The sequence below is a fragment of the Nicotiana sylvestris genome, chromosome 3 (assembly GCF_000393655.2).
Source record: "Nicotiana sylvestris chromosome 3, ASM39365v2, whole genome shotgun sequence".
NCBI classification, from domain to species: domain Eukaryota; kingdom Viridiplantae; phylum Streptophyta; class Magnoliopsida; order Solanales; family Solanaceae; genus Nicotiana; species Nicotiana sylvestris.
The window spans coordinates 101,025,986-101,098,074 of NC_091059.1; the positions used below are offsets into that span (position 1 = coordinate 101,025,986).

General features: G+C 39.0%; 4 protein-coding genes across 6 annotated transcripts; 1 reads left to right on the top strand and 3 right to left on the bottom strand.

Moving 5' to 3' along the window:
- Positions 1–6,442: 6,442 nt before the first annotated feature.
- LOC138887756 (uncharacterized) lies at positions 6,443–6,937 on the bottom strand. Its single transcript, XM_070169536.1, has one exon. It carries the CDS (start codon positions 6,935–6,937, stop codon positions 6,443–6,445), a length of 495 nt encoding a protein of 164 aa, XP_070025637.1.
- Positions 6,938–29,529: 22,592 nt separating this feature from the next.
- LOC104216518 (LOB domain-containing protein 12-like) lies at positions 29,530–30,564 on the top strand. Its single transcript, XM_009766579.2, has 2 exons — positions 29,530–29,702; positions 30,016–30,564. Exons 1-2 carry the CDS (start codon positions 29,541–29,543, stop codon positions 30,379–30,381), a joined length of 528 nt encoding a protein of 175 aa, XP_009764881.1. The 5' UTR covers positions 29,530–29,540; the 3' UTR covers positions 30,382–30,564.
- A 4,965-nt stretch (positions 30,565–35,529) lies between these two features.
- On the bottom strand, positions 35,530–44,956 carry LOC104216517 (cytosolic endo-beta-N-acetylglucosaminidase 1). 3 transcript variants are annotated; one of them, XM_009766577.2, is made up of 11 exons: positions 44,355–44,956; positions 43,967–44,104; positions 43,444–43,553; positions 43,171–43,282; positions 42,986–43,093; positions 41,750–41,862; positions 40,873–40,954; positions 40,033–40,113; positions 38,944–38,999; positions 36,980–37,115; positions 35,530–36,474 (listed from the first exon to the last, which is right to left on the bottom strand). In XM_009766577.2, exons 1-11 carry the CDS (start codon positions 44,853–44,855, stop codon positions 35,734–35,736), a joined length of 2,178 nt encoding a protein of 725 aa, XP_009764879.1. In that variant the 5' UTR covers positions 44,856–44,956; the 3' UTR covers positions 35,530–35,733. The 3 variants fall into 3 exon arrangements, with proteins under 3 accessions (XP_009764879.1, XP_009764880.2, XP_070027007.1); XM_009766578.2 differs by having other exon boundaries at positions 43,967–44,153; positions 44,355–44,436; XM_070170906.1 differs by lacking the exons at positions 43,444–43,553; positions 44,355–44,956 and having other exon boundaries at positions 43,967–44,060.
- Positions 44,957–47,612: 2,656 nt separating this feature from the next.
- LOC104216516 (DEAD-box ATP-dependent RNA helicase 18) lies at positions 47,613–53,727 on the bottom strand. The gene is made up of 11 exons (XM_009766575.2): positions 53,410–53,727; positions 52,018–52,254; positions 51,060–51,320; positions 50,881–50,960; positions 50,663–50,768; positions 50,458–50,571; positions 49,677–49,775; positions 49,470–49,559; positions 48,734–48,840; positions 48,516–48,659; positions 47,613–48,324 (listed from the first exon to the last, which is right to left on the bottom strand). The coding sequence occupies exons 1-11, from the start codon at positions 53,668–53,670 to the stop codon at positions 48,039–48,041; spliced, it is 1,785 nt and encodes a 594-aa protein (XP_009764877.1). The 5' UTR covers positions 53,671–53,727; the 3' UTR covers positions 47,613–48,038.
- Between the last annotated feature and the right edge of the window lie 18,362 nt (positions 53,728–72,089).

Below are 72,089 nucleotides of genomic sequence, written 5' to 3' on the forward strand. Positions count from 1 at the left end.
CACATATTCCCTCAAGCTAAGGTTAGGCCAAACACTTACCTCGGATTCCACGGCCAAACTCAAGCCTCAAATACCGCTTTCCCTTTTGATTCCACTTTCAGTTCAATTGTATCTAGCCAATATTAACTTATTAACATTAATTGAAGCTCAAGAAACCAATTCAAATGATAAATTACAGATTATCCAACATTCTTCCAAAAAAGTCAAAACTCGACCCCGGGCACGCTTGGTCAAAACTTGAGGTTCTAACCAAAACCCGTTTACCCATTCACCCACGAGCCCAAATATGCAATTAGTTTCGGAATCCGACCCCAAATCGAGGTCTAAATCCCCAAATTTGTAAAATTCCCAATTCTCCAAAAATCCCTAATTTCTACCCTTAAAGAACAAGATTTAGCCCTAGAAATCTAATGGGTGTTGATGAAAAATGAAAGAAATGGGTTTAAGAACACATACATATGATTTTGTGTTGAAACTTCTCTTCAAAAATTGCCTAAGGTCTAATTCTAGGGAAGGAGATATGAAATTTTGGGTCTAATCCCGTTCTGCCTCTGTTTTTAAATCGCTTGATAGACCTTCTTCGCGTTCGCGAAGGGTAACGCCCCCAACGCTCCGCGTTCGCGACTTGTGCCTCGTATTCGCGTAGAAGGAATTTCCTTCAGACAAACTTTACTCTTCACGTTCGCGAGAGTTCCTTCACGAACGCTACGAAGAAAACACTTGTGCACCTGCAATAGCTAAGACAGCAGAATCTCTAAGTCTCAAAACATCCCGAAACCTATCCGAAACTCACCCGAGCCCTCGGGGCTCCAAACCAAACATGCACACGGCCCTAAAAACATCATACGGACTTACTCGTGTGATCAAATCGCCAAAATAACACCAAGAACTAAGAGTTTAGCAGCAAAATCAAAGAAAAATCTCAAGAACTCTTAAAGTTTCCAATTTCACAACCGAGGGTTCGATTCACGTCATATGAATTCTGTTTCTTACCAAATTTTACAGGCACAACTTAAATACCATATTAAACGTATATCGGGTTCCAAAACCAAAATACAGGCCTGATACTAGGGGTGTACAAAGGAAACCGACAAACCACACCAACACGATAATCCGAGAAAAAAAACCCGACTATGGTTCGGTTTGATTTGGTTTGGTGTTGGAAGAAAACTCCGACCATAATTGGTTTGGTCTGGTTTTAACTAAAGAAAGTCAAACCAAAACCAAACCAACCTGACATTACATATATAGAAATTTTAGATATATTTAATATATTAATATAATTATTGTGATGTAATTTATAAATATTTCTTAAAAGATTTCATAATTTTATCTTTTGAGGTATTATTTTAAGGTTGGACTTACAACTTTTGAATGTTCCAATAAGTTTTATAGCCATTAATATTAGTAAATTAAATAGTGCTAACAAAAGTCCAAACCAAAATCAAATCAATACTAATGCTAATAAAAGACATTCAATTCAATACTACGAACGAGAATATATTGAATATCTATTTTTTGTTTTGCAATAATTCAGATAAAAATGCATAACCTATTTTTATTTTTTCTTTAGCGTTTAATCATGTAATTAATATTCCCTTATTAGTCTACTTATTTTAGCATGACTTAGTACTTTTAGATTATGTTTATTTTTATTATGGCTTTTTAATTAGCAATATTTATATTACATAATTTTATTGTCTTTAATGTTGAATATTTTAGGATAATGCCATGACATATCTCATATTTTTTATTATTTTCTTGAAAAATACTTTATATAGCTGCATCTTACTAGGACTAAAGAAACATTTTGAGCACAATTTATATGTTTTGTTCTACAAAGATTTTACTAGAAAAAAAAACCTGAATAACCTGAAAACCCGAGAAAAACCGAGAGTGAAAAACCCGAGTTTTATTGGTTTGGTTTGGTTTTTATATTTAATAACCCGACACAATTGGTTTGGTTTGGTAATTGTAAAATCCGAACCAACCCGACCTATGTACACCCCTACCCGATACCATAAAAGAAAAACAATTTTCTTCAAAAATTCATTTCTTGGGCAAGGGACCTCGGAATTCAATTCCGGGCATATGCCCAAGTCCCATATTTTTTTACGGACCCTCTGGGACCGTCAAATTACGGGTCCGAGTCCGTTTACCCAAAATATTTATCGAAGTCAACTTCAATTCAATTTTAAAGGCAAAATTAGCATTTTCCTCAAATTTTCACATAAAAGCTTTCTGGTATACGCCTGGACTGCGCACACAAATTGAGGTGAGACAAAAGGAGGTTTTTAAGGCCTCGGAACACAGAATCGACTTTTAAAACAAGAGATGACCTTTTATGACCTTTTATGACCTTTTAGGTCATCACATTCTCCACCTCTAAAACAACCATTCGTCCTCGAACGTACATAGAAAAGTACCTGGGTCGAGGAAAATATGGGGATATCGGCTTCGCATATCGAACTCGGACTCCTAGGTAGCTGCCTCGGCAGGATGACCTCTTGGCACACGAACTGAAGGGAAATTCTTCGATCTCAACTGACAAACCTGCCAGTCCAGAATGGCTACCTGCTCCTCCTCATAGGTTAAGTCCGTGTCCAACTGGACAATGCTTAAGTCTAACACGTGGGATGGATCGTCGTGATACTTCTGAAGCATGGACACATGAAACACTGGATGCACAACTGATAAACTTGGCGGCAGCGCAAGTCTGTAAGCCACCTATCCCACTATATCAAGGATATCAAAAGGCCCGATGAACCTAGGGCTTAGCTTGCCCTTCTTCCCAAATCTCATCACGCCCTTCATGGGCGACACTCGAAGCAACACACGCTCTCCGACCATGAATGCCACATCACGAACCTTACGGTCGGCATAACTCTTCTGCTTGGACTGAGTTGTACGAAGCCTATCCTGAATATTCTTAACCTTATCCAAGGCATCCAGTACTAAGTCTATACCCAACAACCAAGCCTCTACCGGCTCAAACCACCTAACCGGCGACCGACACCGCCTACCATATAATGCCTCATAGGGAGCCATCTAAATGCTCGACTGATAACTATTGTTGTAGGCAAACTCTGCTAATGGCAAGAACTGATCCTAAGAACCTCCAAAGTCAATAAACCATGCTCGGAGCATATCCTCCAAAATCTAAATAGTACGCTCGGATTGTCCATCCATCTGAGTATGAAATGCTATGCTCAACTCGACCTGTGTACCCAACTCATGTTGTACTGCCCTTCAGACATGTGAGGTAAACTGCGTACCTCGGTCAGAAATGATAGACACGGTCACACCATGAAGGAGAATGATCTCCCGGATATAAATCTCTACCAACCGCTCAGAAGAATAAGAAACTGTCACAGGAATGAAATGCGCTGACTTAGTCAACCTATCTACAATAACCCATACTGCATCAAACTTCCTATGAGTCTGTGGGAGTCCAACAATGAAATCCATAATGATACGCTCCCACTTTCACTCAGGAATCTTAATCTTCTGAAACAAACCGACAGGTCTCTGATGCTCGTACTTTACCTGCTGACAATTCAAACACTGAGCTACATATGCCACAATATCCTTCTTCATCCTCCTCCACCAATAATGCTACCGCAAGTCCCGATACATCTTAGCAACGCTTGGATGAATAGAGTACCGGGAACTATGGGCCTCCTCTAGAATCAACTCACAAAGTCCATCCACATTATGCACACAAATACGACCCTGCATCCTCAAAACTCCATCATCTCCAACTGTAACCTGCTTGGCACCCCCGTGCAGCACCGTGTCCCTAAGGACAAGCAAATGAGGATCATCATACTGGCAATCTCTGATACGCTCAAATAATGAAGAACGAGTGACTGTGCAAGCTAGCACACGGCTGGTCTCAGAAACATCCAACCTCACGAACTGATTGGCTAAAGTCTGAACATCCAAAGCAAGCGGTCTCTCACCGATTGGAATATACGCAAGGCTGCCCATACTGGCTGACTTCCTACTCAAAGCATCGACCACTACATTGACCTTCCCCTGATGATAGAAGATGGTGATATCATAGTCTTTCAATAGCTCCAACCACCTCCTCTACCTCAAATTTAGCTCCTTCTGTTTGAACAAGTATTGCAAACTCTTGTTATCCGTGAACACCTCACATGACACGCCATATAAATAATGCCTCTAAATCTTCAGTGCGTGGACAATGGCTGCAAGCTACAAATAATGAACTGGATAATTCTTCTCGTGAATCTTCAACTGTCGCGAATCATAAGCAATAACCTTGCCATTCTGTATCAACACCGCACCAATTCCAATACGAGATGCATCACAATATACCTGAACCTGTGGGTAATACAAATATCAGCACCGTAGTTAAAGCTGTCTTGAGCTTCTGCAAGCTCGCCTCACACTCGTCCGATCTCCTGAATTGGGAACCCTTCTGAGTCAACCTGGTTATCGGGGCTGCAATAGTTGAAAACCCCTCCACAAACCGATGGTAACAGCCCACCAAACCCAAGAAACTCCAGATCTCTGTAGTTGATGTGGTCTAGGCCAGTTCTTGATTGCGACAATCTTCTTAGGATCCACCTGAATACCCTCTGCTGATACAACATGACCCAAGAATGCAACTGAACTCAACCAAAACTCACATTTCAAAAACTTAGCATATAACTAACTATCCCTTAGAGTTTGGAGAACGACTCGAAGATGCTGCTCATGCTCCCCTCGGCTGCGGGAGTAGATCAAGATATCATCAATGAAAACAATCACAAAGGAATCCAAATAAGGCCTGAACACTCGGTTCATCAAATCCATGAAAGTTGCTGGGGCATTTGTCAACCCAAATGATATCACTAAGAACTCATAATGTCCGTACTGAGTGCGAAAAGCTATCTTAGGGACATCGGATGCCCTAATCCTCAATTGATGGTAGCCAGATCTCAAACCAATCTTCGAAAACACTTTGGTACCCTAAAGTTGGTCAAATAAATCATCAATCCTCGGTAATGGATACTTGTTCTTGATGGTGACATTGTTCAACTGCCGATAATATATACACATCCTTCTTCTTAACAAACAACATCCGGCGTACCATAAGGCAAGACACTAGGTCTAATAAAGCCTTTATCAAGCAAGTCCTGCAACTGTTCTTTCAATTCTTTCAACTCTGGCGGGGCCATGCGATATGGTGGAATAGAAATGGGTTGAGTGCCGGAGCCAAATCAATGCAAAAGTCAATATCCCTGTTGGGTGGCTTACCCGACAGGTCTGCAGGAAATGCCTCTGGAAACTCACGAACAACGGGTACCAAATCCATAGAAGGAACTTCAGCACTAGAATCACGAACATAAGCTAAATAGGCCAAACATCCCTTATCAACCATACACCGAGCCTTCATATATGAGACAACCTTGCTGGTAGAATGACCAGGAGTCCCTCTCCACTCTAAACGAGGCAACCCCAGCAATGCTAAGGTCACGGTCTTGGCATGATAGTCCAATATAGCATGATAAGGCGATAACCAATCCATCCCCAAAATGACATCGAAATCCACCATATCGAGAAGTAGGAGATCTACGCTAGTCTCAAAACCCCCAATAACAACCACACACGAACGATAGACATGATCTACCATAATAGAATCACCCACCAGTGTAGACACATATATAGGAGCACTCAAAGAATCATGAGGCACAACCAAATAAGGGGCAAAATAAGATGATACATAGGAATATGTGGACCCTGGATCAAATAGAATTGAAGCATCTCTACTGCAAACTGAAATCGTACCTGTGATAACTACATCAGAGGCCTCAGTCTCAGGTCTGGCTAGAATAGCATAACTCGGGGTTGGGCCCCACCACTCTGAACTACATCCCGAGGACAGCCTCCTGCTGGCTGACCTCCACCTCTAACGGCCTAACCTCCACCTCTAACACCTCGAACCCTACCTTTAGTTGGCTGAGTGGGCGGTGGAACACCTGGTGCCGGAACCATGGCACAAGAACCCTGATGCTGAGAACTGCTCGATACTCGAGGGCAATATCTAGCAATGTTCCTCAGATCACCACATGTATAACAAGACTTTGGCTGCTGAGACTGCTGACCCTGACGGCCTGAGTAACCACTATGATAACATTGGAGCGGAGGTGCATTGATAGGAGCTAGTGGCGCACTATAGGGCTGCTGATCAGAATAATGCATATAAGAACCACGACCATCTAGAGCACAGTGAGAAGCCTGAAGTGCTAAATGAAATGGTGTGGGAGGATGGCCTCTTGTTAGACCCCTAACCAATCCCTTGTAATAGAACCATCTCAACTTGCCTAGGCACATTGGCTGCATCCTGGAAAAAAATCTCACTCCTTGTCTCCTTAGCCATCTGCAATCTGATAGGCTGAGCTAGTCCCTCAATATACCTCCTCACCCTCTCTATCTAGGTGGGAAGTATAATAAGATCATGATGGGCCAAGGCAATTAATCTTGTCTTGTATTGAGTCACGGTCATTGAACCCTGCTGGAGACGCTCAAACTGCCTCCGATAGTCCTCCCTCTGCGTGATAGGAAGAAACTTCTCTAGAAATAGCTGAGAGAACTGGACCCAAGTCAAAGTCGGTGACCCAGATGGTCTAGACAAACAATATTCTCTCCACCAAGTCTTAGCAGAACCTGACAGACGAAAAGCAACAAAGTCGACCCCATTGGTCTCCACTATCCCCATGTTCTGTAGAACCTTATGACAGTTGTCCAAATAGTCTTGGGGATCCTTTGAAGATGAGCCGTCATATGTAGTAGTGAAAATCTTGGTGAATCTGTCCAAACTCCACAAAGCATCGGCAGACATAGCAGCTCTATCACCAGTCTGAGCTACCACACCCGGCTGAACTACTCCAACTAGCTGAGCTATTGGAGTCTGAAACTGAGGAGCCATCTGCTTTGGAGTGTGGGTAGCGGGAGTTTGTGCTCCTCCCCCAACCTGAGAGACGGTTGGTGCTATAGGAAGTAAGTCTGCCTAGGCGACACTCTCCATAAGACCCACCAAATGGACCAGAGCATCCTGGAGTACCGGGGTAGCGATGAACCCCTCTGGGACCTGAGCTGGCCCTGCTGGAATGGTCTGGGCTGGAGCCTCATCATCGAACTCTACCTGAGGCTCCGCCGTTGGTGCTGCTTCTCTTGGCTGAGCCCCCACCCCGCCCCTACCTCAGCCTCTAGCACAGCCTCGACCTCGTCCTCTGCCCCTAGTAGGAGCTGCCACTGGGGGCTCGGGCTGCTGATCAGTGGATGAAGAAGCACGTGTTCTAGCCATCTGCGAAAGAACAGATTAGAAGTTCAATTAGCATTGAGAAGTCAAATCGCACGACAAAGAAGAATAGATATGAAGTCATTCCTAAACTCTGTAGCCTTAGGGGGATTAGCACAAACGTCTCCGTACCAATCCCTCAGACTCTACTAAGCTTGTCCGTGAATTGTGAGACCTAAGCAACCTAGAGCTCTGATACCAACTTGTCACTACTCGAATTACCCACCGTCGGGGCCGTGATGGTGCCTAACATTGAACCCGCTAGGCAAGCCAATGTTACTGATTTGTTTACCTTTTTACTTTATCTTTTAGCAATTTACAATTTAACATAACATATACATTGGAATAATAATGCGGAAGAACGAAATTTAACAATTTAACTTAATACAAATACGAATCTATAGTAAAACTCTACACAGAACTGGTGTCACAATGTCATGGACTGTCTACGAATACTACAAACAGTGGTCTGAATAATGAAAGTACAAATATGTCTCAGAAATAGCTAAAACAGAAGGAAACATGATAGAAGGGGATGACAAGGCCTGCGGACGCCTGCAAGACTACCTCGGGTCTCCACTAGACCGAAGGTAGCAACCTTGAACTACGGTCCGTAAGGTCCAGTACCGGGATCTGCACAAAAGAGTGCAGAGTGTAGTATCAATACAACCGACCCCATGTACTGGTAAGTGTCGAGCCTAACCTTGGCGAAGTAGTAATGAGGCTAGGATGTGATAACCATATAAACCTGTGCAACAATAACACAAGAAGAAACAATAACAAGAATCGAACAGAATAAAATGGGAAAAAGGGGGAAACATGCTGAGGGGTATATCAGGTTATGACAACAATAAAGTAAAGCAACAAAAAAACTATCAAATTTGAAGCAACGAAAATAATAACACAGTAACAAGTGCACGGCATCACCCTTCGTGCTTTTACTCACTTATAATCATGGCACGACATCACCCTTCGTTCTTTTACTCTCAATAATATGGCACGGCATCACCCTTCATGCATTAACACTCACAATATCGGCACGGCATCAACTTTTGTGCATTAACACTCACAATATCGGCACGACACCGCCCTTCGTGCATTAACACTCTCTCACAATATCATGCACGACATCACCCTTCATGCATTACCCTCTTCCTCACCCAAACAAATGAAATAATAACATTCCGTCAAGGAATCAACAATAGAAACAATAACGTCCCAGCAAGGAAGCAACAATATAAACAATATCATCTCGGCAAGGGAATCAGCTATAACCAATCCAGTTTCAACAGTTACTTCACAAAATAAACCTCAACTTGAGCAAATACTTGACAATGATCAATTACCAAGAATTTATTAAAAGTCTTGTTCCACAGTGTTAATAATCAATTTAAACATGACAACACATAATAAAATCACAACAATCTTAATATAAAACTCACGGGTATGCTTGACACCAACGTATAGATATTCGTCACCTCACCTATACGTCATACTCGACACTAACACATAGCAGATAAGACACAACACTTATTCCCTCCAGCTAAGGTTAGGTCAAACACTTACCTCGGATTCCACGGCCAAACTCAAGCCTCAAATACCGCTTTCCCTTTTGATTCCACTTCCAATTCAATTGTATCTAGCCAGTATTGACTTATTAACATTAATTGAAGCTCAATAAACCAATTCAAATGATAAATTACAAATTTCCCAACATTCTTCCAAAAAAGTCAAAACCCGACCCGGGCCTGCTTGGTCAAAACTCAAGGTTCGAACCAAAATCCGTTCACCCATTCACCCACGAGCCCAAATATGCAATTAGTTTAGGAATCTGACCCCAAATTGAGGTATAAATCCCCAAATTTGTAAAATCCCCAATTCTCCAAAAATCCCTAATTTCTACCCTTAAAGAACAAGATTTAGCCCTAGAAATCTAATGGGTGTTGATGGAAAATGAAAGAAATAGGTTTAAGAACACATACCTATGATTTGGTGTTGAAACTTCTCTTCAAAAATTGCCTAAGGTCTGATTCTAGGGAAGAAGATATGAAATTTTGGGTCTAATCCCGTTCTGCCTCTGTTTTTAAATCGCTGGACAGACCTTCTTCATGTTCGTGAAGGGTCTGTCGCGTTCACGATCCGCAGCGGCCAAAAGCCTTCGCATTCGCGAAGGCATTCTCCCCCCAGCCTTCGCGTTCGCGATCCAAGTGACGTGATCACAATGAGTATTTCACCCCTCCCCCAGGTCCTTGCCATAATGGCCTTCGCGTTCGTGATAGCTAGGTCGTGTTCGTGAAGGGTAACGCCCCCAACGCTCCGCGTTCGCGACCTGTGCCTCGCATTCGCGTAGAAGGAATTTCCTTCAAACAAACAAACTCTTCGCGTTCGCGAGAATTCCTTCGCGAACGCGAAGAAGAAAACACATGTGCACCTGCAACAGCTAAGACAACAGAATCTCTAAGTCTCAAAACATCCCGCAACCTATCCGAAACTCACCCGAGCCGTCAGGGATCCAAACTAAACATGCACACAACCCTAAAACAACATATGGATTTACTTGTGCAATCAAATCGCCAAAATAACACCGAGAACTACGAGTTTAGCATCAAAATCAAAGAAAAATCTCAAGAACTCTTAAAGTTTCTAATTTCACAACCAAGGGTCCGATTCACATCATATGAATTTCATTTCTTACCAAATTTTATAGGCACAATACAATATTAAACCTGTACCGGGATTTGGAACCAAAATATGGGGCCGATACCATCAAATTCAAAAATCTTTAAATTTTCAAAAACTCTTGTAATTTCAGTTAAACAATTTTCTTCAAAAATTCATTTCTCGGGCTAGGGACTTTGGAATTCAAATCCGTGCATACGCCCAAGTCCTATATTTTTTTATGGACCCTCTAGAACCGTCAAATCATGGGTCTGGGTTCGTTTACCCAAAATGTTGACCAAAGTCAACTTAAATTTAATTTTAAAGGCAAAATTAGCATTTTCCTCAAACTTTCACATAAAAGCTTTCCGGATATATGCCCAAACTACGCACGCAAATCGAGATAAGACAAAAGGAGGTTTTTAAGGCCTCGGAATACAGAATTGACTTTTAAAACAAGAGATGACCGTGTGGGTCATCACACGCACACGCGTCATAACACATAATATGGAGCTGCTCAAGACTTTAAGACACTGAATGGAGCGCTAATACTCAAAATGATCGGTAGGGTCGTTACACCTTGCGAACTCAAACATATAATTTTCATCCCATTCCATAATCATTTTCGTGGTTAAATTCCATTTTTATCAAAACCTAGATTTTTCATCTAAACCCAAAATTTTTACAATTTTACATGTTAAAATCAACCCATAATCTATGTATTTAACTTACATTTGATAGAAATTACTTACCTCCAATAGCTAGGTGAAACCCTTTCTCTAAGAGCTCAAAAATCACCCAAGGAAGGCAATAAATGAACCTAAAATGGCTTAAGTCCCATATTAAAAGGACCTCACTGCCTCTAGCATTTCTGGTTCTGCGTACCTGGGGCCGCATCTGCAGGCCGCACCTGCGGTAAAGTCATCGCAGGTGCGATCCTAGCCCAGGCTGGCTGACTCTACTTCTGCGGATGGGCTTCCACTTCTAAGGTCCCGCTCTTGCGGAGGGTCGAGCGCATCTGCGGCCTTCTCGCTCCTGCGGACGTCTTAGTGCAGCTGCGCATGCTTCTCCGCTTCTACGGACCACTGGCCAAATGCCCAAAGCCGTTTCTGAATCCAAAAGCTCGCACAGGTGTCACAAGTGCATGAGCATCAACTAGGAAATAGGATAAAATACAACATCTGTTTGGAATATAAATTAGACAGGATAATGCAAATAACTCTGATGGAGACTCTATGTGTTGCGGACTTGTAAGATGGGATGCAGCTCACCTAAGTCCCCACAATAGATGCGCTTTTATGCCCACAAGACCACTAGACATATATGTACCTGCACAAAATGTGCAACAAGTGTAGTATGAGTACGTAAAACAACGTGTACCCAGTAAGTATCTAGTCTAACCTCGAAGAAGTAGTAACGAGGAGTCGCTTCGACACTTACTATGCGCTAACAATAAAATACCGAAATTATAATTAAGAATGGATTATGTAAATGCCGCTAAAAACTCAATAACAAGAAGTAAATAACAAATTTTTTCACTGATGGTAAATCCCAAATTAATTTCCATCATTTAACAAATTAATCTCTTAAGCCAATGAAATAATATCAATTATAATTGGACTCCAAGAATTATTACGCACGAATTATGCCGAGATCGTACGACCCGATCCAACATACAAATATATAAATTGTGCACTGCCAATGGTCGAATGACTCGAACCATATATGTATCTATCTGCTACCGAGGTGCTCAGCCTGCTCCACAAGAAGAGAAAATACATTAAAAATAACTAATTCAATATTTTTAAAAGACTAATATTCAAAGAAACATCAATTCTCATTAACGGTCAAGTAACCCGTCCAAAACTCAAGTAAATGAAATTTAACCTTTTACAATTCCTTTATCAAGTTCCAATATGATTTAAGCAATTAAATTAACAAGTAGGGTGCAAACATCGCAAGTATAACATGATTTAGGTCCTAGACTATCCGGACAAAAGATTAATTAGTATTATGCACGGACTCTCGTCACCTCGTGCGCACGTAGCCCTCCCCCCCCCACACACACACACAAATAGAATCACATATTAAATCAATTCACCTATGGGATTAATTCCCTCTTACAAGGTTAGAAAAGAGACTTACCTTGCTCCAAAGTTTCATAACCGACTCCAAAGCTTTTCTAACAACTCAAACCGGCGCTCGTCGCTCCAAAACTAGTAAATAAATGTGAAATTCCATGAACATATACTCTAATACTCATAATAAATTAATCCATAACAATATCCAACTCCGCTCGGAAAATTGATAAAGTCACCATCGAGCCCACGTGCCCGGATTCAAAAGTTTTTTGAAGATAATTATTACCCATATCACTATGAACTCAAATATATGATCTATTCCCAATTCCATGTCTAATTTTGTGGTCAAAATTCAAAAATACCAATTTCTAAGGTTTCTTTCAAAATCCCAAATTTTCATGTCTAAGTCCATATATAAATCTTGTATTTAACTCACAATACACGAGAATCGCTTACCTAGACATAGATGATGAAAATCTCCCCTTGAAGCTCTCCAAAATCGCCCAAACAAATAGAGAAATGAGTGAAATGGGCAAAATCCCCGAATTAAAACAATATGCCCAGGCCCCGTTCTTCATCGCATTCACGTGACCAAGGTCGCGTTTGCGAAGACCTGTCCATGCACAACATCGCGTTCTCGACCACCCTGTCGTGTTCGCATAGGGTAAGGTCCCCCCTGACCCCCAGCACTCTTTCGCGTCGCAAGCCCTCCTTCGCGTTCGCGAAGCACAAGAAGGCAGCCACCATTTCCCTTCTTCGCGAACGCGGGGCTCCCTTCGCGTTCGGCAAAGAACAAAACTAAAACCAACAACTAGCAGCAGCAAAACAGGGAGAAATGACCCAAAATCATCCCGAAATACACCCGAGCCCCCCTGGTCCTTCACACCAACCAGTCCCTGAACATGACACAAACTTGCTCGAGACCTCAAATCACATCAAATAACTTCAAAACTATGAATTGTGCATCGATTCAAACCCAATGAACCATTGAACTTCTAACTTCCATATTTGATGCCAAAACCTATCAAGTCACATTTCACATGACAGACCTACTCCAACTTCCGAAATCGGAATCCTAACCCAATATCAAAAAATTAACTCCCGGTCAAAAATCTTCAAATTTCTAACTTTCGCCAAATGATCACGAAATGACCTACGGACATCCAAATCCACATCTGGATGCGCTCTTCCGACCAAAATCACCATACAGAGCTATTCCAAGCTCGAAATTCCAAAAGGACATTGATAATATTGAAATACACTTCAACCCAAATTCATAAAATTCTTCCAGAATACCAACTTTCTACAATAAGTGTCGTAACGCTCCCTGGTCATCCAAAACCCGATTCGGACATACGCCCAAGTCCAAAATCATCATAAGAACCTAGTGGAACTTTCAAATCCCGATTCCGAGGTCATTTAATCAAAAGTCAAACCTTAGTCAACTCTTCCAACTTAAAGCTTCTGAAATGAGAATTTTTCTTTCTAAATCAACTCCGAACTTCCAAAATTCAATTCCGTCCACCCGTACAAGTCATAATACTTGAAGTGAAGCTACCCAAGGACTCAAACCTCCAAACAACACGCTAGAGATCAAAACGACCGGTCAGATCATTACATTATCCCCTACGTAAACATACATTCATCCTCGAACGTGCTAAGAACAGCTCCAGAGTTTTCCGAAATCACTGTTCAACACCTCGTGCACCTACCCATGCTACCACAACCCAGTTGAGCACATTAGCTCAAGCCAGTCTGAAGATCCTCCCTTTTATTTAGTCAAATAAGCCTTAGAGCCAAATTTCAACATCCGAAATTCTCTACCAGGCCTGCTTTCAACATACGAACACTATATCAGTCACTACACATTGTACCACAACATGATTGTATACCCCTTCTGAATTCACACCATGCACCACATAATTCACATGACCATAATAACATCATTTGACAACAATAACCGCAATTCCACGAATTCGATGCCCACAATACACCTCATGATGCATGTAAGTCCTGCTCCAACTCTCGCAATCCATAACGCTCCCAGGTCATCCAAAACCCGATCCGAACATACGCAATCCACGAATTCGATACCCGATCTGAAACTTTCAAATCCCGATTCCGAGGTCGTTTACTGAAAAGTCAAACCTTAGTCAACTTTTTCAACTCAAAGCTTTCGAAATGAGAATTTTTCTTTCCAAATCAACTCCGAACTTCCGAAATTCAATTTCGACCACACGTACAAGTCATGATACCTGAAGTGAAGCTACCCAAGACCTCAAACTGCCGAACGACGCGCTAGAGCTCAAAACGACTGGTCGGGTCGTTACATATTTATTTCTAAATCAGTTTTAGTTATAACTTTAATTAATTAAGTCAGCAGAACGAGTTCAAATAATTCAATTATCACAGGATAAAGTCCTAAGTCTACCCAGACATAAACATGCTTGAGATACGTACGGACTCTCGTCACCTTGTGCGTACGTAACACCCAAAACTAGTTGCACATAACAATATATATCACCTAGGAGTAGTTTTCCCCCACAAGTTCAGACAGGAGACTTACCTTGCTCCAAAGTTCCTTAACCGGCTCCAACGCCACTCTAACACCTCAAATCGATACTCGTCGCTCCAAAACTAGTCAATCAATGTGCAAATCCATAAATATATACTCTAACACTCATAGTAAATAAATTTATAATAATTCTCAACTCCGCTCGAAAATTTGATAAAGTCACCATCGAGCCCACGTGCCTGAATTTTTAATTTTTTTTAAGTTAACCTTACCCATAACACCACGAACTCAAATATATAATTTATTCTAAATTCCATGTCTAATTTCGTGGTCAAAATCCAAAAATACCAAATTTTAGATTTTCTACCAAAAATTCCAAATTTGTACTAATTTCCATGTTTAAATCCATATACAAATCATGTATTTAACTTGTAATAGGTGGGAATCACTTACCTTATGTTGCTTGATGAAAATCTTCCCTTGAAGCTCTCCAAAATGGCCCCAACCAAGTGAAAATGAAAGAAAATGGGCCGTATCCCATTCTTAAAACAACAATGCCCAGCGTCCTTTTGTACCTGCGGTCCCCAGGTCGCTTCTACGACTGTCGCTTTTGCGGCTTCAATCTCGCACCTGCGAGAAATCAGGCCAGGTCGCCTGCCGCATCTGGGCTCCTCCAATGCTTCTGCGCCCTCACTTCTGCGGCTCCTTATGTGTAGGTACAGTTCCGCTTCTGCGGAACACGACTGCATCTGCAGTCCCAGCCTTCCCCAGCAATTCTGCTTCTCCGCTCAAGGACGCCGCATCTGTGCCATCGCAGATGCGGAAATGGTCTCGCACCTGGCCACTACCAACTCACCCAAAACCACTTCTGCGATCCTCTTGACCATTTCTGCAGCTCCGCACCTGCGGCCAAAACCTCGTAGGTGCGGTTACACCAGATATCAGCTGCCTGAGCATTTCCCCCAAGACCGAACTCGATCCGTTAACCATCCGGAATCCACCTGAGACCCGTGGGACCTTGACCAAATATATCAACGCATCCCAAAACTTATTACGAACTTAGTCGAGGCCTCAAATCACGCCAAACAACATCAAAACTACGAATCAATGATCAAAATCCTTCTTTAACTTTCAAACTTCGCCGAACGCGTCTGAAACATATCAAAACATTCTGAAATGAACGCACAAGTCATAAATCACAATGTGAACCTATTCCAAGGCTCGGAATCCCAAACGGACATCGGTAACACCAAAGTCCACCTCAAACCAAACTTAAGAAATTCTTAAACCTTCAAAATGCTAATTTTCCATAAAAACATCGAAATGCTCACGAGTGATCCGATACTCAACCCGAATATACGCCCAAGTCCAAAATCATCATATAAACTTGTTGGAACCTTCAAATCCCGATTCCGGGGCTGTTTGCTCAAAAGTCAAACCTTAGTAAATTCTTTCAACTTAAAGCTTCCGAAATTCGAATTTTCTTCCCAGATTTACTCCGAACTTTCCAAAATTCAATTTCGACCACACGTAAAAGTTATAATATCCTAAGTGAAGCTACTTATGGCCACAAACTGCTGAACGACGTGCTAGAAATCAAAACAACCGATCGGGTCGTTACAGAATGCCTTGGTAATTGATTTGGCTTCATTCTTGATCTTGATCTTGAACTTGAACTTGAACTTGAACTAGTAGCATGAGTGCTTGAGTGCTTGTAGCTTGTAGAGAAATCTGCAGTGTTTGATCCACGAGCTCTCTGCTTTCTTCTTGTTATCATTTCTAATATCTTCTAGCTTTATGAAGACCTCTATTTATAGATGTAGGGAGTGTTGTGGCTCTGCGATTTGATTGATCCATTTTGACTGACCAATACTATCCAGACACTTGGCACAACTCTATTAGTTATTGACTTGACTTGTTATGCCTCCCTTTCTTGACACATGACATGATTTCATTGGCTTATTTATTTATCTTGGATCGCCAGATCACTTGACATGTGTCTTGATTTTATTAGCTCATTTTTTCGACTTGGATTGCCACATCACTTTAAACGTGGCATGAGCCTGAGCTTTAAAAAGGGCTAATAGCCATTTGGACCTTGGCTAATGAAGTGGGCTTATCATTTAATTCATAGTCCAATTAAATGGATTAGCCCACCACATATATTAGATTTAAATAATTAGTCCAATTTACTAGTCACAATATTTCTTTGGACTAATGTCTTGAATTTAATATGGTCCAAACTATTTTATGGATTTAAATCCAACAAAATTTAAATGCTTACAATATCATAGTCACTTAAGTTTATAAGGTTATTTTGGTCTTTCACATTCAGCTTTTGATCTTCATGCTTATAATATAGTATGATATGATGATACGTGCGTTGCACACGTTATTCCCTACAAGCAGTAAAAAATAATTTAAATATTATTAAAATATGTGAAATATTACACAAAAATTTCAAAATCTAGGCCAAGTCTTCACTGTCTCAATCTTCTATTTATCAACCCGGAACTCACCTAAAATAATATGCCCAAGGAAAGCTATAGAATTCAACCAGAATTCACATTTAGAGAATTTTGCCTACAACTTCCTTTCTTGTAGAACTCTGAGCACAGTACGCAAATGATCTGCATGCTCAGCCTTTGAATGACAGTAAACCAAAATATCATCTATAAATACAATCTACAGATCAAGAAAGGGTCTGAACACATGGTTCATCAAGTCCATGAATACTGCTGGGGCATTGGTCAAACCGAACGACATAATATGAAACTCAAAGTGCCTGTATCTGGTCCTAAAATGGTGTCTTCAAAATATCTTTCTCTTTAACCCTTACCTGATGGTACCCAGACCTCAATTTTATCTTTGAGAAATACCTGACACACTGCAACTGATCAAATAAATCATCAATCCTCAGGAGCGGGTACTTATTCTTGATCGTCGCCTTATTCAACTGCCTGTAATCAATACACATCCGCAAGTAACCATCTTTCTTTCTCACAAATAATATAGGTTCTCCCCACGGTGATGTACTGGTTTGATAAAGACTTTTTCAAGAAAATCCCTCAGTTGTACTTTCAACTCTCTCAACTCTGCATGTGCCATTCTATAAGGAGGACTAGATATCGACTGAGTATCTAGTAATATGTCAATAGCAAACTCAATCTCCCGCTCTGACAGAAGGCTTGGAAGCTCATCGGAAAAAATATCGGGAAACTCATTAACCATCGGGATAGATTGAAGGGACGATGACTCCATTTTCACATCCTTTACCCGAACTAAGTGATAAATATAGCCATTTCTGATCATCTTCCTTGCCTTGAGATTGGAAATAAACCAACCACTCGGCAATGCAGTTGTTACACCCTATGTTTTTGTACGTGAAAGTACGCCATAAGTCAATTGATGTAAGCTCGAAAATGCGATCCTCTTTGAAAGTATATAAAGTTATTTAATGTTGTTACACCCCGTATTTCAGACGTCACTGCCATTATAGGATTATCTAATATAAACTCAAAAAGGACGAAATCCTTCTACAAGGATAAGAAAGGTTTACCGAAGTCTTAAGTAAGTTTAGATGAATATGAGACTTGTTAATCATGATTTAAATAAGTTTAAAGTCATGATATCACTATATATGATGTTTGGATATGAAATATAAAGTTTGGGAAAAATTGAATTTAAGTTGCAGAAAAATCGACTAAGGATTTGCCTTGTAATGAAGTGTTTTAAGCAATGAATTTCATGTGTTATATGAGGTCTTTTTGGGACATATTATATACCAAATGAAGGTCTTGGAACCTAGTTTCCAATATCCAAACCATTTATTCATAAGACATCGGGGTAAAGAAATATGGATTTTTAAAGTAGGGTCGCCAAGTCACATCGCTGCACTTCGGAGAAAGTGGCAGGTTTATAGGCCAGGTTGCGACACAGTTGTCTCCCAATCTATTGAGGTTATAGGAGATCTTTATATGTAATTAAATCCCCATGTGTCTAGTTTCTCATGCTGAAAGCTGTTTGTCAATAAGATATCGGAGTAGAGAGATACAAGTGTCCGAAGTTGCACTGCTCAAGCTGCCAAGTAGCCAGCTTACCCACCTGCTTGGAGAATTGAGGAAGTGGGCTTATAAGTGGTCTTATCCCCTTATATCTCGTCAAAAATACAGAGATTACTTACACTAAAACACTCTCAAGCTCTCCAAAACCCTCCCTAACATATCCCAAGAACCAAACTCAAGGGAAATCAACTCAAATCATCATCAAAGGCAATAAAGACTACAAGAGAATGCTTCTATGATGTTGTGGTGTGATTGAGGGCTATTGTGAGCTAAGTTGAGATAGGGTTTCGAGTTATAGTTGCTTCCAAGGTATGTATAACATCTTCTTTATTGTACATAAGGTTAATCTTGTGTTGGTTGTGTTGTTTGAGTGAAAAACCATAAGATAGCACTTGAAGGAACATGAGATATGGTTGTCTTTTTGGTTGGACTGTTTTGTGGCTAAATATATGGTTTGTGGTGGCTGGAAATTTGTGAGAAATAATTTGATAATGTTTTGGCTGCTATTCTTAAGCTTTTCTAGGTGTTAATTAAGTTGATTGATGAAAAAAGGAGAAAAACAAGTGATTGATGATAAAAATTAAGGTGCTAGACGTATGAGGCTGCTTTAGAAGGCATTTTATAAATGTTTTGAACTAGAATCAATATAGTACATATAAGTATGATGTTTTGAAGGTTGTAAACTAATTTATGGAATAAGATTTAGATTAAATTGATATCTTGTTATGAGTAAAAATGAGCTTGCCGCTGAATATGATTGTTAAGAAAATTGGAGGAAATCATATTGGATTATATTGTTGTTGTTGCTATTGTTGGTTATAGTTGTTGTTGTTGGACTGTTGATGACCCTTAGTGGTCTTTGGGATGTACTAAAATAGGGTAAATGCTGCCCGTTTTATTTTAGACTCGAGTTATCGTTTGAGATACGTGATATACTAACACCATCTAAGTTATACATGTATTTCTTTGTTATAGGGTTAGCGCGCTAGTTGTCGTAAGCTTGTTGTTGAGTTGCATTGACGACTTGAGGTATGTTAAGGCTAACCTTTTTTTACCTTTGGCATGATATATATGATACAATGAAATGAGCAAGCACGCAAGTTTCACCAATGATTCTATTCTTAAAAGTACTAGGGTTGCCTATGCTCTTGATTCCCCATATGTCCTACTATCATATCGTCTGCTCATGGGTCTCATGACACTCCGAGAGATCTTATTGACTTACTTTATTATGCATTGCATTAATTTATACATGTATATTGACTCGTGACCAGATGGCGTTATATACGTGTATAATATATGTATATGGAGTATGGGGAAAGGTTATGGCAGTATATACGCACCACCACCTGATCAGTTGGTATACATTGATGATTTTGCCCACATAGGCCGAGATGATATGATGGGATGCCCTTAGAATCTTGATGATGTTATGATGGGATGCCTTTATGCATGATATGACATTTACATGCATATGCATGACATTATAAATGTTTCAGAATTTACAAAGTTATTCAGATTTAAAGATGTGTTTCTTTATTCCATGTTTCATCTATATCTTTTACGTATAAATTTTCATGCCTTACATACTTAGTACATTTTTCGTACTGACGCCCTATTTCACGGGGCCTGCGTTTCATGCCCGCAGGTACAGGTAGACAAGCTGACAGTTCCCCTTCTTAGGATCCTTGATCAGCAAAAGTTGGCGTGCTCTCAGTACGAAAAATGTACTGAGTATGTAAGGCATAAAAATTTGTACGTAACAGACATAGATGAAACATGGAATAAAGAAACACATCTTTAAATCTGAATAGCTTTGTAAATTCTGAAACATTTATAAAGTCATGCACATATGTTTCAGGAGTATTTATGAAAGACTATGGAAGTATATATAGATGAAATGCTTGTTAAAACTCAGTACTCAAAAAATCACATATCACACTTATCTGACATATTTTCAATTTTGCGCAAATTTAATATGAAGTTAAATCCCGTAAATGCGCATTTGGTGTTGCATCAGGCAAGTTTTTGGGTTTTCTTATTTCTAACTGTGGAATTGAAGTAAATCCTGCACAAATTAAAGCCATTAAGGAAATCCATGACATACTTTCAAATAAGAAAGAAGTTCAAGGATTAACAAGGAGAATTCCGGCCTTGGGAAGATTCATCTCTAAATCATCAAAGAAGTGTTTTAAATTCTTCTCAGCCCTTAAGAAGCAGGATCATTTTGAATGGAATGAGGAATGTCAACAAGCACTTAGGAATTTGAAAACTTACTTATCAAATCCACCTTTGTTGACAAAATCAAAGGCTGGGGAAAAGCTACTCCTCTACCTTGCTATTTCGAAAGTGGCGGTAAGTGCTGTTTTGGTCCGAGAAGAGCAAGGTAAACAATCACCTATCTATTACGTAAGTACATCTTTGTTAGATGCAGAGACGAGGTATCCTCAGTTAGAAAAACTTGCACTTGCGTTAATCATGGCATCTAGAAAGTTAAGACCTTACTTTCAGTGTCATCCTATCGTTGTGGTAAATACCTACCCTTTACGTAACATATTACATAAGCATGAGTTATCAGGTAGGTTAGCTAAGTGGACAATAGAGTTAAGTGAATACGAAATTGCATACCAACCTAGAACTGCTATAAAATCACAAGTATTATCTAATTTCGTGGTTGATTTTAGTCAGGGAATACAGTTAGAAGCAGAAAAAGAATTACAGGTGTTCAATGGAGCTAACCCAGGAACTTGGACTTTATTCACTGATGGCTTATCTAATGTGAGAGGAGCAGGTTTGGGGGTCGTATTGGTACCACCTACGGTTCAAACCATGCGGCAAGCTATTAAATGTCACTCCATAACTAACAATGAGGCAGAATATGAGGCTATGATTGCAGGTTTAGAACTGGTACGGGAACTTGGCATAAATCAGATTATAATTAAGAGTGATTCACAACTCGTAGTTAATCAAATGCTGGGGACTTATACAGCCAGGGAAGCAAGGATGCAGTCGTACTTGGAAAAGGTACGGGAATCGATAAAACAATTTCAAGATTGGAAAGTTAGACAAATACCCAGGGACAAAAATCTTGAAGCAGTCGCCCTAGCTAATCTCGCATCTACGGCCGACGTGGCAAACGATGCAAATGCCTCAGTGATACATTTATTTCATTTAGTTCTTGATCCTGATGCGAATGAGGTAAATTTTAATAACTTAACCTAGGATTGGAGGAGCGAAATTGTTGCTTTTTTGCAGTATGGAACCGTCCCTGATGACAAGAAAAATGCTTATGCGCTTCGAAGACAGGCCGCTCGATACTTCTTAAAACAAGGCAATCTATATCGTAAAATGTTCGGTGGTCCCTTAGCAAGATGCCTTGGACCTTCACAAACAGAGTATGTAATAAGAGAAATACATGAGGGTCATTGCGGGAATCACGCAGGTGGAAGATCACTAGTATGAACCTTAATTAGGGCAGGTTATTACTGGCCTAAAATGGAAGAGGAGGCAGAAAGTTTCGTGGCCATATGTGATAAATGCCGGAGGTATGGTAACAATATGCATAGACTTGCGGAATTATTACATCCGGTCATTGCACCATGGCCATTTATGAAATGAGGAATGGATATTGTAGGTCCATTACCGCAAGCAAAAGGACAGGTAAAGTTTTTGCTTGTTCTCACTGATTATTTTACTAAATGGGTAGAGGCGGGTGCATTCAAACAGGTGCGAGAAAAGGAAGTCAGAGACTTTATTTGGCGGAATATCATATGTCGATTCGGCGTACCAAAGGAGATCGTATGTGATAATAGTCCTCAGTTTATTGGAGCTTAGATCACGGAATTTTTTCAAAGCTAGCAAATTAAAAGGATTACGTCAACACCCTATCATCCGGTGGGTAATGGATAGGCAGAATCAACGAACAAGGTCATTATCAACAATTTAAAGAAACGACTAGAGGAATCAAAAGGAAACTGGCCTGAAGTGTTACATGGAGTTTTATGGGCATATCGCACAACTGCAAAAACAAGTACAGGAGAAACACCATTCTCATTGATTTATGGAGCTGAGGCTTTAATTCCAGTTGAGATAGGGGAACCAAGTACACGGTTCACACAGGCGGCACAAGAATCTAATGATGAGGAGATTCAGGTCAACCTAAATTTACTCGAGGGGCGGAGAGAAGCTGCTTTAATAAGAATGGCAGCACAAAAGCAAGTCATAGAACGATACTACAATAGAAAAGCACGCCTCAGGTTCTTCAAAATTTGGGACTTCGTGCTTAAAAAGGTTTTTCAGTCTACAAAGGTAGCTAACAGAGGGAAATTAAGTCCAATATGGGAAGGACCCTATAGAGTGTGTGATGTTGCAGGAAAGGGGGCATATGAACTGGAAACAATGGATGGAAAGATACTACCTTCACATTGGAATGCTGTTCATTTAAAGAGATACTATTTCTAAGGAAAACCCACGGTCAGGTATACCCATTTTAAATTTCATTTTTGAATTGTTAAAATTTTACTAACGATTTTAGATGATAGGCAAAAGTCTAACCCGTACTAAATGATGAGTCACGACCTGTAAGGCACATGGAGTAACCTAAAATTCATGGCCTAAGGTTACAATTATTCTGATAGAAATGCAAACGGGTTATGCAGTCTTCATCTATAATCGTCCCTCCGAGTTTTTCCTTTTCAGGAAAAGGACCAAATGAGAGAAACTATCAAGTGCTCGAGGCTTCATACTTCAATACCCAAACACTTGGGGGACTACATAATATACATGGACATGTGTATAAAGAAGGCAAAGAAGATTAAGAAAAAATCAAGCCTGAAAGAGTCATGTGCAGAGTAAAAGTCATAAAGCCACGAGCTAAGGCCAAAGAAAAACCTCACTATAGTAAGGGTAAAGGCTATGTACTAAAATGGGTTATAAGGAAAAACCTCGTGTCTATTATTCTTCTTTTAAATCTGTTACAAGAAAAATAGTTACGAGAAAGTTATAGATGTAATTCAAATACATGTAAAGTTTTATTCGGAACTAGACAAGGTTCAAAAATAAAAACTTGTCAAAGTTATTTCAGAGAAACATGTGTATTCCTATTTCTTTTATCGTATGATAACACCATTATGAAGTTGAGACGTCTTCTTCATTAATTGTCGGAATATAAAAGGGCCCTCTTTTATAAAACTCATGTTTAAATTAATCATGAGGTTAACAGAAGCATTTTCGGAAAACAAAAATGCAAATTATTCTGTAAGTCCTTAAAAATAAAGGCAAGAATAAAGCAAACAAAGTTTAAGATAATAACATGAAAAACTTCTTAATATGTAAAAAAAATCTAAGACTAAGTTCGAACTTAGTCATAAAACTACGAAATTGTTTATATAGATTGCCCCATAAAAAGACTTGGGGACTGTCGTTTCCAAAATCAACCCTCAAATGAAGCTAAGGTTTTGATTACAATTTTCCAAAATCAAAACAAAAACAAAATCATTTGAATGATTAAAACTGGTCACTGAGAAATTTGTGGTACTGAGGCAGGAACATCAATAGCAGCGGGCTCAATTTGGGCAGGTGCATCAGCAGGCGCGGTTTCAACTTGGCTTGTAGCAACATGCTGGATTAGGCTTGAAATAGTCGGGATACCCGTATCAGCTTCAACATTCATGAGAGCTTCAGCCACGGGAACTTCATCCACGGGAGAAGGGAAGTCCTGAGTTTGTTGAGCCTTTTCAATGGTTTCGTTGATTTTAGCTAACTCCAACTCCAAGTTGAAGTTTTCTTGGCCAGCTTCAACTAGGGTATCACGACGGGAATTCAAAAATGCCCAACTTGCCTCAACAGCAGATTTTTTTTCAAGGATCTCATAATCCTTTTCCCAAGCAGCGATCTCATTTTTTAGCTCTTCATTTTCAGCCAAGGCGGAGTTGTGGGGAGCTTGAAGAGAGGCGTGGGAGCATTCTAAAGCACGCACCTTATCAGTAGAGATTCTGAGGTCCTCTTGTGCTTGAGTCAAATTTCGCACAAGTTCCCCAGCGTAAACTTCCTTTTGGTTTAAAAGAGCCTTTAATTCTCTGATCTTTTCACTAGCTTTAGATAGCTGCTCTAAGAAGGAGGACTCGAGATGCTCTTTTTCTTTTTCTACTTGGTTTGAAGAGGCTTTTGTAACCGCCAATTCTGAAGTTAAAACCCGTACTCGCTGCTCTAAGGTATTCTTGCTCTCTTGTAAGTCCTCTATATCAAGTTGTGCACTTTCAAATTGCCCCTTCCAATTTGTTGCTTCCAATTGAGAGTCGCGTGCTATCTTCTCCAAAGGGGCAATTCTTTTCATCAATTCTGTGCCGATAAGATTAGCCTAAAAAAGAAATAAGAATCCCAAAGATGAAAAATTTTGCAAAGTAAAAAAGGGAGAGAAGAAAAATACCTTCAGAGTGGCATGCACGATATCATTCATTAAATTCAGGGAACTGTGACTCTCCAACTTTGCTTTTTCAATTGGGACAATAAGAGGCTCCAGCCATACATCTGCCTGACCTGACTTTCTCAAAAGGCTGCTCTCAGTAGGAACTTCAATAATTACTCGCCTCATAGCGGCACTTCTACTTGAAGAGCCCGTTTTAGTATGATGAACGATAGGAGGGGGAATAGTCAAAGGAGGAGCCGGAGAAGAGGTAAGAGCAGTAGAAGAAGGAACGAAAATATTTGGGGTCGGTAAAGAAGGAATCATAGGCATGGGTAATGAAAAAGACGATAAAGGTATTTTGTCTAAAACAGGCCCGACATCTTCACGACCAAATCCACTGACGAAAAGTTGGTCAATAGACTCATGAGTATCATGGGGAGTGACGTCATCCTCAGGAATTATTATTGGGGTTTCAACAGGTTCGGTAAGAGAAACCGAAACTTCAGCTTCGTCATCGGAAATGATGCGTATCCTAACTCGTGGTCTCGTTACCAGGGAACTCTCATTTTCCTCTTCTTCAGAATTTTCCTCTTCAGCAGCCTTCCTTTTCGCAGAAGTGGAACCCAAGACTATTTCTCGGGCTCTTTCTAAAGAGATACGGGTTCCCGAAGGAGTACGGGTTCCCAAAGAGACATGAGCTGCAACTGCTTCAGCAGTAACCCCTCAAATAGCAAATCCTGACAAAAAGAAGGATAAAAGTTAAAACAATAAAGGAGAATATAGGCACGAAAAGAACAAAATGTGAACTCTTACCATGAGTCTTTACCTTCCAACCAAAGCGGTTAGAAAGTGTTTTCCAAGATCTACCATCCGTTGGTACGATCTTCAGTAATTTATCTACCCAACCACGGAAATTGGGAACATCCCCCACAACTCCCATGGTTGCTAAAAAGGGGGGTAAATTAGAAAAGTTGATAAACTTGAAAGAAGAAGGTACGAGAGGGATAAAAGACCTACGTGCAAAATTTCACTTCTCAGGGAAGGGAACATTATCTTTACCCACTAAACCAACAGTGGGGGCAGCAACAAATCGGGCATACCAGCCACGATCCTTGTCATCTTCAGGGCTCACCAAAACCCTCTTACTCCTGGCTACTAGTGTAAAAACACTATTGTGAAAAAGCCTAGGTGAGTAAAGATGAATCAAGCGAGGGGAAGTAAAAGGAGATTCAGCTTTAGTGGCTAAATGCCTTAAACAGGAAGCAACCCTCCATATGATTGGCCCAATTTGACCCAAGCAGACATTGAAGAAACGACAAAATTCAAGAATGACTGGGTTGATTGGTAGTCTAAACCCTAAAGTAAAAGGGTAAGTGTAAACAAAAGAGAACCCGGTTAAATAAGAAGTAATTCTCTGATTCAGATTAGGGATAATAATGGGAAAATCATTACTCCAATGACAGTCCTTATGAACCATAAGAGTCAAAACCTCTGTAATTTGAGTGGGGTAAGCATCGACACGATCTAATGCGGAAACCTGGTTTCTAAAAGATTCTCTGTCATCGTAAAAAGACAATTCTGAAGGGACCATCTCATCTACTAAAGGTTCGCGTAAAGGTTCTGAATGATCTCTACCCCTAGAAGAAGATTTGTGAGAAAGGGGACCTCTAGTTCTAGAAGAAGGACCAGAACTAGAAGAAGGCATAGACGAACCACCTCGAGTAGATCCTAAACTACGAAGTCTACCTCCCCTTCTGTGCCTAACAGGGGCAATGAGGAAGGAGTCAGTAATGGAAACTCTCTCAGGGTTAGGGCTTGGAGAAGACATATCAAACAAGAATGATTTAAGGAAGAAGTAAACAGAGATTTGGAGAAATAAGTGTTCAATAAGCTTTATGTGATAAAAGACAAGGGAAAAAAGTTATATGTATACCGATAAGCAACCGCCAAAGGTAAAAGTGCGGAGGTGGAAAGACCATAATTATGATAATTGGCACTTCATTAATAGTGGAACCGTAAAAACCTTGAAAAAGGCTGCAAAAACTGCAGAGCCAATGGGAAATCGATACGTGCACGGAATATTAAATGGAAGTGACAATTGAAGCGTCAATTTTGTCATAGCATTAATGGTGACAAAAATTCTCGTTTTAATGAAATCCACTTTCCAAATATTCAATTGATGAATAAATGGAAAGTGGGGGGACTATCTGTATTGGAAAAAATTGCATTTATATATGTAAGTGACATGTTGAGACACGTGGACTGGTCAAATAGTCAAAGAATTATAATTAGTCAAGAGGCACGGGCAGCAATAGAAACAAGCAAAGGCAAAGGAAGAGGCACGGGAGGACATTCGAAGGATTCAGCGCCCGTACCTATTTAAGTCATTTATCAAAAGGAATGGATCTGACCATAATAAAAAGCGCAGATACGGAATTTGACAGTCATTAAATACTGGATACGTTAGAGAATTTGTATTGATTATAATGATTGTGTAACGTAGCATTCAATGTCTTTAATTATTCATAATAGCCTCATTATGATTTGGGGAAAATGCATATCTTCAAAATACCTATAAAAGGGAGGTATCTGATCATTTGTAAACACGAAATACTATTGGAATATACTTTGATTCACTTATTTTTCTCCTGATTATACTCTGGTTACCCCAAATTACTTTCTTCTACATATTCTTTTGATTATCAGTAACCCGCATTCTTCTAAATTCTAGGTTTGACTAAAATTCTATTTTTTGGTTAAACAGTATACCCGTTACTAAACGACCCATCTACCTAGAAATGTATACCCGTTCGCAACTGGTCCCTCACCGTCTCTAAATAAACCCAAATGCTGTCTCTTTCCTCACTCCACATCAAAGCCAAAAATTCCCTTCTCTCTCAAAATCAAACACTATTTTTCTTGTGTTCTCACTGCAAATCTTCACTATGTCTGAAAATCCAGAAGTCTCAAATGTTTTCAGTGTAGTCCCCACTGTGTCTGCGTTTCACGAAGCATGGGAGCGAGAGTCTAAGTCCCCTCTGTCACCCAATCAAAACCCCATACCAGACCCCCAACCACCTACTACTTCTTCTCTAACCCAATCGAGTTCTGGCTCTCACCGGAGTCGTAAGACTCAGAACCCTAAAAGGTTTGGTGCTGTGACCTCGCCTTCTGCCTTGCTAGAAAAAATGGTAAAAGGAGAAACAGTAGACGGAGAAGAAGGTCCGGAAGTTTCTAGTCAGAAAGTTGGAGAGGGTGCTGAAGCCTAACAGGATGTGGTTCGTAGTAGTGAAGAGATCATTCCAAGCATCGATTTGAATGTTGCCAACCCTAAATGTAATGTTCCTCTTGTATCCTTTGAGTTTATTTTGGGGGTTAATGAACAAGAAGCCATTGAGAATATGTTGTTAATCGCTGCAGAGGGAGGTTTGGTTGGTGGTTATGATGGTGTCAATAAGACCATTGGATCTCGGAGGGAAGGTGAAGGTCATCAGGAAGAGGGTAAGGAATTGGTGTCCCTTGAAAATCTGGCATGTAACAGTACTACTGGGGAAACAAATAAGGGACCTGATCCCTCAGCCCAAGAGGAGCCCTCTGCTCCTACTTGGGATGAAACTCCCTGCTCTTCCAAAGAGCCCCAGGTCCCTACTGATCCTGCTCCCTCTCCTTATTTCGATGATGAGCCATTAAACATCGTCTTTCCTAAGATGAGATATCTTCTTCTTCTTCTTCTTCTTCTTCTTCTTCTTCTTCAGAATTGACTCAAGGGCTTCCTTCTTTTGTAGTCTAGTAGTGGGTAAGAAGAAGAAGAAGAGGAGGAGGAGGAGGAGGAGGAGGAGGAGGAGGAGGAGGAGGAGGAGGTTGGTGAAGGGTGGAACAGTGGTGAACGAAGAGGAAGTGGCTCCAGGACTTGTTGATGATGTTGATGAAGAGGTGATTCCTTATTCAATTCCTAATATAAAAGGATACTCATTAATACTTTGTATATAATTGGTAAATTATATATGCCCATGTAGATAAGTTAAAATTTGATTAGGAAGAGTAATAAAGTTTCATATTTAGTATAAGATGGTAAAAATCTCTAATTAATGATTTTGTAGTGAAGAGACACAGGCTTACGACACCAGCCTAGACTAACAGAAGTCATAGCTAGCTTGATTTTGTTTAACCTTTTTAACGTTCCGCCACATGATTTGGGGGTCTTCTTTTTTCAAACCCCAATTATAAACTCTAAAAAGTCCTTTCTCATCTGGGATACTACTCCTGTATATTTAACTAATTAAATTAGTCAAATCTATTACTATTATTTTAAATTCATGAGAAGCACTCTTCAAACTAATTAAAATAATAAGGTGTACTATTGAACGCGCTGAGCTAGCTAGATCATATCCTATCTATAAATATACACACACTCTTGAGTTTCCCTTCTCCATAATTAACTTAATTAGTCTCATACTCATTTCCGTATCTCTCTCTCTCTCTTTCAATAATTCAGAAAGATATATAGATGGGTGCAGCAGGAAACTCCCCATGCGCTTCATGTAAGCTGCTGAGACGCCGTTGTGCAAAGGATTGTATATTTGCTCCTTACTTCCCTTCCGATGATCCTCAAAAGTTTGCCATTGTTCATAAGGTTTTTGGTGCCAGCAATATCAGCAAAATGTTACAGGTCGAAATTTAGCTTATTTACACCCTTTGAAGGGATTATTATTTGTTTAATTATCTTTTCATTTGAAGTAGTGCTTATTCAATAGAAAAAGTTCATATATCCTTCTTTGTTCTTTCTCAACTTCTATCTGGATTTTAACTTTGACGATGTAAAGAACGTTTACACTATCAAAGTATTTTAACATGTGTAGCGGATAGGTTGCCTTATTTTAGTAGTCGTCTTTTAGGACGTAAATGATCTGATAGAGTAACATATTTTTTTCTTTATATTGTCAGTGTGTAGAAGTTAAACTAGTTATTTTACCTTAAAGCAGGAGCTTCCGGTTAATAAAAGAGCAGATGCAGTGAGCAGTTTAGCGTATGAAGCAAATGCAAGGATGAGGGATCCTGTATATGGCTGTGTTGGTGCCATATCTTACTTACAAAACCAGGTTTCCCGACTGCAGATGCAACTTGCACTAGCTCAAGCTGAGATCCTTTGCATCCAAATGCAATCACAAGATCATCATCCAGCTAATTTATTGCCTATGAGTCCACCAATACATGATCAATTAGTAGCTGCAGATGATGAAAAGTCATTCTTGAACCTCTCTCACTACCTCAACAACTTTGAGTCCCACAAATGTAATTCAGATATCTCTCAAGAGGGAGTCTTTCTTTGGACAGGACAATACTTATAGTCGTTTTGTTTTCACCGCTTAGATGGGAGCTTAGGAGCAACGGTAAAGTTGTCTTTATCTGACTTATAAATCACGGGTTCGAGCCACTGAATCAACCACTGACCTATAACCAAGCGTTAACACAAAATACTTTATGCACCGAGGCTTTTTTTTCCTTCACTTAGCATTAATTTTTACCCCATTGTACTTTTTCTCTTTCCCTCTTAGTTGAAATGAGGATTAGAGAATGGAGGGTTTTTGTTTTTTCTACTATATGTATGAACTAAGATAATTAATGTATTACAGTTAAACTAAAGATAATATTTATTAATTTTTCTGGAGAAGATGGTGACTTGTTAAGTCAACCTAGCATGTGAGAGGTGAAATATAAATTTATAGTAAGGGAAGAAGAGGTTTTCATAAACATTAATTTTATTAGTATGTCAGATTGATTTACATATCCAATTAGTGCAATGGGGAATGGCGGTGCCCAACACATGCAACCGTCAATATATATCAGAAAAGCACTACTCCTAATATGCAGTGTGTAAAAAGATTTTTTGGTTCCACTCAATATTTAGTATTCACATTTTTTACACCCAACTAATCTGGATTCGTATCGCACAAGATCTTTTTGAAAGAAAAAAATATTTTTTCCATTCTAGAACTCGAACCAGAAACCACAGGTTAAGGGTGGGGAGATTCTTATATTCATTTCCTTTTATGCATCAACAAATATATTTAAAGTGAACAAAAATATGTTGCTCTTAAACTTTTTTTTAAAAAAAATTCTGACGAGAAGCTTGATGTTTATACCAACAAGCACCCAACCCCAAATATAAGCACAAATTAGCCCACTGTTTTGACTAATGGAATGTGAAAAAGGAAAAAGAATTTTAAAAAAAAAAAGAAGGGAAAACCATTTGACTATAGCATCTTCCTGATTTCAATGTAGAATGTTTGGACGAGCTTAAATAAATTGGTTACCATCTTTTTTGTAAGAAAAAAATGTTCACACAGACACACATTATATCTTATATCTATGCGTTGCTTAAACTATGACATGCATTTTCCAAATGGCTAACCAGGAAGGAATAGGAAAAAAGAATGAATATTAAGGTGGAGAACCAAGGAAGCTTAGAAGCGAAGGAAAAAAGACAAATCAACACATACAAAAGAATTTAGGTTTTATCGCGATGGTTGAATATTTTCACAGGTTTACTGTAATTTAAGAGCCCGTTTGGCCAAAAAAAAGATTTATTTTTTCCAAATTTTTCACTTTTTTCGAAATCAATGTTTCGCCATGAAATTTTTTATTTTCACTGATGAATTTTGGAAGTTTTCGAAAATTTGAAAAACTCCAAAAAGGTATTTTTCAAAATTTTCACTTCAGATCTCACAAAAATTCAAAAACACTCCAAATTATATTCATATCCAAACACAACTTTAATTTTCAAATACCATTTTCACTTGAAAAAAAATTCACTTTTTCCTGAAATTTTACAATTTTCATGTCCAAACGCCCGCTAAGTCGTTCTAATAGACAATTCAAATCTCTGGTATATTATCAACTCATATTAAACACACAATCATCTTCTCGTTAATTTTAAGTGATTTAGTTGTGTAAATACTACATATAATGTAAGTATAAAATTTAAATTAATACATAAACGTGAAACTTGATAAAATTCGTTCTTTGTAATGGTTCGTTCACGTGGGAGGTAGTGCGAGAAATCGTCCGAGTTCATGGAAAAGTCTACTCAACGACGAATTCTAATTATATATATATTATACAACAGTGACATTAATATCAGCTAGATTATTTGTTTAAGGTCTATTTCACAGCATGATTATGTCTCGAATCAGGCTATTGGTTAAGGTGGGCAAATAAAACAAATTAAGTAGGCAACTGATCTAGTAGAAATTAGAAAAGAAAAAGAGATTCCTACTTAGCTTTTGTTTAATATTGAAGCATGTCCCAAGGTCAAATTGATTATTTTTTCTACAATCTCTATCAACCCCTCCTATTTCTGTCGTTCTTCTGTTGTCTCCCCCCAGTTTAATTGTTTTTTCTCCATAGTCACTTTGAGTTTTGTCATATAATTTTCTGGACATTGCCCTTATTAGAAAATTGTTATTGGGTCGATTTCACCCATAAGGGGTGCTAATTAGCTTGTTAATCTATTAGCTAGTCCTCCTCCTAAAACCCTAGTACTAGTCTATATAAACACTACTACGGGTGTTGAAAAGGAAAGTTTTTTCCCTAGACTAGAGATGGCTAGAGTTAGTTTTCTGCATTCAAACTTAGGGATATTTAGGATGTGGAAACAGGGGGACTGTTCGTCATGAGAATTTTCAACCACCATAATTCGAGTCGTGGTTAGTACTACGTACCATCCGCTTCTGTAAGTCTCATATACTCATTTTAGTATAGCCCTAGACTCCTTCTAACTTCCTCTCATATCTGATTTGCTCTGATATTGCTATGTTTTGGCGTATTCTGATATTTTCATAGACAGTGGCAAAGCACCCTTAGGGTCTTTTGGTACATGAGATAAGAATAATAATTATGGGATAAAGTTTGGAACTAACTTTATTCCATGTTTGGTTTGAGGTATTAACTAATATTTGGATGATATTTACACTGAAATGGTGGGACTAGTTATCCCATATAGAAGGTGTGATAACTAATCCCATGAAATCTCTCACCCCATGGGATATCCCACCATTGTACCGAACGACCCCTTATGGTAAGGAGTGCCAATCGGCACCGTCTAGTAAACAATTTTCTTTATATATGCGCATGATATTCCTAAGAAACAATATGTATATACATTATATAAGACAGACACCACTAGTTTGATAGTATAAAGTATAATCAATTAGGTGCATGAAGTGCAATATTAATTAGACCACTACATGTTTAAATACACAAACGCTATACAATCGAAGTACTACATACCAACATTGTTTGCGTAAAATTTTGTATACGACACAGATAATTAGATCATATCCTACTACATCTAGTGAGAAAATAACTCTTAATATTCTTTACATTTTAGGGGAAATAAAGACAGCAACTAAATAAAATACAAGTTTCCCATCAATAGCAAGTTCATACTCCTGCAATTTTTTTAATATAACAAATCTATCCAACTAAAACCAAAGGTTTTAATCATATCATATCTATCCAACTAAAAACACTCGAGAAGGAATACTTGTAGTAGGAAAAAAATGGTATATTACAAGATTTTGTTATTCCAGTTTTCTGCATGAGATTTTTCTAGACGGAACTAATAAATTGTAGTAGTGATAATTATATAGGGTTTAGAATATGATCTCTCAAATATTCTGATATCAGTCCGTGACTGAGTACCTTAATCATGAATACATGTACGTGTCATGTCCATTGACAATGTCTACATCATCAAACCTTTGAGACTTTTTGTAAGATGATGGAAAACATAAAGATAAAAATTAAGAGAATTTAATTTTGGGGGACCAGAAGACTCCAAAACATGACTCTGATTATGTTAAGTACATGAAACTCTGAGTGGGGTTAGATGAAAGAGGTAGAAGAGTCAAATGAAAAGCCCAATAATGATTTTAATCATTCTACCTTAACGTACTCTGGTTTTTTTTGGAGACAAAATAAGATACGTTGTACCCATTTCTTTCTCTCTTTTTTTTTTTGTTTATTTTAGGGTAAAAATTGTACGGGGCGCCCTATTTGGTCGCCCACATTTAACCTATACCCATTTTTTTTAAAATTTTAAACTTGTACCCACTTATTAAACAACTTCAGCCCCCTTTCTCCTCCTCAAAGTTATATCCGCCCTCAACCTTTTTCTGAAGTCCGTGACTAAAGGTCCTTGCTTGATTGAATGGTGGTCATAGATGATCTGTTAAATGACGAAGCTACAGATCCTATTTGATAATGCATGGCATTAGCAACAGCATATTGGTTTATGTAAATTTTTAAAAAGTTTCTTGCTTTATCAAATATCGATTAACATTTCCTTTGGATGGTTAGTTGTCGAACTAATCATCTAAATAATTGGTCCGATTAGAGAGTTATAAGATGAGGTATCCTTGCTATTGAATGTTTTATGTGACAGTAAAGCAGCTATTTTCATGTTTTCGTGACAGTATCATTATGAAGGAAAGAAGACTCTAGAGCTGAAGTTTGCCAGTTACAAACAAAAACTTCGTCAGTTACAAAACAAAAACTTCAGCTCTAGAGCTGAAATTCGCCAGTTACAAAAACAAAAACTTCGCTAGTTACAAACAAAACTTCAACTCTAGAGTTCAAGTTCGCCAGTTACAAAACAAAAACTATTCGCTAGTTACAAAACAAAAACTCGCCAGTTACAAAAACAAAAACTTCAGCTCTAGAGTTGAAATTCGCCAGTTGCAAAACAAAAACTTCAGCTCTAGAGCTGAAATTCGCCAGTTACAAAAACAAATTCAACAATTACAAACAAAAACTTCACACACTTGGTTCAGCACACTTGATACTTCAGTCCCGTCTACTAGAATGCTGAAGTTTTGCGTGATTGCCTTTGCTACTTCAGCCCCGTATGCTGAAATTACGCGAAAAAGTGGGTACGCTTGCAATTTTTTTTTTACAAAACGAGCACAAATTAAAACGTAATCCAAAAAGCGGGTATAGATGCAAATGCCTCTATTTTAGGGCTCGAGGCCAATGCTTCCAAATGAAGGTTGTTCCATGTAGTAGTAATGCTTTTCAATTTTGTTCCCCCTTTTGGCTTTTGGTTTTTCTTGTTTTTCTATGCTCTTCTTTGTTTTGTCTTTATTACACTAACAATTTACTTTAAACAAAAGAACATGCTTTTCCTTTATTACAAGTATTGCTTTTCAAATTCTAGCTCCCCTTCTAGCTTTTCGTTTTCTTGTTCTGTTATGCTCATCTTGGTTGTCTTAAGTTAAAATTAACAATTTAGAAATTAAAAGAAAAGTATCTTTTCTGATGACGATAGAATCTGAGCCAACTTGCGTACACCTCAACTATTCCGATCCAAACAGAATGAATCATCTTATAAATATAAGGACTTGTCCTCTAGATTGAATATAGGCTGCTCCAGTATTCCTATTCTAGTCAAGCTTATACCTGTTAACCATATGCAGCAATCTCATTGCTTAAAAGCATTATGAAGAGAGGAAGATACAAGATACTACCTTTACACGTTAAATACTTGCACTGTTGTACATTATTGTAGAGGTATAACAAGCTGTATACATAAACCAAATTATTCTACGGCATGTTTAAGTATATCAACATTACTTTAGTCTTCTCCTATAGAACCTGGAACAGATGCAATAATTTAACTATAGAATATAAAGTAACAACATTTACGAACCTTGAACATCTAAATCAAGAGATGGAGACTCTTCTAGCTTTTGGAAAGCTCCATCCAGGCTGCAAACTTGAATAATGAATTTGATCCTTGAAGTGCCAGAGGAAACTACTAGATCAGATACATAAAATGCTTCAACTTCCGCAACTCCCAGGTACTCCTGGACTAGCTGAAGTGATCTATTTGGTTCTGCAATTGAGAGATTGGGTTGTTTCTTGACATAGATATAATACTTGGGGAATAGGTGAGTTTTTCCGTCTTTCAATTTCCAAACAAGCTTGACATTAAGTTTCCTGGAGCCATGAGAACCGGAAGACCATTCAATGTAATTACCGTCAACAAGCCATGAAGTTGATGGTGGGAAGTTCGAGTTCTGTGTACGACTATCTATTGCAAGATGACCAAGCACCGCATGATATTCTGTTGGAGAAAAAGCCATGGTTTTACCTTGACGTTCTGATTTGTGAACTTCAGGTCTTAACTTATAGCATACAGCATGGATTTTTGTTAACATGTATCCTTCCATTGCGATACTACTTTCTAGTATGACCCATGATGGTTCAGTCTCTAGCTTAGTAACACGACGAGGCATTATTACATTGTCAAAATGTCTAACAAAACGGGTCATAGTCATCAAAGAATCTCCCCAGGAAGCAAGTAATACTGATTTTTGCTTCCTTACAGCAGAAGTGAACTCAAGAGACAAACCCAACAAAGAGCTTCCATTTGATTTTACCTGCATTAACACGTATCAGCTGATAAATGAACAAGGAACGACAACGGCACAACATAATACATGTATTCAACTATTCATCATGACATGAACTCTTCATATTTCTTCTGAAGTTGGGCTATTTGGAAGGTTAATAAATCTCAGGAAATGCGCCAAGTAGGATAGAAGGATGACTTAAAAAACAGAAAATAAAATTAAACATACTACCCATTCTTTAGAAAAAGCCTGCACATTTAATGTTGTAGACCAAGGTAATGTAAGGAATTTTATCACCTAGAATTACATTATTACAGGGTGCTGAGATACAACACAGCAGAACTATCAGGTCAACAACAAATAACTGGCTGCAGTTGTATAATCCCCATCCACAAGAAAGGTAACAAATCCTTCTCCAAGGATTTCTCTGCTAGGTGAAAGTTACCAGTATAACCTTGCAAATGGTTAATAATTAAGTACTTTAACAATCTTTATACAGAAAAAAAAAAAAAAAAAAAAAAAGATGGCTTACAGAAAATGTAAAGTGAACAGGTGAATCTGCTAACTGAAGCTTCCCTTCAAACAACCTTGCTGAGAAATGAATATCATCATCAAGTGTTCCATTGAATGTTAGGTTTCCACCTCCATTATAAGATTGCTCCTTAAGACTACCCCATCCAAGCGCATGTCAAGTTCAATGCATAAGATCAGTTCCCAAATCAAAACATTAAGCAGAAGTATGCACAAGCTAGAAGCAATCTTATGAACAAAAGCATGCACATAAAACCTCAACACACACACATACACACACACACACACACATACATATAGATAGATAGATTTTTGCTACCATACTACATGAATATACTAGGTTTACAATCTACCCACTTTTCGTTTCATTATCTACACCTAAATTTACCCTTGCCAATTCATTACTTGAAGGCAACATTTGTACATTAATTTTGGGTGATATCTTTTATCATTGCTGTAATTTTGTCCTTGTTCTTTAAGAATTCAGTCCATTTGCATTGTTTTGTCTAAAACTTAGGCTTGGTGTGTCTCTCGCCAGGGTCTTAATTTGTGTTGCTGGTCGGCACATTAATTCTCATATGTTGTTTGGTTATTTCTGGAGTCTTTTATTGGCAATTAAAGCCACATGTGCTGGTCAGTGAGTAGCTTCAAATTTATATTTTGGTGCTGCACATTTGGGTGCTGGTCTGCAGGAAGTTTTGGCTTTGTCATTCAATTCTGCTGATTAAAGTTCTGGTGAGTGATGGAGGCTATTACGATGTTGTTTGGCCCTTTCAATTTTGTTTGTGGTCGACAACTGGAGCACATGATAAATTTGGTACAAGTTTCCGATGATCAACCATAGGCGCGGATTTGGTAGCAGCTTCAGTATAAGCAATCAATAGAAGTGATTAGCTAGGAAGGTGAAAATGAAAGCTAACGGCAGAGCAGATGCTAGAGAGAGAGAGAGAGAGAGAGAGAGAGAGAACAAAGGGAAGAATATAAGAGTTATGGGATGGTCAGAGTGCTGCGGTTAGATTTGATTGTTATGGAGATTCAACTCTAAAGGTATTCTTTCCCATGATGACCTCGAAGGACAAGAAAAAGAAATTTATATATAAAAGAAAAAAGGATAGAGATGCTTCTCATATATCCTTCAACCTGCAAATATTAAAGTAATACTCACTCCCTCTGAATGATGATGTGAAAATCCTGTTTGCTTATGTTCTTCAATGAACCCAGAAGAAAGAAATAATAGAAGATTTTCCAGTGTGGAAATTGCTAAAAGGAGATTGGAGGATTGCAGGGATTAAACACTATGGAGAAAAAAATGATTTTTCTGGGTTTGCTAAGAATATGATATCCCAAGTTCCAACAGAAGGTCATTGGAAGCAGCGAAGATGGCTGGAGATTGGGGAAATGTTTTTGTTGAAAGACAGTGCCCTACTATTAACTAGAATATGGGGACATTTGGGGAACTAAAAGTTGGTAGATTGTCCAACTAAATTATGTAGTACAATAGCAAAACCAGACAGCTTTCATCTGACTTGCTGGTCAGATGCTCTAATGCTCTGTGTTGCTGAACTGGTGGACTTGTGATACCCAATTGCTATGCATTTTGAATCTCTCGAAACAAAGGACATGTTTTGTTATCTCAAAATTACGAAGCTGCTCAAATGGTGTCACAACATGTATTAGGTCTCAGAGAGAGACAATTTTGGTGCACCAATGGCTCACAATTTTCTAATCTAGAACAGCATTGCATAGAGGAAGACAAAGAGACTCTACAATTTACATGCGATAGCGTCTAACTTATGCAAGAAAATATACACAGAGAACAATTTTCTCCAGAATTCAAGTGCCAGATGCTTCAAATGAATTTATAGGTTATAGATCATCAGACTGAAACAAGAGACTATCACTGACAGAAAACTGTTAAAGTCAGGACGATCAAAAACTAAATACATAACAAGCCAAGAAACTTACTCAACAACAACTTCTAGATTCCCTGCAGTAGATTCTCCAAAAAACTCCAGGAGAGGCTGAGACGAATGTGTAATTAGCAAGGGTGAGGAATTTAGAAAGGGGAAATGGATAATCTTAGTGATGACATGGTATAGTAGATTAGAATCTAAGAGCTAAAGTAACATCAGTACACTCATAAACATATGAAGAGTTAGGCTGATTGCACAAGTGACAACCCTTATCAACATTTAAACTTTTTACTTTGCGTTGTGGTTAATTTTCACAAACAAAATGCAAGGATGATACTTCACAAGTTGAAGGCAAATTCAAGCAGGGAATAACAAGAAGGAAACGCCAGATGTGTTGAAAGTTCTAGTCACTTACACTCGAGTCAAACTTATATTCTTTTCAAAAAATGCATCTGAAGAGCGAGTCATAATTCAAGACATCCCTGTGAAACTGAATTTTGCTGACACTAATGACATGTGGAAGACACTGTACAAAGGATTTAAGAAATGGATGAATAAAAAAAGGACACAGTCTGTATCTCCACCTATGTTGCGCGGACTCTCCAAAATGTAGCCGCACCCGTGTCGGATCCTTCAAAAATGCACTACTATTGGAGGATCCGACACGTATCCTGCCACATTTTCGAAGAGTCCGAGCAACATAGATCTCCACTCTAGGCAACATGGGTTGTGCCTAATTGCATGGATGCTTTCTAGTCTTGCAGAAGGATTCCAAGTGAGCATCTCAGCGACGCAATTTACTATGGGAATTTATGTCCAAAGAAGCAGAAACAAGGTTACAGAAACGTCTTCTGATGATAACTATGACATAATGCAAAACTAGAAAGTAAATGAGAAGATATGGACATACATATTAGCTGGAGGAGCCACACACCAAACTAATTAATGGAATTGTCTATAATGATTGTAACATTTAAATATTAGAGTTCAATGCTCTTTCTAGATCTCAGAGGACAAAAAATAAAACAGAGAATTTTTTGAAAATTGGAACTTCTGATAAATGCTATATTTAAACTACAGAAATTACTGCATTTAATAACAACTGAAAACCAAGAAAAAACATACAGATACCAGAAGACACCTGAAAGCTTTGCGAAGAAATGTTATTCCAAGGAGTCTGTGATATTTGCTTTCCATCAACAGAAATATGGTAACCATGACCCTGAGATTATGATAACAAGGATGTTAGTGGGCATTGCCACCTCATAGACTTTTGGAATTAGAAAACATTTCGATTGTCTTAGCCTTTCCCCCGCTATTCATAAACAGTCATAGAAGAAGCCACCTTTGGACCAAGATATGGACCCTTTTAAGATTTGCAAATAGCTTGTATTTTCCTTTAACATTCAGTACTTGACAATTTTATCAGATGCCCCATGTAACTAAGTTTCACCTTTCTGCTTATGCATTTTGTGGCGCCTTCAGTCTGAAGTTTCTGGATCGGTTCCTCTAAACACTGGACCGTTTGAACCAGCTTATATATGTGTTGTTAATCAAGTTAATTAAAATACTATGACAATACTCAATTCCTCCCATCTCCACCCAGCAGGAACCACCAGCAATGGTTCATACTTGCTTCTTTCACTCTGGAACCATCATATTTGCTTCTTCAAATTCACCGTAAACAAGTGTAAACATGTTTCTAATAAAAGTACCAAAAGTTGCTAAGCATACTGGTTGAACTGCTCTAGTGAACTACTCTACAAGGAGTTCAAACATAACTGGTCCTTCACACAAGGATCTAATGGAGTCACTCCACCTTGGTATTGATAGGAAAAAATTACAAGCAATAAATCTGCAATTTATTCTGTAAAAGAACAAACGGTGTGGGATAATACTGGATATGTTGTTGTTGTATTCTGTAAAAGAACAAAGGAAACACAAAACAAGATTTTTGAAAACAATCAAGCTTAGGGCATACCTGATCGAAATTTGAGTAGAATGGAAGAGTTAGGGGATAATTTTGTGAAATATCCCATGATCTTTCTACAAGCCCCCACCAACTGCATGTTAAAGCATTTTCATTAAGATATGGTGAACATAAAGCATATACTTTTCAATTACCAAAATGGACAGTGTAGTTCAACTGTATATATGCTAATGCTGCAGTATATACAAAATCTGCGAAGACATTCAACACAGTTTTTATATATACATTCAAGAAGTATCATAAAATCCACTCAGAGTGTCCCATTTTATGTGACACAAGTTGACTGGAAACAAAGATTAAGAAATCATTTTAAATTGCATATGACAGCAGTAATAACAGAAGAGAAAGTTAAAGGTATCAGTTGAAAATTTTGTTTAGCAGGGAAACTCGTGGTAATAAACTCTAAATGTCTTGAATGTAACTTTTATATAGTACTTAATTGTAGAAGTGCATAAAATTTTCCGAGGCGTTTTAAAATAAAATGTCATATAGATTGAAATGAAGAGACTTCATTTTTGGCTTGGTTACTTAAACATATGTAGAAAAGGAGATACTTTCCTTTTTGACTTGGCAACTTAAGTTATCTATTGGATCTCATCTTCCATATTGCTGGCAGTGTGGCTATCATTTGCCAAGGAAAGACCAGATGAAGAAAAGGATATCTGATGTTTTTAAAAAAATTATAATATAAACCATGAGAAAGACCTTTATGTGGGAGGCGGTGGTTACACGAAAAGAAATTGAAGGAAATCAGGATATAGAAATTATGTGAATCTTTAAAATAATCTGAGTAATCTTTATCGGAAAGCAGTATTCTTATTCTTTACAAAGAAGCTTTTAAGAGATATCATGGCAGACAGTGCAGGACCGATTCTGCGCAGTCTGAAAGTCAGGTAACTGTTTTGTCTCGTACACCCATCCAGGAGCAAATATGGCAGCTGACACATTATCCCTCTTAATCACATCAAGTGCCAAATTTGTCTGCATAAAAAGGCAGAATCAGATTATTTTTTCATTGGGTAAACCGAAGTGGCTAGACAGCCTAGAAAAAGGTTAAACGAGTGGTCTGGAGTAATCCTGTAAATGCGTTTTACTGCCAACAGCTCAAACAAACCACTTATTAACAGAGACAGTGAAACTAAAACCTTATTAGCTGGTTACTTTCGTGAATTTGATTCCTCCTTTCTGGAAGTACTATTACATAAGATTCCTAAATGGCTAAAAGAAGTTTTCAACAATCAGACAGTGCAAGTATTTTCTAACAAGCTTGAAAGTGACGCATATTGTTTAAGTCACTGAACTGGGAAAAATTGGAATTCGCATATAAATAGCAATGTGTGTGTATAGGATCCACTTTTCTGTGAAAAGTATGAAAGTTTAGAGAAGATATAATGGACGAGAAAAAAGAAACCATGAAGGAAATGTCTCCCAACTTTAGGTAGGGATTGAAAGATGCTTTGAGATAGATGAAAGTGTAACAAGAATCTTTCAAGAAAACTTACATGATAGACACTTCTATCAGGTAATTTTTTGAAAGTTCATTAAAATCGTAAAATTTGAGGAGTTCACTACTCGTGTTAGATGATGAGCAAGGTTGATTTAGTCAATTTTGACTTATGCTGTAATATAGAAGGTTGATGATTATTTATGAGGTTCAACAGCTCTTAATTGCCTATCTCACAGCAAAGTTACATCTGGTCAGATATAGTCCATAGAAAGAACCTAGCCAAAAGAAGAAAAAAAAGCATAACTGTTACTCTCATAGTAAAGATAGAATCCTGGTTGAAAGACATTTTCAGGTCAAACATAAGATAATCCTTTAATCTTTTAACAGAAACAATAGTAGGCCCTAATCCCTCTCTCTTTGAATAATCAAAGAGACAAACAAGGAGGAAGGACTTTTCACTAATAAAGATCTCAAACCATTTAACATCATCAATCTTATAATATTTCTGTCAATATCAAACAGTATAAAACATTAACTTACAAGTTAAATGTTCAGAACAACACTATGGGTTATGTATTTAGCACTACTAAACAAGCATAGAGGATGAGCCGATAAGGTATGGAAATTTTGATTTCCCTACGTGGTATACAAACCCACCGTCCATTGTCCACCACCATAAGTGTTTCTTCCAAAGACATCAATTCCCATATAGACATCGAACTTTCTGTAACCGGCAACCTCAGCTGATTGCTTAGGATAATTCTCCTATAAGTATAGAAGAAACAGGCTTTAGCAATTATTGTTAACCTGAAAAAACATAATTAAAGATTAGGATGAAATACCTGCCAGGTGTAGTTCACAAATATACCATCAGATATATCGAAAAAAGGCTTATTTTTTTCATTTAGCTGATCTTGCCAGTTAAGCTTCCCATCAACAGTGACGCTATCATACCTGTAGCATCACGATAAGACAGAACAATTATGCTGCTTTTTTACTTTGAAGAAATAGTTTGTTTCATTACATTATCATAGGACCAAAGATCCAGGAACAAGAAAGAAAGAACAACTCAGCTGCTTTTAATTTTAAACAAAGCTTTTGTTTCATGATATTACCATATGACCAAAGATTCAGGGACAAGGGAATGCATGGACTGAGTTAAGTGGCTGACAAATTCTTCCAGGTTAGGAATTTGCCCAACATCCACTGAAACTTCCATATTGACCTGGCAGCAAGATGTTTGAAAAAGAAAAGGCGATCCTGGTATAAGACATAGTTATGCAAAAGACTGGACATAATAAACTCATACCTTGATGAAATTTACCAAAAGCAGTTAGGATTGTATGACTATGCTTACCTTGTTTCACATAACAATGCTCTAAGGATTTTTACTTTCTAGACATTGTAAAAGACTAGACGTATGTCTCATTCTTCAATTTCCATCAGGAACGTTTCTCTCAGACTACTGTTCCAGAAATAAAGGAGGTCTATATATATTAAAAAGGAAGGGGGGGGATCACTTTTCAAGTCTAACAGGCATATATAAAATCAAGCAATCAGGAAATGAATGTAAATATTTGGCATCAAGCTCTGTGATTAGGAAATGAAAGAGATCAGACTTCAGAATCAATCGCTTACCAACCATCCATCAAAGCCTAAAGCAGCAGCAAGCTCACTTAACCGCTCTGCATACATCTTAGCTGAGTCCTTTGATGACAGTAATTTGTTGGCAAGAAATTTGCCTTCATCCCACTCCATGATAAATGTTCCCAGTACCTTATAATAAATGAAATATAGCTCAATGGAAAAGGAGGAAGTGACCAGCCTGCCATGCAGAACCTTAGGTGTTGGAAGAGTAGAAAACAACTCAACATGGAGAAATTAGTCAATCAATCAACTACAACTTAACCACAAAGCAGTTGAGGTCGTCTATGAATCATTTATCTCTGTTTCTCTCTATTCAGGTTCGCTCAAATTATATATAACACGAGAAAGAAGAAAAAGAGCACGGCGTCAAATCTGATACCTTAACTCCATGATTGTGGGCAGTGTTAGTCCAACAGGGAGGCGGCAGAGTAACCAAAGAATGCGAGAAATACACGAATACATCAATTAAATACCAATGCCATATAGCATAAGCATCTGGATTATTTCCGCCTTGTATCCACTTATCGTCAAGGTATCCTCCAGCCATATCGTGGCATACCAAAAGCCTAGGTCGTTTCGGCAATTCATTGGCGGCGTAAGGCGGCAACTTCACGGAAGCCTTAGTGAACGGGAAATGAAAAGAGTCGAAATAAGACCTCGACTCGAGCTCTTCTAGCGTCTTAAGCGGGTAAGATATCGGAATCGACGGTTCCGATGGATCAAACGGCGGAGGATCATCGGAGTGAGGTGTCGCGTGCTGATTGCCGGCCATGGGATTAAATTTTGAGAGCAAAAAGAAAAGAGAATCGAGAATAAATCTGAGAGAAGATAGGGTTTGGCGATGGTGGGATTTGAAGTAGGACCGAAACGGAAACCTCATTGGAGAAGTGGAGAATCCATGTGATGGAGAGGACTAAGGAGAAGTTGACAATAGGGAGTAAACGTTAGGAGATTTGAATTTATGTTTCTTGCTCTACTTATACAAGTTCACCCGGCTGGGGAGAGATGGAGTATGGTTGTCACATCAACGATGCAGTAAAAACTTGAAGAATTAACCCAAATAAAAAAAAAATAACTCTCTTAACCTATAAATAGACAGCAAATATATAATATATATTTTATTTATATATAATTATATGTAATTGTATATAATTTATGTATATAGACCAGAAAATGAACATCGACTTTGACCGGTTAAAAACTTATCCGCTAAGTTTGTGTAGAAATAACATCATTTGACCGCTTTTCAATATTGTTTTTGGGAAATAGCCACTATATTGGAGTTTTACTTGTAGAATGAATTTGAAGCTTCATGACGGTGGCTATTTTCTGTTACAGGAACAGAAAAGTGATTATTTGTTAATTTTGTTCATTTATTTGCACATAAATCTCTCTTACTTAATCATAATTAATTAATATATATTTTACTTCATTAAATTATTTAGTATTGAAATGGTATTGTTCAAACACGTAACGTAGGTACAGTTTTATTTCAATGATATAGTGGGATTATTGAAACAACTCTGCCTCGAACATAAATCTAAGGTTCAAATCAGGAGAATGAGAACTTTTTTATGGTGAAGGGTTTTTTTAGTAGACTTATCTAGCGTGAATTCAAAACCAGAAGAATGAAGAACTTTTTAATGATAATTATTTAGTCTTTTTGTGAATGTATCTGATGTGAATTTCAAGTAATGATGCAAATATTGAAATATTAAGAAAATGATTGTGGACATACCGTGTGATTGGAGCATTTGCATCTATACCCGCTTTTTGTGTCACGTTTTAACTTGTGCCCGCTTTGCAAAAAAAATTGCAAGCGTACTCGCTTTTTCGCATAACTTCAGCATACGGGGCTGAAGTAGCAAAGACAGCAAAACTTCAGCATTCTAATAGCCGGGCCTGAAGTTCAGCTCTAGAGCTGAAGTTTTTGTTTTTTAACTAGCGAAGTTTTTGTTTTTGTAACTGACGAAGTTTTTGTTTGTAACTGGCGAACTTCAGCTCTAGAGCTGAAGCACCACAATTAGGAGTGATTTTTTAAGAAAAATGGTGTACATCTTCTTAGCTCAAACACGAATAAACATACAAAAACTCTAAAATTTTACAGCTCATCCTACTGGTAACTTAAACTTTTTCCTAAGACTAATTTGCTGTAAATTTGGAGCAGAAGTACAACTGCCGAACTGTTCAATTAAAAAAAAATTGACCTTATAACTAAAGCAATGTTGCTTCTGGAGATAAATACCAGTTTGTTTTGTAACTTGAAGAAGAAAACGAAGGAGGAGGAGGAGGAGGAGGAGAAAGGGGACTAAAGTTATTTAAAAAGTGGGTACAAGTTAAAAAAATTTAAACTTCAAACAAAAAGTTAAGGCAAAGTTTATTCGATGAAACTTCAATTAACGTACACTTATCTTAGGAAATGATCAATATTCTCGTACGAACTTTCCCGCTGTGCTCGGCAACTGTCCAACGTAAAGGAAAACATAGGACAGGAAAACAGGGAAAAATTGGTAAACTTAATATTAAATTCTGTCTCCCATCTTTCCTCTCTTCCTTATGTCGAGCAAAGTAAGGAATTCATTGCCTACCTTGGATTAGTTGCCAAGCATTGTGACTTTTCGTCTTAAATTAAGTGTATGTTCCGTATTTATAAGAATTAATTAATGTATGTTTCGTACTAATAAGAGTTAAACTTAGTTTTGACTCCATTGCTTGAACTAAATTGACCCTGACCATAAACAAAACAATTTAAAACGACTCCTTGTTCAATAAAAGATCATATTGGATTCGGTAAGAATTGAATAAAATAACTTAGCGAATCTAACAAACACAATCACCACGGACATTAATTTCATTTACTCTCCACTCAAACAACTCGAATTCAAATGCGTATTCCATTCTGAAAAAAATGGTCGAATTAGTTTATATAAACATAATAAGACATTCAATTGGTGACATAAATATTTAATAGAGGTAATGGGCTACTAGACATAAATTTGCTTCTTTATCTCAAGATTATGACCAATCAATCTGTTTCGAGAAAATATATCATCAAATTGTTACATTTTTCATGTGAAAGAACTACAATACATTTAGAAAAAAAGAAAAGGAACACCTAGAGAGATGTAACTTTCAGACTATGGACGTATATGGTAAAAGATAATTGCCTCCGACTCTTAAAAGCAAAATGAAGCAGCTGAATTTTGTACGCCATTCTTGAACTAAACCGCTAAACCCTCAGAAAGCTGATTGGCGTCCTTTCCGGTCGAAGAACGAATTGTGATCCTCTTTCACTTGGAGCTCAATATTTCTTAAGTTGTTATATAATTTGCCCATTGGAGTGAATTGCATTTGGAAACTCGTTTGGGATTTGTACTGCGTTTTTGCTTGGATGGGCAAAGCGATTCTGCATTTATGGAGTTATTACGTTCCGATCACTTCCAATCAACTGTAAAAAAAGACTCCAGATAATTAGAATAGCTGAAAGTGATCATCCTCCCTAATCCGACAAATTATCTTGAACTAACATGCAAGCAAATTGTCTTCATTTTAGTTACTGCTACTCTGAGCCAATGGAGATAAGTTTTTCACCTTAGACGAGGGAACAAGAGGAGATAGTGCAGTAACATTACCACAGTTTTGCAAAAAGCAACATTAGCACAAAATTATATTACACCAACAATAGATAAAAACCGGATATCATCTCCAGCTAAGTCGTTGATAAAACTAAGTGTATCATGATACATGAATTACACATCAGAAAAAGACACCCCACTACTAATAGTTAGAATCATAAAAAGAGGTGGTAAAAAAGATTAATAAAATCAAAAGAAAAGGTCGGTCAGATAGCAACAAAATTTGGTTGCTCATCCATGGATCTGCAGTCCAATGTGTCGTAGGCAACTCAGGATAATTGTGCTTGTTATCCAAATTTATTGTTTGATCGACTTCAGTTTCTGGGCGATCAAGACATACTTATCTTCCTTTGCTAGGTAACTGGTATAATATCTGCAACCACCACATATGAATGAATTTCACCGACAGAATTCGTGCCTCCATGTAATCATATGTCAGAAAGTAAGTCCTCAGTCCCAGTCAATTTTGCAAACTCATTCTCATCGATCGCTCCCTTTTTTAGCTTTTTCAATAAGCGGTACTCCCTTGTAATCTCATCTTCATCTTCAACTAACTGCGTAGCACGTCTCTGTTTGGCAGTTTTCTTTCTCATGGCAGTTGCTGTAGAATTTGCCTCCTTTTTAAGTCTCTGTATCTTCTGTTCTTCTTGTTGTGCCCTTGCAGCTTTTCTCACTTGCAAATTTTTCTTTCTTTGCTTCTCCCTTGACTTGTCCCTGAGTGGAAAATGTAACAGCTAAATATCAAAGGCCAAGACTCTAAAATAGAAACATTTGGCGACCAGCACTTGTATCACACATTGAAACTGCTTTGAAAAATTATAATAATAATGACAAGACGCATTGAACTGCCTAATCTGTATGATTCCAACTAGATTGTTTGCAGGCTGAATAATGAATAAACTTACTTAAACTTGATCTCCTCCAGGTTGATATCTTCAACTGCCGTAAATCCCTTCGTAGAAAGAGAATGATGCTTCACTTCAGGCACAGAAGGAAGCTGCAAAAGACCATATCCTGTGCCCAACTTCCCAATCTCAAGCTCCTTCCACCTGTAAATAGAGGACTAAGCTGAAGACATGGAATATAATTATAATCTTCATGCTACATCATGGCCTGAACTTACCTCAAAATGTAAGAGCAGTGATGCTCTTTATATGCACGGATGTATGAAACAAACGCCCTAAGTCCTTTCTCCATTACATCACGATCTTTCTTTGCTGCTGACCGTATCTAGAAGAAAGAAACATCAGTACCAAAATTGTACTGGTACTAAGCATCTAATTAGAGAAAACTCAATTTGAAAAACCTTGAGATTGCATGAAATAATGCTAGGACTTTAAGCAAGAACAGAATAGAGTAATATGCACACAACATAAATCATACAGGCTGCTGGCAGAATGCAGACTTGCCAAATATCACAAACATATATTTTCTAAATGTAGTTAGCTCTGATCCAACAGAACTTACAAGTATACTGGTCTATGTGTAAGCAATGGCATCAAATATCCTTTTAACATTATTGTTAAACTCAACACTACATGCAAATATGTGTTTCCAGTCTGCTCATGCAGATCCTGCTTAAGGTAGAAGAGACATGATTGGAAAGAAGCAGATTCTGTTTAGAGTAAAAGGAATCTTTAATATCTTAGATTCATCTTCATCTTGTACAATCTAACAGACATGTTGTCAGAAATTACCAGTGGTCCCACACTTTCACCAGCAAAAACCCCGATTCCATTAACAACTGAATGGCAAATGACCTAAAACAAGCAACTAAAAAAACTAGGGAAAGAAAGCATTTCCACTACGAAGCAAGGGGGGAAGAGAAATATGGCACAATGGCATAGTATAATTCTTACTTCATCGATAATATCGGGAGCCTCAGAGGCACATTCCCCCTCTTCTAAGAAAACGCCTTGTATACACAAGAATTCCACATATGCTTCCTCCTAAAAATGCCAAGACTGATCATAGTTAATAAGTAGGTAGGGAGTAACGCTTGGTAGACAATATATCCAAACAGCTTCCCAAAAGTTTGATACACTATTGAGGTGCAAGAACCTGACCTTTGGTAATAGAAAAACAACAGCACTTCCTTGTCGGCCCAGCCTAGCTGTTCGGCCTACTCTATGTATAAACATTTTATGATCCTGAGGAGGGTCGTACTGCACAAGAAACAAAATAAAAGAATAATACCTCCATGTAAGTTCCAGCTGCTTATTATCATGCTCATAATTGCATGCACGACTGACTAAAGAACTATTTTTTATTGGGAGAATGGTGGTTCATAGTTCTACCACAAATGTCCATCTGTATACCTGTTCATAAGGAATTTAGTGCCTTTGGTGTGACTAGCTGGGCCTGTACAAAAGGCCTAAGCATTTTAGGATGGCATTAAAATTTTCAGAACATTAAGAAGTTTCTCGAAATGATTTTTCAACATTTTTGAGACCAAATGCCAACTAGATCATTCCCATACAATGCTCTTCATATGAACATATTCTACAAATGCTATACTGTAACACATACATAAACCAGGTAACGTTTTCTTATAATGATATCTTGCCATCAAAATAATGATATCTTGCCATTGGATAGGGGAAAGCAACAGTCAACAATGTGTAATACTAACTTCAATGCTATGGGAGTTGGGCACTGTTAGTTCTGCTGGACAAGTTCTCAGTTCTCTAAGTTCAGGTGGTGAAGGAGTGATGTACAGAAGTGAACATACTATTGTAACAGAGCAATTACCCACCCACCCCCCACCCCCCACCCCACCCCAAAAAAAACAAAAAAAGAAGGTAATTTGTTCGTTAGCCATAACTAATATGCCCATTAGGAAAGTACCTGTATTATATAATCAACACCTGGAATATCAAGTCCACGTGCTGCTACATCTGTGCATAAAAGAATGCCACTGGAAAGAGATGTAAATGATGCTATTGCTTTCTCCCTTGCACTCTACAAAAGTTTGAAACAGTAAATATATTCAGCTACTAGAGCACCTTCATAAAATAATAGACCTTTCTTATTATAATGTCAACAAATGTACCTGCTTCATCTTTCCATGAAGAGAGATTAACGAAAAACTTTTCAGACAAGAGAGACGCGGAAAAACAGTTCCCCAGTAATCAACACAAGCACAAGTCATGAAATAGCTGCAAAAGTAAAAAAATCAAATACCGAACACCAAAGTACTCTCCTACCAGCTATGCAGGTATAGAAAAAATATCTATATGTACAATCAGGATTCCAGGAAAGTTGGCTCACATCATAATTTTTTTTGACCTGTTCTTCGTCAGGAGGTGTACAAGCTGCGAAGATTTCTTGTCCGCTTCGCATTCAAGATACTGCAAAATTGAAGAGATACTAGAATATGGTAATATGCACCTTGACATAAAAAATCTTAGTTTGAAACAAACGAACTCTCTGAAACACTGGAAGTGTACCTCAATATGAAGGCCGGAAGGTGTTTTTGATGAGGCCGAATTCCCAGACGATGCAGAACCATTCAACTGTTTTGCTTCTGCCCGAACTTCAACCCTGACAGGATTTCTTAATCCTGCCTTTGATAGTTCTTCAACTGCCTCAGTTTGCGTAGCAGAGAAGAGACCCGTTCGTCGAAGCTTAGGTAAACGAGAAATAATTGAATTTATCTGCTTTTCAAATCCCATCTCTAATAGCCTATCAGCCTCATCTAATATCAGAATCTGTATCAATGAAATTGTTGTCACTGAGTGGTTAATTAAGATGTAGCATGTCATATATCACTACCAAATCACGAACACCTTGGAGAAAATAAAGGTTAAGGGAAGGGGGAGGACGCAATGCCCAGTCTTCTATTTACTGACAGCTAATAGACTGCTTGTAAGAACATGTAGGAAATCAGAGACTAAGAAAATTCAAAAAATAATCTAGGAAATCAGAGACCACTTAGGTCAGAATGTAATTATAGGCAATCATGTAGGCCAGCCTTGAGTACGAACTTATGATCTACAATGGAGATAGAAGTTAACTCCTTTTGGTAACACTGAACTTAGCACTACGGGAGTGCACAAGTGAAAAGCTTAACATGAATTTAGCACAAAAATATGAGGCTAAATTGTTTTAACGCAGGACGTACTACACTTTATTTTCTTTATTAAAGAATCATAAGAAAAACATAAATTATCGTCTTTCAAGTAAAAGATTTGACACTTCTAAATTCCGAGCAAACTTTATCTTTAAAAGTAAACAAATGGTTAACAGCTAAAAAGATACTGCAGCACTCGAGAAAAGAATTAATACTCCAAAATTCCCAAGCAAACTTTTTTTTAAAAGCAAACAAATAGTTAGCAGCTAAAAAAATCACTATAGCACTCGAGCATAAAGCTTTTTGTTTTCCACTGAAAGAGGCATGAAAGTAACCTCAAAATCCCGAAAGTCCAGTATATCCATGCGCTCCATAATGTCATATAGCCTCCCAGGTGTCCCGATCAACAAATTTGCTCCTTCCTCCTCTATCTTTCTGACATCTGCCTTTACGCCTTGTCCCCCAACGAGAAGCATAGGCCTAACGTTTGCTAATGTGGAAATGAACGGTTGAGCAACGTGAAATATTTGTGACGACAACTCCCTGGCAGGTGATATAATTATACCCATTACCTACAAGGGCTCCAAAGAGTCAGCTACATACAAGATGAAGAATAATATATTTAAAGGAGGGAAGCAGAAAGGATAACAAAAGCATATAACAACGAGCAACATTGGCTGTTAAATGAGCCTATTTTGATAGAACAATAGAACATATTCCATAAGCATGGAAGATTCTTTTATATAAAGTATACTACAACTTGTGCGGCACAGATTAGTCTGTCCCTTTCTTTGTAACGTAAGGCTTTCCCGTGAGGTCAACTTATCCGACTTCAACAAGATTGGAGGGCTTTATTTATTTGTTGTAGTAACTATTTCTAGGGATGAAGGCGACTAGCCTTCCCTGTATACCGTTTCTCATTAGGTTACATCGTTTTATTTTTTTAAAAACGGAATTGAGAACCGTGGTAAGTACTGTCTTTCTATAGTTGAAGCAAGATACAGTCAAATAACCAGAAAATGATAAAAAATATCAGAGAGCAACCTCCTATTACACTACTCTAATAGCACCACCCAACTGGAAACCACTACTGAATCAAGTTCAAGCTGGTCTATTGAAGATCCCCTTAAGTTGGAAATATTCCTTAGACAAACACCCTAAATGATCCAATTTGTTGGTGTTAACCAGGAAAGATGGATGTCTTTTAAAACAGCAATGACTAAGTGACTCATATTTCACCACAGATTCCACTTCTCCAAACATGTAAAGTGGATAGCAGCGCAATTGTCGTGCAGCTTTTCACTCCCACAAGAATATGTATTTATATAAGTAACTCATTCGGTAGTCAAATTCGAATGTCATGCTGAACTAATATGAAACTTGATGTGGTACAAATGAGCACAACTGCATCTGCTTCCAGCTTATATCAGTCAGCATAGCATATATCTTCATGACAGGTTAATATTTAGCATTCTACTTCTCAAACATGTTGATTATAATCAGCTAGCATGCATCTAATTGGGAACACTAAATTCCATTGTTCTTTATGAACCAATTCAGTTAGCATGCATCTTTTAGAACCCGAAATTTTCCCACTGAACAAATCAAAACTCTAGTACCAGCACTAATGCTTGTATACTTTGAACAAAAAAGCTAAATATCTCGAAAAGAGCGTAAAACCAAACAGGAAAAAATAAGCCAAAAAAAACAACTTGAAGGAAACTTACCTGGTGAGGTTTGGGATTAGAGGAGGAGCGACGGAGGATCTCAACGAGAGGAACGACGAAGGCTAGGGTTTTACCAGAGCCAGTGGCGGCGTCGACGGTGACATCCTTGTAGTTGCAGAGTAAGGGTATGGTGGCAGCCTGAACAGGAGTACAGAACTCGAAGCCGGAATTGGTTAAGGCTTCCAAAACTGGCTCGGAGAGCGGTGGTTCGAGGTCGGAGAAACGCGTATTCGTTAAGGCTTTGTTCGGATTCGACGCCATGCCGCCGCAGCCGTAGTTAGAGCAACGCGCTTTTCTTCAGTCTAATGAAAGAGTTGTACTATGCTGGCAGGGACGCTAATTTTACGCGATGGTTTTAACAAATAGCCACTTTTTTGGTAGAATTTTTGTTGGGCAGCTTATAGCACAGCACCATTTAAGATGTAGTCACTTTTTTGAAATTTTGCATTCGTGGCCAATTAACTGTTTCGGGAATTTTTCTACTTCTCTTAGATTAATAGCCCGTTTGGTCAAGCTGCAAAAATCAGCTTATTTTGAGAAGTGCTTTTCTCAAAAATACTTTTGGTGAGAAGCAGTTTGTATTTGGCTAATTAGTTTGAAAAGCACTTCTGAGCAGCAATTAGTGTTTGGTCAAGCTTTAAAAAACTACTTCTAACTGTATTTTTCTCAAAAGTACTTCTCAAAAAAGTACTTTTGGAGAGAAGCTATTTTTTTCTGCTTCTCCAAAATTGTTTCTGCTTCTCCTCAAAAACAACTTTTTTCCTTCCAGAAACTTGGCCAAGCACCTTAATTTTTGGCCAAAAGTGCTTTTGGCCACTTTTGACCAAAAATAAGTTTGGCCAAACAGGCTATAAACATGTTGGGTTTTTGGATTATGAGATTCATGTCTGGTCCTACTTTCTTGTTGCCACTAGCCCACAATGGTGAGCTACTCTACTTACTTCCAAGATTTGCTGATAACTTCTTCAGTTATTATGTTTGTGATTGATTTTTTATGTATATATATATGTTTCTCTATGTATAAAGAATTTGTTTGATTCTTATGTTTTGTAAAAAGAGTGTACGTGATGGATGAGCAGATTGAAAAATGGCTTATACTGTACGAGTACCAAATTACTTTGTTGGATCCGGGTATAGATTCGTTATGGGCTCATTGTAAGGTCAAAATCTGAACAAAAATTTTTTACTTAAAGGAAGAACGACCAAGAGTCAACTAAGCCGAGGTCACGTATGGGAAGCAATACACCGACGAGTGATTTAACTACGGTTGAGGTCGAGCACTCAATTCGGTCTGAACGGCTAGTTCAACACTTAGACATTTTTAGAGGAATATTCTACAGGATATTCCAAGAACTTAGATATTCCGGTTAAGGACCGCTGGGTAAAGAAAATATTTTTATATAAATATTAGGGGGCTGAGAGGAACACACACATACATACATGTCTCTAAAAATGAAGATGAACCTTCATCTTAGGCTCCTCGCCAAGAAGAAAGGAGAAAAAAGTTTAGAAACTCGATATTTATCTGTAATTTAACTATGTTAAATGTATGGAGGTCAGCCTTGTTCAAGAATGGTGACTCTTTTCATTTATGAATTCTTCGCTATCATTTAATATTATGCGAGCAATCATCCTTTTCTTCCATTATAGAATTCAATCGTGACTATAACCAAATTTTATGTTCAGCTATACTTGTTTATTCTTATCTTCTATCTCAGATATAGGATAAATTCTTTTTGGCTAGGATTTGTCTCAAATCTTCTTATTTAACTAGTTTAACAAAAAGGGTTTAATACTTTTTAGTCAAACACTCATGTCTAGGTTTTTTCGTTTCCTTAGCTTTATGAAATTGTTGCATTTTGTATATTGATTGAACTGTTTGATTCCGAATATGGCAATATGCATTGTTATTTTTTAAGCAGCTTGAAGATGAAAAAGTAGGTTTGATAGATTTGTTATTGTTTTGGCAAATTGATGATTGAGATTTATTTTTTATGACATTTGCAACTTATGTTTCAAATTTAAGTTTATATGGAATAGATTTATCAATCGTGGGTTAGATTATTAAAATTCGAAGAATGAATTATTATTTCTCGGCAAAAATTTATTCACTTGAACTTCATGCATAGCCTGAAGTTTAGCTTTATATGTATGAATTTTATGTATTCAACCAAAAATGTCGAAAGTTAGCCGGCCAAACTAGTTTACTGCGAAACTTCATGCGCAAATTTTGGTAACTTGTATTGCGAAAAAGGGCTTATTTTTAAAAGTACTTTTATTCGGAAGTGCTTTTCAAAAAAATACATTTGCAAAGTAGCCGTTTGTGTTTGGCCAATTCAATAAGTAGTGCTTCTTGCAAGCAAATTGTGTTTGGCCAATCATTCGAAAAAGTACTTTTAAGTATCAAATTACGAAAAAATATTGGTAAAGTTCAGTTTGCAATTAGTATTATTTCAAAAGAGATAAATGAATTTAAATATTTACTAGAATAAAAATAAAATTTAAAAATTTTAATCAATAAAAAATATAGGTATTCTAAAGCGATAATATTAGAGGATCTAGTATTACTTATTGTTTACATGATGATTTAAATATATCAATAATATAAATTAAATATTTACTTTATAAATCATTATATAAAAGAAGAGATCTATTTATAGTAGAGAGAATTTAAGAGATATAGGAAAAAAAGAATAAAAATATGATAAAATAGAAAAGAGAAGAAATGTATGATAAAAAAAAAGAAAAGAAAATAGAACTGTCAAATTAATGAGGGATAATTTAAAAAATATAAATTTAATGTAATGATAAATTTGTCTTGAATAAATTAATTTTTTGTTTCTGTTCTGCTTATTTGAAGAAGCTAGAATTTATAACTTCTCCCCAAAATCACAAATATTGTTTTTGCTTTTGCTCAAAAGAACTTTTTTTATTTTGGCCAAACATCTCAATTTTTTTTAAAAAAATATTTTTTTTGACCAAAAAAGGGGTACTTTTTGCTTCCCAGAAACTTGGCCAAACGGGCTCTAAACTTGTAACTTTTTATATACAACTATAGCTTAAGTGATGATTCCAAAATCGATTATCTATGCACTTGCCTCACTTTTATTACTGTTGTTTGAAACTCATTGTAACGACCCGACCAGTCATTTTGAGCATTTGCATTTCGTGCAGCCGTTTCAAGTCTTGAGTAGCTTCATATTATGTATTATGACTTATATGAATCGTCTGTTTTGGTTTTCAGGTGATTCGAGATTAATTTGGAAGACGATTCTCAACTAGGAAGCTTTAAATTGGAAGAGTTGACTAAGTTTGACTTTTGTATATTTGACCTTGGACTTGGGCGCATGCCCGGATTTACATTTAGATGTTTCTAGAAGGTTTTGGCACTAATTGGCGAAAGATGACAATTTGAAGGTTTAGAAAGTTCATAGGTTTGACAGGAGTTGACTTTGATGATATCGGATTCGTATTATTGTTCTGGGAGTTGGAATAGGCCCATTATGTCATTTGAAACTCTTGTGCAAAATTTGATGTCATTCCGAGTTGATTTGATATGGTTCGACACGAGTTCTGAAAGTTGAAAGTTCATTAAGTTTGATTTGAGGTGCGATTCGTGGTTTTGATATTTTTTTGTGTGATTTGAGGCTTCGAGTATATCCTTGTTATGTTTTGAGACTTGTTGGTATGTTCGGACGGGTTCTCGAAGGGCTCGAGTGAGATTTGAAGTGGTTTCGGATCATTTCGGAGCTTCATGCATAGCTGGTTTACTATTGTTATCTGGTGCCTCAGTTATTCTTCGTGATCGCAAAGATGTAGCTGCTATCGCGAAGATATAGCTGCTATCGCATAGGCTAAGCCTGGAGCTGGGTACTTTCTTCAATGCATTCGCAACCAGGAGACCGCGCTAGCATAGGTTGTGGGGACTTGAGCATCACGTCCGCGTATGTGGAATCACGGTCGCATAGAATTGAGCTGGGAGCTAGAGTTGGAGGCCTTGTTTATCCTGTTCGCGTGGAGGGAGCCACATTCGCGAAGTTCTTTGTCAGCTGTGAGTCGCGTTCGTGTGGAATGTGCCGCGAACCGAAGAGTAATTTGAGGGCAGTGGAGTTTGTGCTTTGCGATCATGAAGCTTGTTCTGCGATCACGTAGAGTATACCTGAGCAGTGTATATAAGTACTTTATTTTCGGACTTTGAGTCATTTTATCACATTTTGAGCTAAGGAGCTCGAGTTTGGATGATTTTGGAGGTAATTTTCACTACATGGATTGGGGTGAGTGTTTTCTACTTGGTTTTAATTATATTTCGGGATTCCATCTTCTATTATAATTGGTAATTAATTGGTGGTTTAGAGAAGGTGGGGGGGGGGTTGTCTAAACTTTTCTAAAGTGAATATTTAGATTTTGAACATCGGTTCGGAGTCGGATTTGAATAAAATTTGTATGATTGGACTCGTAACTGAATGAGCTGTCGGAATTTATAAGTTTTCTAAGGTTCCGAGGTGCGAGCGGGGATTTGACTTTTTGGTTGACTTTGGATTTTTGGTTAAAGATTCAACCTTTATCGATTGGGTTTGTTTCCTTTGGTATTATTTGATGTTGTTGAGTTACTTTTGGCTAGTTTCGAGCCGTTCGGAGGTTGATTTACACGGGATGGCATTTCTAGAGTACTGTTTGGCTTGCTCGGTATTTGATATGGCTTGTGCGAGGTAAATAATAGTTCTAAACTTGGAATTGAGGGTATTTATCCCTGGAAACTGTGTTATTTGTGTTGTGTTGGGGTGACGTATATGCTAGGTGACGAGAGTGTAGGCATTCACCGTGGTGATCATGATCCAATTGATTCTTTTATACCGTGTTGTTATCAAGTCTTATTCTATCTGTGAAATCCTTACTTGTTAGAGTAATTGAACTAAGACTCATGTTAAAAATATGATACAATACAAAATGTAACAACCATACAAATAAGTTATTAGTGTCCTGAAATTTAGACTTCTACAACTGAACTTTAGGGCAGTAGTTCATCAAACTCCACAGTTCAAATAGATTTCATTTGGAAATTCAGGCTATGACTCTACAAATCAAATGATTTCTTTTATGGAGGTGTCCGTCTACAAGTAATTGAAATCTAACTCATTTTCCACGGCAAGTTTGCAGCATATCTGTATACGGTCAAAATCGATCTTACCCTTTTTGTATGACTAATCGAGACTGGAACATGGCAGACCAAGGTTCGACCATATGTTATATCGGACCACAATGCAGGTTAGATTGCCGAGCTCGTGACCTAGAGACCAATCGAGATTGAGATCAGCCGAGATCGAGACCGAGCAGGATAGAGATCGAGCAACATCGAGGGAATCCTACCGAGCTAGATAACGGAAAGCCAAAATATTCGCGATCAGGCGAGGATCACGACAGAAATCTCGGCATGTATCAAGAAGAGGCCGATTAATTAGCTAATCATGGGATTTCTTACTTTATTTAGAATTGTATCAAGAGTAGGACTCCCATACTATTAAGGGGGGTCTGATCATTTGTAAAACACATCATATTCATGTCATACAAAGCAATATAATGCCTTTCTCTAGTTTTTATTATCTTGTTACTCTGTTCTTATATCAATTGAAACTTCACTTGGTTCAAGGGTGATCGAACTCGAGGGCCAAGGCTATTCAATTCATTTGGTTTGCATTTGTTTCTTTTACAGTTAAATTTGATATTAATATTTATCTTTTTAATTTGTGCCAAGTTATGTCATGTATCCTTAAAATTACATATAAATTCAATTGTTATCCGATTTTAGGTTAAATGGTTTGGCGCCCACCGTGGGGCTAAGGTAATAGTGGTTATTTGGTACAAACTTTTATAACACACACTATTTTTCACTTGTTCTTTGAAGTATCTTTAATATCAGAATGTCGAATTCTTAGTCAGTACCCATTAACATTGGCAACGGTTCTGGCCACCATGGCGAGAACGATAACATAGGAAATGACGTACCCTAGGTTGGCGTCGATGGAGTTTCGGTTGTAGATCCAATCGACGTCAGCTCACATATAGCTCTCAACGCTAATTTGGTAGTCGACCCCGAGGACAGCATCCGCAGGGACAACCGATCAGCCGCTCAAAGTGCACCCGATAGTGAGAACGGCAGGGTCAACCTGCAAGTGATCTTCAAAATATTGCAGGCCCAACAGGCAGCGTTAGCCTAGCTTCAAAATCAGAATCACACACCGAGCAGGGTCGAGCTCGAGCCGTCCCAGGAAATTGTACACAGGGTCAAATCAGTTTCAAGGAAATCGAGCGAGAAAGAATTGGAGACCAACCCTACTATCATGAAGATGCTCGAAGAACTGACAAAGAGAATCGAGTCAGGGGAAAAGAAGATCGAGGAAAATGACAAGAAGGTGGAAACTTATAACTCCAGGGTCGATCAAATCCCGGGAGCACCAACAATATTTAAGGGACTGGATTCCAAAAAATTCATACAAAAACCATTCCCACCGAGTGCGGCTCCAAAGCCAATCCCCAAGATGTTCCGCATGCCCGAGATTCCTAAATATAATGGGATGACCGATCCAAACAAGCACGTCACCTCTTACACGTGCGCTATAAAATCGAATCTGTCTTACTGAAGAAATTCAGAGAGACCCTGTCGAAGGGTGCTATGATATGGTATCATAATTTACCACCTAATTCTATTGACTCGTTTGCTATGCTTATAGATTCTTTTATAAAGGCACACGCCGGGGTCATCAAGGTCGAAACCAGGAAGTCAGACCTTTTCAAAGTAAGGCAAAAGTACAATGAGATGCTTAGAGAGTTCGTGTCTCGATTCCAAATGAAATGGATGGACTTCCCACCGATCGCCGACGATTGGGATGTTCAAGCTTTCACTCAAGGTCTCAACGTTTCAGTGGCTTCATAATAGTTGAAGCAGAATTTGATAGAATACACAGCTGTCACTTGGGCTAATATGCACAATCGGTATCAATCGAAGATCAGGGTCGAGGACGATCAACTTAGGGCTCCTTCCGGGTTCATTTATCCTATCAGACCCGTCGATAAAATTAAGAGGGACATTGATCGAGAACCAAGGTCGAACAGAGATCGATACCAGCCATATAATGGAGATCACCGGAACAGCGGACCTGGGCGGAATCCTGTTCGGAGAAAGGAGAAGTGATCAAGGTCAGAGCTCTCTAGGGCTTATGAGCAAGAGCGGCTTCGACAAGACTATCAGATCCAATGAAGCACCTCGATTATTAGAATACAACTTCAATATCGATGCGGTCGCCATCGTATCAGCTATCAGACGCATCAAGGATACCAAATGGCCTCAACCTATACAAACTGATCCGGCTCAAAAGGATCCCAACCAAAGTTGCAAATATCACGGCACCCATGGAGACAAAACGGAAGATTGTCGGCAATTAAGAGAGGAAATGACCCGGTTATTCAACAACGAGCATCTTCGGGAGTTTTCGAGCGACCGAGTTAAGAATCACTTCAGAAACAGGACTCTAGCAAACAAAATGAACAAGACGAACCCCAACACGTCATACATATGATCATCGAAGGAGTCGATGTTCCTCAAGGCCCAATGTTTAAGCGTACCAAATTATCAATCACGAGGGAAAAATGAACTCGAGATTACGTACTAGTAAGGACTTTATTTTTCAATGACGAGGATGCGGAAGGAATCATACAACCCCATAATGATGCACTGGTAATATCTGTACTCATGAATAAAACTCGAGTTAAACGTGTGTTAATTGATCCTGGTAGACCGGCCAATATCATTCGATCGAGGGTAGTAGAATAACTCAGCCTACAGGACCAGATCGTACCCACGACCCGAGTGCTAAATGAATTCAACATGGCTTGCGAAACTACTAAGGGAGAAATGACGTTGCTAGTCAATGTGGCCGGGACCATTCAGGAGATGAAGTTTTATGTGATCGAGGGCAACATGAGGTATAATGCCCTGTTTGGGAGACTATGGATCCACAACATGAGGATAGTGCCCTCGACCCTTCACCAGGTATTAAATTTCCGACACCAGAGGGGACAAAGACAGTTTTGTGACGACCCGGCCGGTCGTCTTAAGAAATTACGCCCCAATCCCCTATTAACTTCTTTCTCCAAGTTTAATTATGCTATTTTGATTTGTCGGGATGTTCGGTTTTGAGTTTCGGAGAGTTTTGGAACACTTAGTCCCTAAATGAGAGCTTAAGTGTTGGAAAGTTAACCATAGTTGAAACAATATGAAGACGGCCTTGGAATGGAAATCTGATGGCTTTGTTAGCTCCGTTAGGTGATTTCAGGCTTAGGGGCATGATCAGATTGTGTTTTGGAGGTCCGTATCTAATTTAGGATTGGAATGCCGAAAGTTGAATTTTTGAAGTTTTCGGTCCGATAGTGAGATTTTGATCCGAGGGTCGGAATGAAATTCCAGAAGTTGGAGTAGCTCCATAGTGTTGAATGTGACGTGTGTGTAAAATTTCAGGTCATTCGGGCGAGGTTTGATAGACTTTTTGATCGAATGCGTATTTTGAAAATTTTAAAGTTCTTAGGCTTGAAATCTATAGTTAATTTGAGGTTTTGATGTTGTTTTAGGTGTTCTAAGGATTGGTACAAGTTTGGATAGTTGTTTGTGACTTGTTGGTGCCTTTGTTTGAGGTCCCAAAGGCCTCGGGATGATTTCAGATGGTTGACGGAAGAATTTTGGGAGTTGAAAGGTTGCAGCTTCAGCTGATATCTATCAAAACCGCACCTGCGGTTTGGGTTCTGCAGGTACGGAGCCGCAGAAGCGGCTATTACATCATAGAAGCGGAAAAAGGGAGGGCTAGCATAGACCGAAAAAGCGGATGCTCTATCACAGAAGCGCGTCCGCAGAAACGGACTCCTTGTCCGCAGATGCGAAAACCGCTGCAGAAGTGAGATCTATTCTCGCACCTGCGGGACCATAGGCGCGGCTCATCTGGTGGCAGATGCGAAACTTGCTGGACAGAATGTTTAAAGTTCTTAAAATGGGACTTCGTCCCATTTTCCATTTTTACAAATTTGGAGCTCGGGGAGAGGCGATTTTCGGGAGATTTTTGAGAGAAACAACGGGGTAAGTTTTCTTAACTTAATTTTGGTTAGATTACTCGAATCTATTTCTAGTTTTGGCATTAAATCTATGAATTTAGTTGGAGGAGTTTCAAAACCCTCTCGGATAGATTTGAGGATTTGAAGGACCAAATGGTATCGGAATTGGATATTTTGGTAAGGTTAGACTCATGAGGGTATGAGGATTCTGAAAATGTAAATTTTACCCGATTCCAAGATGTGGGCCCGAGGGGCATTTTGGTCATTTTACCTAATTTCGCGTATTAACTTAGAATTTAATTGTAGAATCGGTTACTTGAGGTGTTATTTATATTATGAAATTGAATTGAATAGATTTTGGCCATTTGGAGTCGAGTACTCGTGGCAAGAACGTGGTCTCGGGTTGATTTTGAGCCGGTTCGAGGTAAGTGGCTTGTCTAACCTTGTGGGGGGGACCTTCCCCTTAGGATTGGTATGTTTGGTAATTGAAATGCCTTGTACGTGAGGTGACGAGTGCGTACTTGTGCTAATTGTTGGAAATCCGATTTTCTTTAAATACTTACTAGTATGTTTCCTTTCCTGTTTCTATTACTTGCACTATTAAACCTGTTGTTAGCTTAGGAAAGCATGTCTAAGTGACTTAATTACTTCATTTGATTTAACCTGCCTTACTTGAATTTTGTGCAGCATGCTAGGCTAGAATCACTTATTGCCTTAATATGAATTTTGCTATTTCTGTTTATTTTCCTGTTGCTCCTGTGTATTTATTTTGGGACTACGGATGTGGGATTCTGGTAGCTCCCCCTTGTCTGTTTACTTTGGGACTACAGGTTAGATTCCTGGTAGATCCCCCTGCACAGTTATATGAAACTACGGGAATGCACCCAGTAGATTCTCCCAGTACTGGGTATTTACATTTGGGACTACGGAACGGGATTCCGATCGCACTATGATTTTGACTACGGCATAGGATCCCGGGAGATCCTTTGGACATATATATGATAGACTGCGGGATGGTATCCCGGGAGATTCACTGGATATGTAAAGATGGGACTATAGGACGGTATCCTAGGAGATCGCCGATTGTTACTATTGAAGCTAAGCTGTAATTCCTTTCCATGTTTACCGTGTTCTGTATAATTGTTGCTATTCTGTATATCCTATGTTATTTTACTGCCATACTTATTTATACTGTTCTGTCCTATACTGTTGATCTTTGTATTTGTTTAACCTCATTAGGGCCCTGACCTTCCTCGCCACTACTCAACCGAGGTTAGGCTTGGCACTTACTGAGTACCGCTGTGGTGTACTCATGCCTCTTCTGCACATGTTTTTTATGTGCAGATCCAGGTACTTCTGCTCAGGCCTACCATCCTTGAGAGAGGCAACTTCTTAGAGACTTCGAGGTACATTTGCCGCGTCCGCAGACCATGAAGCCCCTTTCTATTCATGCTTTTAGTATTTAGCCCTTATGTACTTCTATTCTTATTAGACAAAAATTTCGGAGTTAGAGCTATATAGTATTTCTTTTTCTTAGCTTGTGATTCGTGGGTTTTCGGGTCTTGGATTTAGATATTGGTTTTGAGATCTATATAAATATGGTGTATGCCGAGCGGCACATTTAACACTGTTATTGCCTTATTTCTATTTTTAAATTGTTTCATTTCCGCGAGTTTTGGTTATCTTCTGCAAGTTTAGGCTTACCTAGTCGTAGAGACTAGGTGCCATCATGATGGTTCACGGAGGGTGAACTGGGGTCGTGACAAGTTAGTATCAGAGCTCTAGGTTCATAGGAGTCATGAATCACAAGCCGGTTTAGTAGAGTCTCACTGATCGGTACGGAGACGTCTGTACTTATATACAAGAGGCTATGTAACTGTTAGGAAAATTCTACTTCATTTGATTTTCCTGTCGTGCGAGATTTTTGACATCACGAATTCTGAATTTCTATCTTCTATTCTTTCACCGATGGTGAGAACACGTGTTACCTAAAATGATCAGGCACCTGCGCCCCTACGAGAGTTGCCAGAAGTCGGGGCCGGGGTAGAGGCCGAGTATGCGCATGCACACACGATAAAGCAAGAGCACCCGTGCGAGCTGCCACCGATGAGCCACCAGTAGTTCTAGCCAGAGCCCAGGAACCGGATGTGCCTACTGCTACTACTGCTCCAGCCTTTCAGGAGACATTTGCACAGTTTCGAGCATGTTTGGTACGTTAGTTCGGGCGGGGTTTATTCAGGTTGAACCAACTACTTCACAGATCGGGGAAGGGACCCAGAATTCCACCACCCCCACTCCAGAGCAGCGAGTTCCCATTGTTAAAGTTCTAAGTGTCATGGCTACACAACTTGTGGTCCTAGTTCAGCAGGTGGTGAGGACCTCTCGCCGAGTAGAGGGCAGGTGGGTCCAGGAGAGAAAGGACAGATGAGGTCAGGAGAAAGAGTATAGGGAAGTAAGAAGACCTCGTAGACTGGAGAGACCACTGGTCCTTACTTTGGAGGAAGAGTATGGCATGGTAGAGGTTTTGTGGGTCAGCCAACTCAGTTTGCATCTCAGATTTCACACAGTGTTTCAAGTGTTCAGGGGTCTTGGGGTACCCGTACCGCACAGTTCCCACTGCCACATCCTCCTAGAGCTTGTTTTGAGTGTGGTAACATACGCCATGTGGTGAGGGATTGCCCTAGACTTGGGAGGAGTGCACCTCCACAGACTTCTCAGCCACAACGTGCCCCGCAGAGTTCACAGGCTATGATTACAACTCCAGTTGCTACCCCACCTGCTCAGCCAGCTAGAGGTGGAGGTCGGGGAGGTAGAGGTCGCCCTAGAGGGGGAGTCCAGGCCAGATACTATGCCCTTCCTGCCCGTACTGAGGCTGTAGACTCTGATTCTGTCATCACAGATATTATATTGGTTTACCACAGAGATGCATCGATTTTATTCGATCCAGGCTCTACTTACTCTTACGTGTCTTTTTATTTTGCTTCATATTTGGGTGTATCTCGGGATTCTTTGAGTTCCCCTATTTATGTTTCTACTCATGTGGGAGATTCTCTTGTTGTGGACCATGTTTATCAGTCGTGTTTGGTTGCTCTTAATGGTTTTGAGACCAGAGCTGATCTATTATTACTCAGCATGGTTGATTTTGATATTATCTTGGGCATGGACTAGTTGTCGCCCCATTATGCTATTCTTGATTATCACGCCAAAACCGTGATGCTGGCTATGCCATGTGTACCGCGTGTTGAGTGGAGGGGTACTTTAGATCACACTTCCAGTAGAGTTATTTCTTTTCTTAAAGCTCAGCGTATGGTTTGATAAGGGGTGTGACGCGTATTTAGCTTATATAAGAGATGTCAGTATTGATACTGCTTTATTTGATTCAGTTCCAGTAGTACGGGATTTTCCCGATGTGTTTCCAGCTGATCTTCTAGGCATGTCGCCTGATAGAGATATTGATTTTGTCATTGATCTATTGTCGGGCACTTAGCCCATTTCTATTCCTCCATATCGTATGGCTCCTCCTTAGTTGAAGGATCAGTTACAGGAATTGCTTGATAAGGGTTTTATTTGGCTTAGTGTATCACCTTGGGGTGCTCCTATCTTGTTTGTGAAGAAAAAGGATGGGTCTATGCGTATGTGTATTGATTATCGCCAGTTGAACAAAGTTACAGTGAAGAACCGTTATCCTTTACCTCGTATTGATGATATATTTGACCAGCTTCAGGGCGCACGGGTGTTTTCTAAGCGCAGGTTACCATCAGTTGAAGATTCGGGAGCCAGATATCCGAAGACTGCTTTCAGGACTCGGTATGGCCATTACGAGCTCCTTGTTGTTTCATTTGGGCTGACCAATGCCCAGCAGCCTTTATGTATTTGATGCATAGTGTGTTCCGGCCGTATCTTGACTTGTTCGTCATTGTCTTTATTGATGATATTCTGGTGTATTCCCGGAGTCGGGAAGATCATGAGCAGTACCTGAGGACTGTGCTTCAGACTTTGAGAGAGAAGAAGTTATATGCTAAATTCTCGAAATGTGAGTTTTGGTTGGATCAATGGCATTCTTAGGCCACGTGGTATCGAATGAGGGTATTCAGGTGGATCCGAAGAAGATAGAAGCCGTGCAGAGTTGGCCCAGACCATCCTCAGTTACCGAGATCCGCAATTTCCTTGGTTTGGCGGGCTAGTACCGTCGTTTTATAGAGGGATTTTCATCAATTGCATCCCCTATGACCAGGTTGATCCAGAAGGGAGCTCCGTTACAGTGGACGGAGGAGTGTGAGACGAGCTTTCAGAAGCTCAAGACAGCTTTGACTACAACCCAGTTTTGATATTATCTTCAGGTTCTGGGTCTTATACGGCCTATTATGATGCCTCAAGGATTGGCCTCGGAGCGGTGTTGATGCAGGATGGTAGGGTGATTGCCTATGCATCCAGACAGTTGAAGATACATGAGAAGAACTACCTTGTTCACGACCTTGAGTTAGCTTCCATTGTTCACGCCCTGAAGATTTGGGGCCATTACTTATACGATGTTTCCTGTGAGATTTATACTGACCATCGGAGCTTGCAGGACTTGTTCAAGCAAAAGGATCTAAATTTGCACCAAAGGAGCTGGTTAGAGTTGCTAAAGGACTATGACATCACTATTTTGTATCACTCGGGCAAGGTCAATGTGGTGACTGATGCTCTGAGTCACCGGGCGGAGAGTTTGGGGAGTTTGGCTTATTTACCAGCATCGAAGAGGCCTATGGCGATGGATATTCAGGCCTTAGCCAGCCAGTTTGTGAGATTGAATCTTTCAGAGCCCAGTCGGGTTCTAGCTTGTGTGGTTTCTCGATCGTCTTTATTTGATCGTATTAGGGAGCAGCAATATGATGACCCTCATTTGCTTGTCCTCAAGGACAAGGTTTAGTACGGTGATGCCAGAGATGTGACTATTGGTGATGATGGGGTATTGAGGATGCAGGGTCGGATTTGTGTACCCAATGTTGATGGGCTTCGGGAGTTGATTCTGGAGGAGGCCCATAGCTCGCGGTATTCCATTCATCCGAGTGCCGCGAAGATGTATCAAGATTTGAGGCAGCACTACTGGTGGAGATGGATGAAGAAGGATATAGTTGGATTTGTAGATCGGTGCCTCAACTGTCAGCAGGTGAAGTATGAGAACCAGAGACCAGGTGGGTTGCTTCAGCAGATAGAGATTCCGGAATGGAAGTGGGAGCGGATCACCATGGACTTTGTAGTTTGGCTCCCACGGACTTTGAGAAAGTTTGATATGCCAGAGATGTGACTATTGGTGATGATGGGGTATTGAGGATGCAAGGTCGGATTTGTGTACCCAATGTTGATGGGCTTCGGGAGTTGATTATGGAGAAGGCCCATAGCTCACGGTATTCCATTCATCCGGGTGACGTGAAGATGTATCAAGATTTGAGGCAGCACTACTGGTGGAGGCAGATGAAGAAGGATATAGTTGGATTTGTAGCTCGGTGCCTCAAATGTCAGCAGGTGAAGTATGAGAACCAGAGACCGGGTGAGTTGCTTTAGCAGATAGAGATTCCAGAATGGAAGTGGGAGCGAATCACCATGGACTTTGTATTTGGGTGATTGTGGATCGGCTGACTGATCGCGGCGAACTCAACCTTACACAACAGTAGGAGGAGCGGGCGCTAATACTTTTACTCGAATAGTGGTATCAGGGTCAATTTCCACAGGGAGCTTGGAATGGAGTTGCGTATTTGTTTAGACTAGGAATGCGTGTTTGCTCTTAATTGTACTTCTACCATTTTTTAGATTTTTGTTTAATCACTACTATTATCAACTACAAGTTTAAGCTAATTTATGCTAAAAGAGTATGTTCTAAGTTGTGATTAATATAGAGAAAGGTACTAGGGTCGTGGCATCACCTAGGTGGTTAACTAACGGGTAGAGGTTACTAATAATAGATTGACATATTTGGGATCAATGTTATAACCGGGCACATTTGTACTCACTCTCACATCTCTCGGTAGAGAGAGCGATTTTGCCCAATTGACTCTCTCGAGATCAGTTGGGTAGGCCAATTAGACCAAGCAACTAGGGTGATTACTCTCTCGAGGTTTAACCCGTTAATTGGGACTACCATTTCTCATGGATCCACCCCAATTCCTTGTAGGGTCAATTCGAGGGTCATAGACTCTCTTTCTCAAGAAAGGTCAAGACCCACTAAGCTAGAATCAATGTTTGCAACCATCAATTCTTAATTAAACCATAAGATTAACCCAAATAACAAACATCCAATATCACTCTATCAGTAAGAAGTAACACCCATTAATTACCCACACTAGGGTTGAGCCACAACCCTAGCTAATGGGTTTAGCTAGACATAATTAAAGCAGAAAATGAAGAAATAGAAGATGAAACAACCATATTAATTAATTTCTAATGCTAAACTACAATAATCTATGATGAAATTAAGCTAAAAATGCCCAAGATAGGCCAAAACATAAGTCTCACGAGTGCAGCAGCTGTCAGTTATACAAAACTTGACCTAAAAATGGTAAAATGTTCTATTTATAGTAGGCTGGAAAAACTAGACAAAAATGCCCCTGCGGAGTTAGTGCGGACCACACAAAGATGGCACGCGGCCGCATAGTGCGGACCACACAAAGATGGCACGCGGCCGCACTAGGTTGTTTGACCTCTGAATCTTGCTCTCTGAAAATGGTGATGCGGACCGCACAAAGTTGGGGTGCGGCCGCATGAAAACTAGCGCGGACCACACAAAGTTGTTGTACGGCCGCGCGAAAGGTTTTGCAGCTTCTCTGAACTTCGCTGATGCGGGCCGCGTGACCATAGAGTGCGGCCGCATGGGAGGGAGCGTGGGCCGCATGAAGTTGGACGCGGCCACGTGGTTTGCTTCTGGAATATAATACTCTCTGAACTTATTGGACGCGACCGCATAGCAAAATTGTGTGGCCGCACGAGTGAGACGCGGGCCGCATGAATTGGGATGCAACCGCATGGGGCATGGCTTGTAAGTTCACAGTCTCTGAACTTCTATGGTGCGGATGCATGACATGATGGTGCGGTCCGCACCAAGTTCTGAATGTCTTCACTCTACTGATCTTTGGCACTTGAGCAGGTTTCACTCCAATTTGAGTCGATCTTTGACGATTTGTCACTTTATAGCTCAAACCTGCAATCAAGCGCAATCTGTAAGCTTTTTGGGACTATTTTGTAGCAATTTACACTCAAAGCGCAGGCAAGTATGGGTATAAAACATGTTAAAATCCTACTTATCAACTCTCCCAAACTTAAACCTTTGCTTGTCCTCAAGCGAACAAAACAAAACCCACCCCTCAAAGGCAACATCAAAGCAATTTCAGCTTATCCTAAAGTAACCTCAACAAGCGTCAATTAGGACTAACAATTGCCCTCAATGCGAATGCATCATTAACACATTTAAACTTTGAAAGCTTGTGGATCAAGTGTGACACAAGAGCTTCAAGAGTTGACACATTTCATCAAAGAACTTTTCTCAATTACCTTGGCCATTGTGGAACCTAAACTCAAACACCCTCAACTCTCCCTAAGCGAACCTCACCTTTTTGAGTATTATCACACAAACCGAGGTTGATGGATTTCCACTCATCTCTCTCAAGGAAGAGGCCACACGTCCGGTTCTAAGTACCATATGCTTGCCCCTTATGTAAGTATTCACTAATGTAGGTTCTCTTCAACTCAAAATCATGTATGGCTTTTATGGAGTCATTGTGAAGGCTTTTGGGTAAGGGTTGGACATAGTTTTGTTCAAGTGGGTTCAATCTTCCCTTAAGCACTTCTTTTGATTCATTTCGGCACACTTTCTTGACTCATTTGAGTATTCACTTCTTTTTCAAGGGGTTAGAGAGACACATTGTCACCCTTTTTCATGCAATTCAACACATTTCTCCTTTTTTACTTTTTCCACACCCTTTTTCACTTTTGTTTTCTTTGAATCCCCTTTTTGACCTTATTCAATTGGATCTTTCTTTTTGTCTTATCTTTTCTTTTTCTTTTTGCTTTTGTACCTTTTTACCACATTGTTTTCTTTCTTGTATCCCCCCCCCCAAACTTAGACGTTTTCCATCTACTCAAGGGAAGATTTGGGTGCCACGAGAGGGTATCGTTAAGAACGAGTATAGGCTTGTAGCTTCGGTTCTTGAAAGAAGAAGGTTCAAGGCTCAAAAAAGGTTAACTAGGGATTATTTCATTGGTAGGTCATGGAATTTTTCAATCTTAGCATTTTGGATCAAGGAGAGCCTATAATCACTTCTCAAGCCAAATTTCACCTAAGATTTCGCCTCAACAAACATTCGGGGCAAGTTCTAGACCATCGGCTTGGGACCTGGACTTGCAAATCGAATTCTCACTGCACACACTCAAGGATTGCTAAAGATGTCGAGTCGAGGGCCCACAACGATCTTAGTTACGATTCAAGCGCACAATGGTTCAATACGACCACATGATGACTGTTTGGTCAACACAAAAGTCTCAAGGCCACGACTTTCACCATCCTAAGCACAACATTATGTCTTTAACCATGGGATCAAAGGCAAATGTGTTAGGCCCAAGTGAAGCTTTGCCTGAGGTATCCTTGACTGCAAAACTTAAAAATAAAAAAAAAAACGAAAAATCAAAAACGGACTCAAACCCTTAAGAAGGTTGTCACGCCATCTATCATTGGGAAGAGCCACCTAGTTCGCACAACACTCTACCCTTGGAAAGAACCGTGGCATTAAGAAAATCAAGGGCTTATTGCAAATGCCAAAACAAAACAAAAAGGCTACGAGCTTACTATGAAGCTACAAACGAAAAATTTTAACGAAAAAAAAACGAATGAATATGTACAATATGGGAGTAGAATATACAACGGGGGGAATGAATATGTACATGAAGTAGAAAAGTAACTAGAATGAAAAGTTATATACAGGCCAACTATCAACTAGCAACATAAGCTAAGAATCAAATAAATATGTACAGTCATCCCAAATGTATCAACCATCAAAATACAAAATAGTAGGGCGCACCCCCACGAATAAAAGCTGGCATTGTCCCCAATGCCAACTACCAAAATAAGCATATAAACAGAGAAAGTATATAGAGTGGCTCCTCAAGCCTGATCCGTCGTCATGGGCTGATCAGTGGTCCCCTGGTCCTCTGTACTGGCGGGAACCTCAGACTGGTTTCCTGTCTGCTGCTGCTCTGCTGCTGGGACAGGGGCCGAGTCATGGACCGGCTGAACATCTGATGGAGCACTGGAAGTATCCTTCTGATCCTATGCTACCTCTATCACAACACCCTTAGTGCTAGGAAGCTTCCTCTTCTTCCTTGGGTGCCTAGGCTCCTCCTCTTGTTGTGGCTCCGGTACAACTACTGATGGTGGAGGTGCTGACTCATCAAAGAACAAGTCTAAAGGCAGCTGGTCTACCTTTAGCTTGTCAACCTCAACTCGGAGCTCCTTCACCTCATCCTTGGATGCCCGGGATTTTCTCATCTTTTTATGTTCTCGGGCAAGCTCTTTCAGAGCTTTGCCCTGTACATCAACTACCTTTGTCAAGGCA

Coding starts and splice junctions, on each gene's coding strand:
- LOC138887756 (XM_070169536.1), bottom strand. CDS start 6,937: ATGGCTCCTCAGTTTCAGACTCCAATAGCTCAGCTAGTTGGAGTAGTT.
- LOC104216518 (XM_009766579.2), top strand. CDS start 29,541: ATGGGTGCAGCAGGAAACTCCCCATGCGCTTCATGTAAGCTGCTGAGA. Junction 29,703..30,015: donor ATATCAGCAAAATGTTACAG/GTCGAAATTTAG, acceptor ACCTTAAAGCAG/GAGCTTCCGGTTAATAAAAG.
- LOC104216517 (XM_009766577.2), bottom strand. CDS start 44,855: ATGAGGTTTCCGTTTCGGTCCTACTTCAAATCCCACCATCGCCAAACC. Junction 43,094..43,170: donor TTGTGAACTACACCTGGCAG/GTATTTCATCCT, acceptor CTATACTTATAG/GAGAATTATCCTAAGCAATC. Junction 39,000..40,032: donor TTTCTTCGCAAAGCTTTCAG/GTGTCTTCTGGT, acceptor CATTCGTCTCAG/CCTCTCCTGGAGTTTTTTGG.
- LOC104216516 (XM_009766575.2), bottom strand. CDS start 53,670: ATGGCGTCGAATCCGAACAAAGCCTTAACGAATACGCGTTTCTCCGAC. Junction 50,572..50,662: donor TTCATGGAAAGATGAAGCAG/GTACATTTGTTG, acceptor AAACTTTTGTAG/AGTGCAAGGGAGAAAGCAAT. Junction 48,660..48,733: donor CACTGCTCTTACATTTTGAG/GTAAGTTCAGGC, acceptor CTCTATTTACAG/GTGGAAGGAGCTTGAGATTG.